Below are 72089 nucleotides of genomic sequence, written 5' to 3'. Positions count from 1 at the left end.
AAAAATGAGGAGAGAGAAAGTGGTAAGGGAGTTTTGAAAAAGATATGATTTGGAAAAGATTTTAAATTTTGAAAAAAAAATCTGAATTTTAGAAATGAATTTCGAAAATTTGTTTTAGAAATAGAGAGAAAAGATATTTTTTTTTGAATTTAGTGAGGAAAGAGAAAAACAATAAAATAGCACAAGATTTAAAATTTTTAGATCTAATGCTCCTAGTTTTCGAAAATTTTGGAGGGAAAACACCAAGGAACACCAAACTTAAAAATTTTAAGATCAAGACACAAGGAAAACTCAAGAACACTTTGAAGACTCACAAGAACACAAGAACATGAATAAGGAACACCAAACTTAAAATTTTTAGAAAACCCAAGAAAAATCAACAAGAAAACACCAAACTTAAAGTTTGGCACAAGATTTAATCAAGGGGAAATTATTTTTGAAAAAGATTTTTAATAAAACTGGTGCCCAATCATCAAGAACATAAACCAACACTCTAGCCAATTGGGCAATAAATGTAACACTTGTTTTGAAGGAGGATATTTTTAACCAAGAACAATAATAAGAGACTCTAAACCAAAAGGAAAAAATTTCCTAATCTAAGCAACAAAATAAACCGTTAGTTGTTCAAACACGAACAATCCCCGGCAACGGCGCCAAAAACTTGGTGCACGAATTGTGAATTACACTTTTCACACTCGTACCACTAACCAGCAAGTGCACTGGGTCGTCCAAGTAATACCTTACGTGAGTAAGGGTCGAATCCCACGGAGATTGTTGGTTTGAAGCAATCTATGGTTATCTTCCAATTCTTAGTCAGGAAGTCAATTATATTTATCAGTTGAATTGTGAATAAACAAGAGAGTATGGATTAAAGGTTACTTGTTATGCAGTAATGGAGAATATGTTGGAGTTTTGGAGATGCTTTGTCTTCAGAATCTCTGCTTTCCTCTGTCTTTTGATTCACGCACGCACGTCCTCCTATGGCAAGCTGTGTGTAGGTGGATCACCATTGTCAATGGCTACCATCCATCCTTCCAGTGAAAAGGGTCCAGGTGCGCTGTCACCGCACGGCTAATCATCTGCAGATTCTCAGTCGTACCGGAATAGGATTTACTATCCTTTTGCGTCTGTCACTACGCCCGACACTCGCGAGTTTGAAGTTCGTCACAGCCATCCAATCCCAGAATCCTACTCGGAATACCACAGACAAGGTTTAGACTTTCCGGATTCTCATGAATGCCGCCATCAATCTAGCTTATACCACGGAGATTCTGATTAAGGAATCTAAGAGATATTCATTCAATCTGATGTAGAACGGAGGTGATTGTCAGACACACGTTCATGGATTGAGGAAGGTGATGAGTGTCACTGATCATCACCTTCTCCATAGTTAGGCGCGAATGGATATCTTAGGTAGGAACACGCATGTTTGAATGGAAAACAGAAATACTTGCATTAATTCATCGAGACACAGCAGAGCTCCTCACCCCCAACAATGGAGCTTAGAGACTCATGCCGTCAAAGAGTACAAAGTTCAGATCTAAAATGTCATGAGATACAAAATAAGTCTCTAAAAATTCTTTAAATACTAAACTAGTAGCCTAGGTTTACAAAAAGTGAGTAGACTATGACAGATGGTGCAGAGATCCACTTCTGGGGCCCACTTGGTGTGTGCTGGGACTGAGACTTAAGCAATTCACGTGCATAAGGCTGTTTTGGGCGTTCAACGCCAGGTTTGGATCCATTTCTGGCGTTGAACTCCAACTTTGAATCCTTTTCTGGCGCTGGACGCCAGAATTGGACAGAGAACTGGCGTTGAACGCCAGTTTACGTCATCTATCATTGAGTAAAGTATGGACTATTATATATTGCTGGAAAGCTCTGGATGTCTATTTTCTAACGCAATTGGAAGCGCGCCATTTCGAGTTCTGTAGCTCCAGAAAATCCACTTTGAGTGCAGGGAGGTCAGAATCCAACAGCATCAGCAGTCCTTTTTCAGCCAGAATCAGATTTTTGCTCAGCTCCCTCAATTTCAGCCAGAAAAATACCTGAAATTACAGAAAAACACACAACTCATAGTAAAGTCCAGAAATATGAATTTTTCCTAAAAACTAATGGAAATAAACTAAAAACTAACTAAAACATACTAAAAACTATATGAAATTAACCCCAAAAAGCGTATAAAATATCCGCTCATCAGTCAGCCATGGGTTAGTCCGGGGATGCTATTTTCAGACTTGCTGGCCAGTGATAGTCTTGATGCGAATTTTGGCGGGTCACACTTCCTAGAAGAGATCAGTGCCATTATGCAGGAGGATGATGCGGCACGTCGACGGGGTCAGATGCCGGGGACACAGGCGCCATTATATGTCGATCTGAACGAGCCTCCTACTGTGCCTGCACCTGACTATTTTGCATTGGGTGGTACCCTTCCTTCCGCCTATACTGCTGGGTCACATTCAGTTGCCGGAACGTCTAGGGCACTCGTCCGCGGAGAGTCATCTCCTTCAGGGTCTTCCTCACGACCGTTGCTAGTCCAGCCTAGGCCACCTGTACAGGCAGACCCGGATGATGACGATGATGACATCGAGGACGATGAGCTGCTCGTCCGGAGAGGCCAGAGGATAGGGGTTCCCCGTCGTTGCTTCACCGGTTCGCACCTATTTAGATGATCTATTTATGGTGTATGACTTTTGTTATTATCAGTGTTGTATTTTAGCTTTCTTTGTTTATTTTAGCTTTGTATGCTTAGCATCCGAGATGTATTTTGTTATTTCTGTTACGTACCTTATTGCTTTATCGTGTATCCATTACTTTGAATATTGGTGTACATTGTGTATTGAAGTTATTTAGATATGTTGCATGTATCACTTAATTTGAAGATTGCATTATTGCCTTATGTATTTGTCGGATATGTGACATTTCATTTCAGAAAAGAAACACATAGATTAATTATTAACTAACGCAAAGTACATCACATTAAGCTAAACAATTTTTTCACATAACAACTCCAAGTAGCAAACCTTAAAACAGTTGACACTAAATACAAAAGTGAAATCACCGTTATAATAAAGATAACAATACACCTACTCATGTCCCCCCCGTGTGACTTGGTCCTCCGACCTGTGGGCAACTCCGACGTGTGTGTCCTAGTTGCCGACAGAGCCCACATCTCTTCGGCCTGTTTGGATCCGCCTCGTCCATAGTGGTCCATATCTTGGTGGACCTGGGACGTCCCTCGCTCGCACACCTCTTGTTGGGGTCTGGTATCACTGTCGGCCCATCGTATGGTGGCCAGAAACCCTCGGAAATGGGAGGTTTGAACCCCATCCGATACACATTGAACACGGAGCTAAGACGATACACCTGGTGGACATATGGCTGCCAAGTCAGCCGTGAATAGGCACAGCATGCCAGGGCGTGAGGACACAGGAAATGTAGTGCCTGAAAGTATCCGCAGTCACATGTCTGAGATCCGAGTGACACCATGTAGCTACCGAGGGAGAACGAACCAGTAGGAGTCGTCTCCGAGACGGTGAACTCCGAGTTATCTCTGTCGTACAAAGTCACCGTGAAGCATCTCGCCGTCTTCAGATTGGCCTCAATGCACTTCACCAGGTGTTGACTGAATTGTTGTCCGGTACCCAGCTAGGCCTCAGCCTCTCTCCCCTTGCAGACGAATAGTTCGGACAACCTCCCATAAGTTGCCTTCACCAGCGAGCAGACAGGGAGATTCCTGACCCCCTTCAGGATTGAATTAACACACTCGGAGATATTTGTCATCATGTGCCCAAATTCCGACCCTCATCCCGATGCTATGTCCACAATGAATACTCAATCTGGTTCACCCACTCACACATGGCAGGGTCTTCAGACCACAGAATATCAAACCAGTAATCGAACTCCACCTCCGTCTTAGCATACGTTGCATTCACAAGAAGCCTCCTTACGTCCTTGCCCTTGAAGGTCAGGGCGAAATTTGCTGCCACATGTCGAATGCAGAATGCACGGTAGGCAGCTGGAGGTAGCCATCCTCCGTCCGGAGCATTAAGCGCGGCCTTGATGCCGTTATGCCTGTCTGATATAACCAGCAGACCCGGCTGAGGGGTCACGTGCTGATGCAGGTGGGAGAGAAAGAAGGACCAGGACTCGGCATTCTCACCCTCAACTAGTGCAAATGCAACAGGCAGAATGTTGGAGTTCCCATCCTGTGCAATCGCGATGAGCAACGTTCCCCCATACTTGCCATACAGATGGGTGCCGTCAATATTGACCAAGGGCTTTCAATGATGGAATGCCTCGATACATGATGGAAACGTCCAAAACAGTTGGTGAAAATAAGCTTGCGACTCGTCCACCTGTCCCCCAACTCGAACAGGGCTGGTCCTAAGGACTGCAACAATACCAGGCATCGTCATTTGAACTCCTAACACCCACCTAGGGAGCTCGTTATACGACTCATCCCAATCGCCATAGATGTGGGCAACGACCTTCTGCTTCACCAACCACAACCTCTTGTACGTCGGCCTAAACCTGAAGTGTGCGGCCGTCGCATTAAGGAGCACCTTGATGCTGGCGGATGCATCAGCCCTAACCATTGGCATGATAAATGCTGAAATCACATGATAATCCAAACTTCTGTGGTCGCTGGAGATGGAGGTCGCCAGATACGTATGTGGTCCGTTGTACCGTTTGACCTCCCAAATGCCCTTGCGCTGTCGAAGACTAAGACGAATCAACCATGTGCACCCATTCCCAAACTCAGAATACTTCCCAACATACTGGCGATAGTCAGACTCCACCACCTTGTACTATACCCCGCGTCGGATGCTGTACATCTTCACACTTAACACGGCCTTATCTTTATCCTGAAATTGCTGACCAACCTAAAACTCTGTAAGACCTGCAGACCCTTCGGCATCTCTAGCACCAAATCCAAAGATGAAAAGTGTGGAGGGTACTGCTATATGCCAGAGCTAGAACCACGTCCCCCCCAGCAGGCTCACTCGCTTCAATATCATCGCTGCTGTCATCAGCAATGATATTCGGCTCCACATCATCATCGTCTGGATCATCCAACAGTGCATCTCCAAGACCAACCGGTGCAGCACACTGTAAAGAGGTCGGCACAAAATCTCCTACTCCAACCTCGCCGCCTCCACTATAGTTGAGATCAACAGCGATCGAAGGGGACGCGACAGGCTGGACCGGAGGTTCATACACAGCAATGGAGGAAGATGCACCAGCAGGTCTGGAGCTAGAACCGGCTACCGTGCCTATATTAGGGGTATTCCAGTTCGAACCCCCAGAGCTGGATACCACATCAACCAACTTCGCCAACAGTTCAGGTGTCCTAACTTCGAGAAACTGCCGGCGACAATGAAACATGACCTGCAAGTCCTCATCACTCCCGATCGTGAAACAATCATACTTCACGATTTCTTTCAGCACTGAGATTGGAATGCGATAGAAAAATTTCTTAACCCGTTTCACCCCCTGCAGACCAAGTTTCTGTAGCACAGCCTCAGGAAAATACTAAGAGGATCCTTATCGGTGAACTTCACACCAGATTGTGTTTTTCTCTTAATCGATCCTCTGTGGTGAACCAACACTACAAAACTCTCCTCACTAGCCATTTTCCCACTCTAATGAGATCAATTTACGTTCACACCATATATATACACTTCTGAGCCTTTATAATTCGAATCAGCCTGTTTTGAATTACTTAGGATTGCGTGTTGGGGAGTAATTCGAATCAGATTGATTCGAATTAGTATGTGTGTGCGTTTGTGTATAATTCGAATCATAATGATTCGAATTATGTGAAAATGGAGTTCGAATTTAGTTGGTTCGAACTACATATAAACATACATTGGTTGATTCATGAACCAGATTTTGGTTTGGCGGATTTGTGTAAAAATTTCCTCACCTTGGTTTAATTGAGTGTTTTGCCCTAAAAATTTTAATATTAACTATTTTTATTTAAAATATCATTTTTACATTATTTTTTAAACTGTTATATTGGTCTCTTGTTTAAAATAATACAAAAAATATTTCTCATAAAAATAATTTGTTTAATCATTAATTAAATAATAAAGTACGAATAAATTAAAAATTAAAAGAATAAAAATATTATAAAAAATATTTGTAAAAAAGTTAAATTTTATCATTTAAACTTGTGTTATTAATTTTAACAATTTATTCATTTTTTAAAATAATTTATGTATGATAAAAAATATGTTTACTTGTTTAGAGTACAAATTTTATTATTATTTTTGTATATTTTTTATTTTAATTATACTTTTAAGTACTATGAATAAATTTATTTTATTTAATTATATTTTACATATAAATATATGTACTATCATATAATTAAATAAAGATATATTTTTTTAATGAAAAAATTAATAACCAAACTAACCATTACTTATGTTGATAAGGAGTGATCTATGGAAGAGAGAAGGATTGCGTGAGAGGATAGGAGATAGAGATGACGATGAGGTCGACGCTTCTTGTCGCGATGACGACGGCGATGTTTGGAAGAAAGAATGGAAGAGTGCAAATGTGTTTCAATTAATGGGAGTGAGCTTTTGATATTTTAAGAAATTATATCATTACCCATCTTAAATAATAAATTACAAAATAACCCAACTATAGTTAAGATAATGACCAATTAAAATGTGACACATCATAAAGGATAACTTACATATTATTTTAGAAGGATTTGAATAGAATTCATATATATCTTTGATATCCCTTTATAGTTATTCCCTCGTCATGATTCAATTTTGCTTTTGAGGAATGCTAGGGGTATATATATATATGCCTCCACCTCCTGTTGAAATTGACTTCCATTGGTCTTTGATACCCTTTATAGTTATTCTCTCATCATGATTCAATTTTGTTTTTGAGGAATCCTAGGAGCAGCAATTTTAGTGTTTTGTAATTATTAATTGGCCATCAATAGTATTTTTAATGGTGTGAGATTACATCTAATAGTGGAAGATCACTTACTTTTATTTTAATAGTTAAATACTGGCCAAAAAACATAAAAATTACTGGCCTCCTAGACTTTTCTATTGCCCTTTTTAGCTACCCTTTCTAATTATTATTTATACACTCGTGGCCATCCGTTGAATAGCACATTGGAAAATCTTGTTATTAAGATTATGAATTTATTCTCACAAATCAGAAACGAAAGTCTCATCAACCGATGATGGTCTTCCAGAGTAGGAGAAAATGGTCCTACACTTGATAGAGGTAGCAAAAATCCTATAACTACTTGCAAAAGAGAATTATGCAAATATCAAAAATCAAATCTCTCAACGTTTGTCTAACCATAGCTTCCACCATAGTAGAACCTACCTGCTAGCCAAAGTTTCATCTGGTGGTTTAGTGCAGTCTGCAATTGTAGCATAGACTCTGTCAATTTTTGGATGTGGTTCATGTTGGTTTTCAAAGAGTTTAACCGCAGTTGACCAGTTCAAATGTAAAAATGATTTTATTCTCTAACCGAATTGATCAAACTATCGGTCACTAATTTATAGTTGAACTGACATATTTAATCTGATTTTGATAATTATGTCGTAAACTATTTTACGTGACCTCGTTAACTGACAATTCACTTAGTTAACTTGTCACACTCAATAATGGATCTAAAAAATTTTGATAGTGGGACAAAATATATATATAATATAATATAATATAATAATAATTTTATAATAAAAATATTATGTGTACATAAAAATTAGTTATTAAATTATTTATTAATCATTATGTATTTGTATATAAATATATGTATTGTTTAATTTATTTTTAATGTGTATTTTTTATTTCAATATATATACACAGGTAGTTATTTTCGATGTAAATATAACATGATTAGTTTTTATAATATCTAATTTTACAAATTAAAACACTAAAATAATTATGTATAAATAGGGTAAAGTATATTTTTTGTCCTTAAAGTTTGACAAAATTTTAAACATATCCCTAAGTTTTATTTTGTTTTAATTTTGTCCCAAAAGTTTTCGATTTGCATCAAATATACCCCTGACGGCTAATTTTTCAAAAAATTTAAGATCGATTCAACAACAATTTCATAAGAACAACTCCTCAACACAAGCAAATCAAGCATAATTTTCATGCATTATTGTTATATTGGTCTTAAATTTTTTAAAAATTTAGCTTCCGAGGGTATATTTGATGCAAATCGAAAACTTTTGGGATAAAATCGAAACAAAATAAAATTTAGGGGTATTTTTAAAACTTCTACCAAACTTCGAGGACAAAAAATATACTTTACCCTTATAAATATCTATTATTTTATATAGGATAATGCTACATATTCATATTTTTTTGTTAACTAAGTCCAATCAAATTTATCTAAAACAACAAAAATTAGTTATGATTAATATTATTTTAAGTTTTATTGTTTAACTTGGTTAGACTTGATTTATAAAAAGATTTGAATGTGTAGTATTTCTTTTACATATATATAAGTAAATACTTATTTAGAAATTTACTTCTTATACAATTAGAAGTCAATTCTTATTGAGATTTATAGTTGAAAAAGTTATTTCAATTAATGTAGTTACAGAAAAAAATTAAAACTAATATAAAAAAAAGATAAATAATACTCTTTCGAGTTGATTTCTAAGAAAAAACACAAATTTTATTTAAATTGACAATTGATCATTCTAATGACATCTAATATGAAACTTTTAAATTAACTACAAAGTACTAAAAATTGAGTAAAAAATTATTGTGGAGTCAAATTTAATAATTTAGTGAAAACAAATAAATATTATTATCATATACTACTCAAAAAAATTTTAAATTATAGTAAGAACAATTACCCCATACTCGTATACATACAATACATCCGTCCCTGGTCACACTAACAAGTTTTGTTAGCTCATGGTCACTAGGGACTAATGTATATAACTTTTGTGTTAGTTGCGGAAGGATTTGTCAATTTTAAAATTTAGAAAGGCTTTAATTAATTTTTTTGAAAAGAGAAAGTACAAAGAATCAGTAGTGACTATTAGTCAATTTTTTAATTTTAATTTTTTTTTAGAAAATATAGAGTTTAAAATTTAATATTTAGGATTAATAATTTCTATTTAGGATTAATAATTTTTGATTTAGGATATAAAATTTAGGATAAATAAAATAATTTAAAAAAATAAAAATTGTTTAACCTTAATCTTTGAAAAAATGATTAGAAATAAAAAGAGATGTCTGCTCAACTTAAAGGATTATTTCTTAAAATTATTAACATTCTATGCATGCAATGTAAAAATATTTCTAATGTTTAGTTTTAGTTCATTATAATATTTTGGGTCTATGGTTACAGTTTTTTAGTCATGATAAAAAATTATGACTATAGAGAGTTTATGGTCACGATTTTTTACTGTAACAGAAAAGATTATGATCACGATTTAAAAAAAAAAAGTGACCTAAAAGAGTTTATGGTCACGGTTTTTGAAAAATGACCTAAATATGTCTATAGTCACCATTTTAGAGGTAATCTAAAAGGGTCTATAGTCACAATTTTGAAGAATGACTTAAAAGGATCTATGATCACGGTTTTACGAAAAAGTGATCTAAAAGAGTTTATGATTACAATTTTTTACTGTAACCAAAAGGTACCTATGATCACAGTTTTGAGGAGTGACCTAAAAAGATTTATGGTCACGGTTTTATGAAAGAATAACTTAAAAAAATTTATAATCACGATTTTAAAAAATGACCCAAAAATATTTATGGTCAAAATTTTGGGAATAACTTAAAAAAGTCTATAATCACAATTTTAGGGGTGACGTAAAGTGATTTATGTTGTGATAAGGATTCTATCACACCTTACGTGGATGCCCATTTTCCATGAGGTGTAGTTTCTCAAGGATGACTTAGAAGACCACATTTAATATGAACTTGAAAAGCTTTCTCATGTACGTGTATAAATAGAGGCTTAAGCCTCTGAATGGAAATACACTACAAGCAATAACAAAATACTATTCTCCCTTCCTTTTCATACAAATCAATCTTATTTTATGCTGCAATCAAATACTCTTCTTCTTATATTTCTACTACAATTCTTTCTCTTCTTTTATTTTATAAGTATTTTAAATTCTATTTTCTATTACTCTTTACATATAATATTAATAGCAATATTAACCATCCTTATTATATTGAGATTGCAACAATAAACAGATGCGATTCTCTCTCTCTTTATTTTTAATACTTCTTTCTATCTTTGTATATATATACACATTACAACATATAATATTATTATATATATATAAATTATTATTGGGCTAATTATTTTAATACTAGAGTCTTCTATTTGTACATCTCTATTATATATATCTTTTATTTCACAACACGTTATCAGCACGAGACTCTGATCAAATTTTTAGGAAGACTCAGGTAACAAATTTTCATTATGTCAAAACTCTCTCATCTTGAATTCAATGCTCTTGACATATCTGGAAACAATTATTTATCATGGATACTAGATGCTGAAATCCATCTTGATTCAATGGATCTTGGAGATACCATTAAGGCTGAAAATAATGCATCCCAGAAGGATAAAGCCAAAGCCATGATTTTTCTCCGTCGTCATCTTGACGAAGGATTGAAAAATGAATATCTTACATTAAAAGATCCTGTAGATCTTTGGAAAGACCTTGAAGAAAGGTACAATCATCAGAAAACGGTGATACTTCCTCAAGCCCGGTATGAATGGACACATTTGCGTTTACAAGATTTTAAATCTATAAATGAATATAATTCTGCAATGTTTCGGATCACCTCACGAATGAAATTGTGTGGGGAAAAAATAACTGATCATGATATGTTGGAGAAAACTTTCTCAACCTTCCATGCCTCGAATGTGCTCCTGCAGCAGCAGTATCGAGAGAAAGGGTTTAAGAAATATTCTGAGTTAATTTCTTGCCTTCTTGTTGCCGAACGCAACAATGAGTTGTTATTGAAAAATCATGAAGCGCGCCCAGCTGGCGCCGCCCCATTTCCTGAAGTAAATGCGGCAAATCATTACCCCAGAAGAGGTAAATGGCAAGCTTTTAATAACAAGAAAAATTATGGAAGGAAAAAGAATTATGTTCAAAAGAGAGGATCTCACCAGAAGTGGGACAAAGAAAAGAATATCGGGCAGAATAAATCAACCGAGGAGAAGTGTTTCCGCTGTGGTGGAAAGGGCCATTGGTCATGTACCTGTCGTACCCCAAGGCACCTAGTCGATCTTTACCAGGCATCTTTGAAAAAGAACGACAAAGGAAAGGAAACAAATTTTGTTTCAAATGATGCTGAGAACTCCACCACTCATTATGATGTATCTGATTTCTTTGAGGACCCTGAAGGAAATATTGGCCATTTGATCAATGATGGAATAGTTTAATATGTGAAATTGTGAAGTATCTATGTAAATAAATAATGTAAAAAATTTATTGTTAAAGTTTTATTTTCTATGTATTTAAGTTTCAAATGTGATGTACATAAATAATGAAATATTAATATTTATGAATTTTGAAATTATTAATTGTGTCAAATTTTAAAATAAAATTTTGGTATATGACATTATTTTATGTACAGTGTTTCTTAGAAAATAATTCTGATCAAGTATTCAATTTAACTGTGCATACTACTCATTTTATTATTATTTGTTTTTGAAGAGAATGGCAAGGATATGTAATGAAGATGTATGCCTTGCGGATAGTGCAAGTTCGCACACTATTCTCAAAAGTGATATATATTTTACCCATCTTGTGCCAAAAGAGGAATATGTTAACACTATTATTGGCTCAGGCAATGTGATAGAAGGCTCCGGAAGAGCTATAATTTTGTTTCCTGGAGGAACAAAATTTATAATAAATAATGCACTATTATCTACCAAGTCTCTGAGAAACTTGTTGAGTTTCAAAGATATTCGCCGAAATGGATATCATGTTGAGACGATGAATGAGGGAAATCATGAGTATTTATGTATAACAACTCATGATTCAAATAAGAAAGTTATATTAGAAAAATTACCCTCACTTTCATCTGGGTTGTATTATACCAAGATTAGTGCAATTGAATCACATGCCACTGTAAACCAGAAGTTTACTAACTCAAATGAGTTCATAACTTGGCACGACCGATTGGGTCATCCGGGAACAACCATGATGAGAAGAATTATTGAAAACTCTCATGGACATTCACTAAAGAACCAGAAGATTCTTAAATCTAGTGAATTTTGTTGTGCTGCATGTTCTCAAGGGAAATTAATTTTAAGGCCATCACCAGTAAAGATTGGATTTGAGTCCCCTGAATTCCTAGAAAGGATTCAAGGTGATATATGTGGACCTATTCATCCACCATGTGGATCTTTTAGATATTTTATGGTCCTGATAGACGCATCTTCGAGATGGTCACATGTGTGCTTATTATCTTCTCGCAACCTGGCGTTTGCGAGATTACTGGCTCAAATTATTCGATTAAAAGCACAATTTCCAGAAAATCCAATTAAAGCAATTCGTCTTGATAATGCTGGTGAATTTACTTCCCAAGCTTTTGATGCTTATTGTATGGCTAATGGAATAAGTGTTGAACATCCAGTAGCTTATGTTCACACACAAAATGGGTTAGCAGAATCACTTATTAAGCGCCTCCAATTAATTGCTAGACCCCTGCTTATGAGAACAAATCTCCCAACCTCGGTTTGGGGGCATGCTATTTTACATGCCGCAGCACTTATTCGTTTGAGGCCAACGAGTTATCATCAATTCTCTCCTATACAATTAGCTTTTGGCCAGCAGCCAAATGTTTCCCATTTAAGAATATTTGGGTGTGCGATATATGTTCCCATTGCACCACCTAATCGCACCAAAATGGGACCCCAAAGAAAATTGGAGATATATGTTGGATATGATTCTCCCTCTATAGTGAGGTATCTTGAGATACAAACTGGTGATGTGTTTAAAGCCCGGTTTGCCGATTGTCATTTTGATGAATCAAAATTTCCAACATTAGGGGGAGAGAATAAGTTTCCTGAAAAGGAACTTAATTGGAATGCATCATCGTTGATGCATTTAGATCCTCGATCAGTGCAATGTGAACTAGAAGTTCAAAAGATTGTACATTTGCAAAGAATAGCAAATGAATTGCCTGATGCATTTTCCGATACAAAGAGGATAACCAAATCTTATATACCAGCGGAAAATGCCCCAATTCGAATTGATGTCCCAGTAGGACAAGTAGCTACTGAAGCAAATTCACGCCAGAAGCGTGGCAGGGCGGAAAATGTCCCAATTCGAATTGATGTCCCAGTAGGAAAAATAGCCACTGAAGCAAATACACGCCAGAAGCGTGGCAGGCCTGTCGGTTCTAAAGATAGAAATCCTCGAAAGAGAAAAGAGGTAAATACTATTCCTGTTGAAAAAGACATAGTAGAGACACCCGCAGTTGTCCAAAATTCTGATATAACGCTAGAAGACGTTCAGGTACCTGAAAATTGTGAAAATGACGAGATCTCGATAAATTATGTCTTTACAGGAGAGAAATGGGACCGAAATAAGACAATTGTCAATGAAATATTTGCATATAATGTGGCATTAGATATCATGCATGAAAGTAAGGATCTTGAGCCAAGATCAGTCGAAGAATGTCGACAAAGAAATGATTGGCCAAAATGGGAAGCAGCCATGAAGGCTGAATTAGACTCACTTGCAAAACGTGAAGTCTTTGGACCTGTAGTCCGTACACCTGCAGATGTAAAACCTGTTGGATACAAATGGGTATTTGTGAGAAAACGAAATGAGAAAAATGAAGTTGTGCGCTACAAAGCCCGACTTGTGGCACAAGGTTTTTCACAAAGGCCCGGTATAGATTATGAAGAAACGTATTCCCCTGTAGTGGATGCGATAACATTGCGTTATTTGGTCAGTTTATCTGCATATCATAAACTGCATATGCATTTAATGGATGTGGTAACAGCCTATTTGTACGGCTCATTAGATCGGGATATCTATATGAAAGTCCCTGAAGGACTAAAGATATCTAAACCATCCAATGAATATTCGCAAGGGTTATACTCAGTCAAATTGCAAAGATCTTTATATGGTCTAAAGCAATCTGGACGAATGTGGTATAATCGTCTTACTGAGTATCTGGCCAAAAATGGATTCAAGAATGATGATATCTGCCCGTGTGTTTTCATAAAGAAATCTGCATCCGGATTCATTATAATTGCTGTGTATGTTGATGATTTAAATATCATTGGGACTCCTGAAGAGATTCCAACAATTATAAAAACTCTAAAAGAAGAGTTTGAGATGAAAGATCTTGGAAAGACTAAGTTTTGTCTCGGCCTACAGATCGAGCATATAAAAAGTGGGATCTTTATTCATCAAACAACATACACAGAAAAGATCTTGAAAAGATTTTACATGGATAAGTCACATCCATTAAGTACCCCAATGATTGTAAGATCTTTAGATGTGAAAAAGGATCAATTCCGTCCTAAAGAAGAAAATGAGGATATCCTTGGTCCTGAAGTACCATATCTTAGTGCCATTGGAGCGCTAATGTATCTTGCTAATAATACGCGACCTGACATATCATTCGCGGTGAATTTACTAGCAAGGTATAGTTCCTCTCCAACCAGAAGACATTGGAGTGGAATCAAACAAATTTTTCGATATCTTCATGGAACGGTTGATATGGGATTGTTTTATCCCTATGGATCCAAGTCACAACTAGTTGGCTATGCAGATGCCAGATACCTGTCTGATCCACATAAAGGGAGGTCTCAAACAGGATACCTATTCACATATGGTGGTACAGCTATATCATGGAGGTCCACGAAACAGACGATAGCAGCAACCTCCTCTAATCATGCTGAAATACTGGCGATTCATGAAGCTAGTCGCGAGTGTTTTTGGCTGAGGAGTCTGATTCAATATATTCTGTCATCATGTGGACTAATTGATCATAAGATAGCTCCAACTGTCCTGTTTGAAGATAATACAGCATGCATTGCTCAACTTAAGGGTGGATACATCAAAGGTGATAGAACAAAGCATATTTCTCCCAAATTCTTCTTCACTCATGATCTTCAAAATCAAGGGACAATTGATGTCCAACAGATCCGTTCAAGTGACAATCTGGCAGATTTATTTACAAAGTCACTCCCGAAATCCTCCTTTGAAAGATTGGTACATAAGATTGGGATGCGCCGATTTCGAGACATTAAATGATGTCGGCAAGAGGGGGAGACTGTACTCTTTTTTCCTTGGTCAAGTTTTTTTCCCATTGGGTTTTTCTTGACAAGGTTTTTAATGAGGCAGCCCCATCATTAAAGGATATTGTACTCTTTTTCCTTCACTAAGGTTTTTTTCCCACTGGGTTTTTCTTTAGTAAGGTTTTAACGAGGCAATAATCCTAAATGGTCATCCAAGGGGGAGTGTTGTGATAAGGATTCTATCACACCTTACGTGGATGCCCATTTTCCATGAGGTGTAGTTTCTCAAGGATGACTTAGAAGACCACATTTAATATGAACTTGAAAAGCTTTCTCATGTACGTGTATAAATAGAGGCTTAAGCCTCTGAATGGAAATATACTACAAGCAATAACAAAATACTATTCTCCCTTCCTTTTCATACAAATCAATCTTATTTTATGCTGCAATCAAATACTCTTCTTCTTATATTTCTACTACAATTCTTTCTCTTCTTTTATTTTATAAGTATTTTAAATTCTATTTTCTATTACTCTTTACATATAATATTAATAGCAATATTAACCATCTTTATTATATTGAGATTGCAACAATAAACAGATGCGATTCTCTCTCTCTTTATTTTTAATACTTCTTTCTATCTTTGTATATATATACACATTACAACATATAATATTATTATATATATATAAATTATTATTGGGCTAATTATTTTAATACTAGAGTCTTCTATTTGTACATCTCTATTATATATATCTTTTATTTCACAACAATTTATAGTAACAATTTTTCAATTTTTTTTTTAAAATTCACAGTCTACCAACTAAATTTAAATAAAACCAGTCTTGTGATTTTAATGATGGGAAGTTATTTGGGTTTTTTTCACTTAGATATTTATACAATGATATTCACTTCTAGTAGTGGAGGAAAAAGAATTGTTATTTTCTTACTCATAACATCATACCATTATCTTCTCTCATTTTTAACCGAAAAAAAGAAGCATGAAATAAATGATATAGAAATCGTTGATTCATTGAATTCTGATGCGTGTATGCTAGCAAATATTATTTTAAAAAAAAAAATTTAATTCTCCAAATTCCCTCAAACAGCGTTGTGTTGCCCCTGAAATTCCCCATTCCCTCGTCCCATTCCCCATTCCTTCGTATTGATTTAGTGCTATTTCTTCACTTAGCAAAAAAGAAAGAAGATAACTCTTGGAGCCAAACCCTCTCTCCCAGCCATGCACCCTCCTCCCCTCACGCACGGCATCACCCATTCTTGTGTCATGCTTCAGTCCCTCTCCTCATTTGCTAGTTACTAGCTTTTTCGGTGTGCTCGTCAGTCGCGCTTTACCCACCGTCTCTTGTCGTCGTCTGTCGAGTCGTTCGTCGTGATTGTCTCTCAAAACTTTAAACCTCTCATTGTTATTGAAGCCTCAAACCCCTCCCTAGAATCACCAATCGCCAGCGTCCACGGGCCCTGTTCTGGCGCTCTTTGCCCGTGGTCTGTCGTTGTAGTCATCGCCGGGTTGCCGCTGTGGTAGTCCAAGCTAGGTTTCCGTCATCTGTCACATTCAACTGCTTTTCTTCAAATTCTGTTCACTGTCCTCACTTAGCAAAGGTAATGGTTGTTTTGTTTAGTGCTCAAATCCGTTCTTGGTTGATTAGCTTTTCTTTGTCATTGCTTAATGATAAATCTGTCAGTCACTGCTTAAGCTCCATTATGTATCACTCAATTAGATGGTTATTTGTAATCTGTTGCATTTCCAAAGATTTGTTGTTGCTGCTGTATAACTCAGTAGTGCACTTTATGCTACTGGTGGATATAGTGGGTTGATTTTAATTTTGCTGTTGCTATTGTAGAACACAGTGCACTTTATGTTGTATTATCCTCAATTTTAATTTTGCTGTTTTGTTAAAGACTAGCACTATTTTATTTCCTATGAACAACCTATGTGATTGATTTTGCACTGTTATGAACAACCTAGAAGAATGTACTTGGTGACTAATTTTGCTGTTGTTGTTGTTGTTGTTAAAGAGTTGATGCGGAATTTACAATTCACAACTTACCAGCAAATGCACCGGGTCGTACCAAATAATAACTCACAGTGAATGAGTGTCGATCTCACGAGAATTAACAGACTAAGCAAGCAATGGTTAATTAGCTATTCTAGTTAGACAAATTGAAATGAGAGTTTTAATTATCAAAAAGCATAAAAGATAATAAATTAAGAAAAGCAAATGGTGAATGGTTAAGAAAACGATATGGGAATGGAGTTAAAGTTTCGGAGATGTTTAAATATCCAGATTAATATTCAATGTCAACTACCTTGATCATGCAATGATTATGTTTATGGCAAACTCTAGGTGATTAAATTCTTATTCCTAGGCTATCCAATCTCCTCTAATCTAACCGACCGTCAATTCCTTGATCACTCAATTACATTAGAGGGTTAAGTTCAATTTACGATTTATAAGTCATACAACCCTAAGAACTCAAAAACATAATGATATAGTTTTTCCAAGATTCAAATAGAATTCAAGTATATTAGAGTTATATTCCAATAATCACTAATAAATAGGCTAAAGAAGGAAACCAATCTTTAAACAATAATCGATGCATTAATCAAGAGTAGTGGAACAAATAATTATTAATCCATTCAAATAAACAGAGCTCCTAACCTTAATAATAGAGGTTTAGTTGCTCATAGTTTAGAAAACCCTAGCAGAGAAAAAGTTGTAAATGTGCGGAATGAAAATTAGGAGAAGAGAAGTTCTCACGTGGGCGGATCTCAATCCTATTTATAGTCATAATTAAAATTGATTTGAAACTTAAATAAAACCATAAGAGATCTTTTCTAATAGCTATTGATTTACAAAATCAAATATCCAAAATCCTTGTTAGATTTGTTGCACGAAAGCTTTGGGCACGAACGTTTTCTTTTTTTTCTTGTATTCTTTTTTTGAAGATTATTTTTATTCCTTTTTTAGTTGAGAAATACTTTCCCTTGTCTCCCCACCTTTAGTAGAATTGCGTTTGGAGAAAGGCTTGAGTTTAGAGTCTTACGATAATACTCAATGAGTGATTCGGCTACTGATAAACCACTATTTTATGGGTTATTTTGTGCTAAATTGAGTAGATTTTATCAGTTCTTCGCACTTTTATTCATACAAACTGCATGGTTTTACAAATCCTTCTTAATTTTGTTCCATGATTGAAAATTTGATTCCTAAACCTTTAAATTACTAATTTTTAATTCTCCTTTATTACCATTCGATGCCGTGATCTGTGTGTTAAGTGTTTTCAGGTTCTATAGGACAGAAATGGCTTAGAGAATGGAAAGGAAGCATGCAAAAGTGGAAGGAACACAAGAAACTAAGGAGCTGAGCAGCGAGGATCGACGCGCACACATGGCTGACGCGTGCACGTGCATTAGCGCATCATACAGCGACGTGTACACGTGACTGACGCGTACGTGTGACAAGCGCAGAAGACCAGCGACGCGTACGCGTGACAGAGCGTCACGTGCTGCACTGATCAGAACTCGCAGGGGCAATTTTGGACCCAATTTTCGGCCCAAAAACACAAACTAGAGGCAGGGGGCAAGCTGAGACTCAAGACATATTCACTTTCACTTAGTTTTAGTTTTTAGTTTTGAATTTTAGAGAGAAAACACTACTTCTCCTCTTAGTGTTCTTTGTTTTTGACTTTTGGATTGGATATTGAGAGAGCTGCTACTACCTTCGATTGAAGTTTTCATCGTTATAGTTTGCCTTTCTATCATTCTACTCTTTTGTTTTCCATTTAATTGCTCGTGGTCATATTTGGATATTGTTAATTTTGAGTTTATTAATGCAATGAACTATTTTTATATTTAATTCCATTACTTGTTTGACTTCTTTTCATTAATTATCAGCTCCAAATTTGCTTTTATTAATTTAATTTTAATTACCATGTCTCCTATTTATTCTTATTCCATGATTGTTGAAAATGGCATTCATGTTATGATTTAAAGCTCTCAATTTGGCTTGGGAGTTGATTAATTGGACACCCTTGAGTTGGAACACTCAAGTATTAATTTGTAATTGGGGATTGCTAGCTGACTCAATTTTCACTAACTCTAATCCTTCCCTAGGAAGTGATTAGGACTTGTGAATCAGAGTTAGTGTTACCCACTTAACTTTTCTTTATTAGTTAGAGGATAACTAAGTGGAAGCAACAACCTTTTAGTGTTATACCTGAAAAAATTAACAAGGATAGAAACTCCAATTAATCTTCTCCTAGCCAAGACCTTTGATTTCAAATACATAACACCTCTTGTTATTATACATTGCTTTAATTTCTGCTTATTTAATTTTTCCGTTCTCAACCTTAAAAATACTCAGAAAACTCCTGATCAATAATTTACACTGCTGTGTCAACTCTTTGGGAAACGACCTGGGAATTCTACTCCCAGTTATTTAATCTTAATTGTGACACATCTTTTAAATTGATAGTGGAAATTTCGTCGGTTAAGACTGTACTTACAACGCAGTTTAGGAAATATAATTTTTAGAAATTCTTAACCGGCATTTTTCCACCCATCAAATTTTGGCGCCGTTATCGGAGAGTTGCAATAGTGTTCTAAATTATTGGTTAGTGTAAATATTTTTATATTTATATAATTGCATTTTTTATTTTTTTATTTGTGTGTTTTTGTTTATTATTAGTAGTTTTATAATTTAATTTTCTTAATAAATTTTATTACCATAAGCTCTAGTTTCTTTCATTGAATGACACGTTCATTACTGGATCCGAGATTAGCCATATTTGATCCTAAGATCGAAAAGATTATTTCACGTATTAGGTGAACTCGGCGTTGGTTAGCCTCTGAGGGTGGTGAAGGGGTTTCAACCAATTCACCAGTCTTATCTGAGGTTGAGTCTGAACCGTCGTTTGAGGAAGAAACTAGTCCCTCTTCTACTAATTCTATTGACGCCTCTTCTGTTGATTTAAGGGCAGGTACTATGGCGGAGTCTAGAAGGATCACTCTTCAGGAAGCAGGAGCTCCGGACTTCACACTGCAACCATATCAAGCACGTCATCTGAATTTGGCTGCGGGTTTTGAACTGAAGACCGCTCTGATTATTCTACTGCCTAAGTGGTGCACGAAATTGTGATCATCAATGGCGCCAACAACTTGGTACGCACAATTGTAATCTCAACTCTTTATCACAACTCCGTACAACTAACCAGCAAGTGCACTGGGTCGTCCAAGTAATAAACCTTACGTGAGTAAGGGTCGATCCCACGGAGATTGTCGGCTTGAAGCAAGCTATGGTCATCTTGTAAATCTCGGTCAGGCAGATTCAAATGGTTATGGAGGATTGATAATTAAAGGATAAACATGAAATAAAGATAAAGATAGAGATACTTATGTAATTCATTGGTAGGAATTTCAGATAAGCGTATGGAGATGCTTTGTTCCCTCTGAACCTCTGCTTTCCTATTGCCTTCTCCCAATCATTCATACTCCTTTTCCATGGCAAGCTTTATGTTGGGCATCACCGTTGTCAATGGCTACTTCCCGTCCTCTCAGTGAAAATATTCTACGCACGCTGTCACCGCACGGCTAATCATCTGTCGGTTCTCGATCATGTTGGAATAGGATCCATTGATCCTTTTGCGTCTGTCACATGCCCAACACTCGCGAGTTCGAAGCTCGTCACCGTCATCTCTTCCCAGATCCTACTCAGAATACCACAGACAAGGTTTAGACATTCCGGATCTCAGGAATGGCCACCAATAATTCTAGCCTATACCACGAAGGTTCTAATCTTAGATTAGAAACCCAAGAGATACACATTCAAGCTTGTTTGCATGTAGAACGGAAGTGGTTGTCAGGCACGCGTTCATAGGTGAGAATGGTGATGAGTGTCACATAATCATCACATTCGTCATGTTCTTGGGTGCGAATGAATATCTTGGAGAAGAAATAGACTTGAATTGAATAGAAAAATAATAGTACTTTGCATTAATTCATGAAGAACAGCAGAGCTCCACACCTTAATCTATGGTGTGTAAAAACTCCACCGTTGAAAATACATAAGAACAAAAGGGTTTAGGCATAACCGTGAGGCCTGCCCCCAAACGTGAAAAGGTCTATCAAGTATGATCAAGTGTAAAAGTATGAAAATACAATAGCAAAAGGTCCTATTTATAGAGAACTAGTAGCCTAGGGTTACAGAAATAGGTAATTAATGCAGAAATATTCTTCCGGGCCCACTTGGTGTGTGCTTGGGCTGAGCATTGAAGCTTCCATGTGTAGAAACTTTTCTTGGAGTTAAACGCCAGCTTTTGTGCCAGATTGGATATTTAACTCCAGCTTTTATGCCAGTTCTGGCATTTTGACGCCAGAATTTTTGTGCTGACTTGGAACGCCAATTTGGGCCATCAAATCCCGAGCAAAGTATGGACTATTATATATTGCTGGAAAGCCCAGGATGTTTACTTTCCAACGCAATTTAGATCACGCCAATTGGAATTCTGTAGCTCCAGTAAATCTACTTCGAGTGCAGGGAGGTCAGAATCTAACAGCATCTGCAGTCCTTTTTCAGCCTCTGAATCAGATTTTTGCTCAGGTCCCTCAATTTCAGCCAGAAAATACCTGAAATCACAGAAAAACACACAAACTCATAGTAAAGTCCAAAAATTTGATTTTTATTTAAAACTAATAAAAATATAATAAAAACTAATTAAAATATACTAAAAACATACTAAAAACAATGCCAAAAAGCGTATAAATTATCCGCTCATCACAACACCAAACTTAAATTGTTGCTTGTCCCCAAGTAACTGAAAATCAAATAGGATAAAAAGAATAGAAAATACAATGAATTCCAAAAACATCTATGAGGATCAGTCTTAATTAGATGAGCGGGGCTTTTAGCTTTTTGCTTCTGAACAGTTTTAGCATCTCACTTTATCCTTTGAAGTTCAGAATGATTGGCTTCTATAGGAACTCAGAATCTAGATAGTGTTATTGATTCTCCTAGTTAAGTATGTTGATTCTTGAACACAGTTACTTTATGAGTCTTGGCCGTGACCCTAAGCACTTTGTTTTCCAGTATTACCACCGGATACATAAATGCCACAGACACATAACTGGGTGAACCTTTTCAGATTGTGACTCAGCTTTGCTAGAGTCCCCAATTAGAGGTGTCCAGAGCTCTTAAGCACACTCTTTTTGCTTTGGACCACGACTTTAACCGCTCAGTCTCAAGTTTTCACTTGACACCTTCACGCCACAAGCACATGGTTAGGGACAGCTTGGTTTAGCCGCTTAGGCCAGGATTTTATTCCTGTGGGCCCTCCTATCCACTGATGCTCAAAGCCTTGGATCCTTTTTATTTTACCCTTGCCTTTTGGTTTAAAGGGCTATTGGCTTTTTTTGCTTGCTTTTTCTTTTTCTTTCTTTTCCTCTCTTTTTTTCTTTTTTTTCGCATATATCTCTTTTTTTTTCTGCAAGCTTTTCACTGCTTTTTCTTGCTTCAAGAATCAATTTTATGATTTTTCAGATTATCAAATAACATTTCTCCTTTTTCATCATTCTTTCAAGAGCCAACAATTTTAACATTCATGAATCAACAATATAAAAAATATGCACTGTTCAAGCATTCATTCAGAAGACAAGAATTATTGCCACCATATCAAAATAATTAAACTGTTTTAAAATTCAAAATTCATGTATTTCTTTTTCTTTTTTAATTTAAAACATTTTCCATTTAAGAAAGGTGATGGATTCATTTCATAGCTTTAAGGCATAGACACTTAGACACTAATGATCATGTAATAAAGACACAAACATAAATAAAAATAAGGCATAATTTTTGAAAAATAGAAAATAAAGAACAAGGAAATTAAAGAACGGGTCTACCTTAATGATGGCGGCTTGTTCTTCCTCTTGAAGATCTTATGGAGTGCTTGAGCTCCTCAATATCTCTTCCTTGCCTTTGTTGCTCCTCCATTAGTTGTCCCATGTTGGAACTTAATTCTCCTAGGGAGGTATTCATTTGTTCCCAATAGTTTTGTGGAGGAAAAATGCATCCCTTGAGGAATCTCAGGGATTTCATGATGAAGAATTTCCTCGTGCTCTTGTCCATGAGTGGGATCTCTTGTTTGCTCCATCCTTTTCTTAGTGATGGGCTTGTCCTCATCAATGAGGATATCTTCCTCTATGTCAATTCCAGCCGAATTGCAAAGGTGACAAATGAGATGAGGGAAGGCTAACCTTGCCAAAGTAGAGGACTTGTCCGCCACCTTGTAGAGTTCTTGGGATATAACCTCATGAACTTCTACTTCCTCTCTAATCATGATGCTATTGATCATGATAGCCCGGTCTATAGTAACTTCAGACCGGTTACTAGTGGGAATGATTGAGCGTTGGATGAACTCCAACCATCCCCTAGCCACGGGCTTGAGGTCATGCCTTCTTAGTTGAACCGGCTTCTCTCTTGAATCTCTCTTCCATTGAGCGCCCTCTTCACAGATGTCTATGAGGACTTGGTCCAACCTTTGATCAAAGTTGACCCTTCTAGTGTAGGCTGTGCATCACCTTGCATCATTGGCAAGTTGAATGCCAACCTTACATTTTCCGAACTGAAATCTAAGCATTTCCCTCGGACCATTGTAAGCCAATTCTTTGGATCCGGATTCACACTTTGATCATGGTTCTTGGTGATCCATGCATTGGCATAGAACTCTTAAACAATTAAGATTCTGACTTGTTGAATGGGGTTGGTGAGAGCTTCCCAACCTCTTTTTCGAATCTCATGTCGGATCTCTGGATATTCACCCTTTTTGAATTTGAAAGGGACCTCGGGGATCACTTTCTTCTTGGCCACAACTTCATAGAAGTGGTCTTGATGCACCTTTGAGATGAATCTCTCCATCTCCCATGACTCGGAGGCAGAAGCTTTTACCTTTCCTTTCCTCTTTTTAGAGGTTTCTCCGGCCTTTGGTGCCATAAATGGTTATAGAAAAACAAAAAGTTTTAGCTTTTACCACACTTAACTTAGAAGGTTTGCTCATCCTCGAGCAAAAGAAGAAAGAAAGGAGTAGAAGAAGAAGAAATGGAGGAGATGGAGGTGGGTAGGTGTTTCGGCCAAGGGGTGAAGTAGTGTTTATGTTGTGGGAAAATGAGGGTGTTGATAAACCACTATTTTATGGTTTATATTGTGTTTAATTGTGTGGTTTTGTCATGATCCTTGCCCACTTATTCATCAATTTAGCATGCATTTAGATTTCCTTCCTAAATTCAGTACATGTTTGAAAATTGCTTCCTAGAGACTTTAATTATTTACTTTTAATTCTCCTTTATTCCATTCGATGCCGTGATCTGTGTGTCAAGTGTTTCAGGCCTTATAGGGCATGAATGAGATGGAGATTGGAGAGGAAGCTAGCAAAAATGGAAGGAACACAAGAACTTGAGGAGATAACCAGCGAGAAGTGACACGGTCGCATGGCTCACGCGACCGCGCGAAGGAGCGCAAATCGCAGCGACGCGGCCGCATGGCTTGTGCGGCTGTGCGGATTGGAAAGCGCAAGCGACGCGGTAGCGTGGACGACGCGAACGCGTGGAGAGGAAAAAGCGCAAGCGACGCGACCGCATGGATGACGCGATCGCGTGACATGTGCGATCTGCATAATCTGCAGAATTCGATGGGGGCGATTTTGGACCTTATTTCGGCCCAGTTTTCGGCCCGGAACAGCAGACTAGAGTCAGAGAATATGCAGAAACAACACACACATTCATTCAGTAGTTTTAGATCTAGTTTTTTCACTCTCTTAGGTTTTTCTCTCTAGTTTTTAGGATTTTAATTTTCAATTGATCTTAGCATTGGAACATTGAGAAGAGTTATTTCCTCATCAAGACTTCATCATTCTAGTTTGTTCTCTTAACTTGGTTTTATTCTTCCATGTTCTTTGTTATGTTCAATTTTGTCATTCAGATACTTTTATAATTAATTAATGCAAGGATTATTTCTCTTTAATTCAATTTCATTTCCAATAATCATGTCTTCTTTTAATTTCCTTTTATGTGCCATGGATTCTTTATTTACAATACGTGAGTAGTTTCATTACTTGATAGGGAGTTGATTAAAAGGAATTCTTGAGTTGGAAGGATTGAAGGAGAAATTTATAGTTGGGTTAAATGTTGGATTGCTATCCTGTCACCAACGCCAATCCCTTTGAACTAAGTGGGTTGTAACTCGTGAATAGACCTGGCAATCCAACTTGTTTGACTTTCCCTTACCTAGTAAAGGATAACCAAACAGAGTAACCGTTAATTATAAATCAATCTTAAAAATTACTCCATCAATGATAGAGATTCTAACTAATCAATTCCCAGTCAAGGCTTTTATTTATATTATTTATTTAAAATTCCTCAATTTAAATTCCAATTTACTTAGCTCAACTTCTTGGAACATCTGATTAATAAAACAGCACACTTTTCTGCAACTCGTTGGGAGATGACCTGGGACTTAAAACTCCCAGTAATTTTAATTTAAACTCTCTGTGACATAGTTCTAAATTGATAGGCAGATTTTTGGTGAGTTAAGAACTATACTTGCAATGTAACCATTTTAATAAATTTTTAATTCACCAGCTTCTGCTTCCCATCAATTTTTGGTGCCGTTGCCGGGGAGTTGCAATAGAGTGCTAATTTTATTAATTAGAATTTATTTATTTGCATTTTATTTAATTTTGCTATTATGAGCTGCATGTTTCTTCCGTCAAATGACGCGTTCACTTCCTGATCCGCGCTTGCTAATATTCGATCCTAAAACTGAAAGGACTATTTCACGAATAAGGCGAGAACAGCGTAGGTTAGCCCACTCTGAGGGCGGATCTGAAAGTGAAATTGAGGAAGAAACCAGCCCCCGTTCTACTGATTCGGTTATTTTAGGTACAGAAAACATGGCAGCTAGAAGAGTTACCATTCAGGAGGAAGGAGCTCCTGATTTTACAATGCAACCATTTCAAGCGCATCATCCAGCGGTAGCTACAGATTTTGAAATAAAGATCGCACTGCTGAATTTGATGCCCAAGTTTCATGGCCTACCTGCTCAAGAGCCTATCAAGCACTTGAGAGATTTCCAGGGAGCCTGTTCTACTGTCAGGCGTGATGGCACTGATGAAACTTCAATCCTGCTGAAAGCTTTTCCATTCTCTCTTGAGGGAAAAGCAAGAGAGTGGTACTACACTCAACCTCTAGCAAATGTATCCAACTGGGATACACTCAGAAAGGAGTTTCTGGAGAAATTCTTTCCATCTGAAGTTACTAATAAACTGAGGAAGGATATCTCTATAATTGTTCAGGATGACAATGAGACTCTCTTTGAATACTGGGAGCGCTTCAATAATCTTCTTGAAGCATGCCCCCACCACATGATTGACAAGATCGTGCTACTCAGCTATATCACACAAGGTATGAGACCCCAAGATAAGACCACATTGGAAAGTGCCAGCAATGGGTCTATGAAGAAGTACAAGACCACTGATGAAGCTTGGCAATTGATCAGTGATTTTGCTGAATCTACTCGAAACCACAGACAGAAGCAAGGCCGTTCAAAAGCCGTTGCAGAAGTATCTTCTGGCATAGAGACTGCTGCTCTAAATCGAAGCATCTGTGAGATGACCAACCTGCTGAAGCAAATGCAGTTGAGTCAAGAAGCTCAGCAAACTCAACCGCAGCAAAACCAACAACTAGTTCCACAAAGAATTTGCGGAATTTGTGCTAATTACAGCCACTACACTGATGAATGCCCGTAGCTCCAACAAGAAGACAACATGGTGGCATCCACTCACAACTTCTATGACCACCCCAACCAAGGGTACAATCAAAGTGGAAATAATAACCATGGATGGCAGGACAATTCAAACCAGAATTGGAGAGACAACAATAATAGGGGAGGCAGAGATAACCAGGGAAATCAAAGGTTGAATAATAACAATAACAGGCAGCAAAATCAACCTTATCGAGCACCTCACCTGAGGCAAAACCAAGGACCACCGAAAAATCAGCAGCAAACCTCTCAGTTTACTCATTCTTCTATATCTTCTAATAAAGATTTATTACAAGCTTTTGAGAAAAGACAACTGGCCATGGAAAATACCATCGTGAACAATATTAACGCTAGTCTGAATGGTTTCACCTCTACTCTACAAGCTTTATTGACACAAATTGGTTCAGCACAAAATTCCAGTAACTAACCTTCAAGCACCACTGGAATCCCCTCTCAACTATTACCCAATCCAAAGGGAGGCATTAATGCCATCACCCTGAGGTTTGGAACCACACTGCAGGAGAGAAATCAGGAGGAACCAAGCTCACCAGAATACGCCTCAGCTGAAGAGGTGGTGGAAATCGAAGATGTTGAAGAGGAAGAAGACATACAGGACATAGCTGAAGAAGAGATAGCTCAACCACAGGAAGAAGCACAAAAAGGCGCAGGCACCACAGAAAACACTACTCCCATTCTATTTCCACAACTTGCAAGGAAGCCCCGGAAGCAGCTGGAACCTGATCCTAAAATGGTAGAAATATTCAAAAAGGTTGAGGTAACTGTTTTCCTTTTTGATGTTATTCAGCAGGTACCTAAATATGCAAAGTTTCTAAAAGACTTATGTATCTATAAAGACAAAATTAATGAATTAGAAACTATTCCTTTAGGTAGTTCTATATCTGCTTTAATGGGAGGATTACCTGAAAAATGTAGTGATCCAGGTCCTTGCATAGTTAGTTGTACTATTGGTGGTGTAGTAATTTATGATTGCATGTGTGATTTAGGAGCATGTGTCAGTATAATGCCTTTGTCTATATATGATGTTTTAAGGCTCCCTCCCTTAAAAAGGTCGGCAGCTCGTTTTGTGTTAGCAGATAAAAGCATTATTACAGTGGCTGGAGTTGCTGAAGATGTTTTGGTGAACATTAAAGGGCTCACATTTCCCACTGATTTTTATATCTTGGAGATGCCCCATAATGATTCAGATAAGCCATCATCAATCCTACTTGGAAGACCATTCCTGAAGACATCAAAATTCAAATTGGATGCTTTTTTAGGAACATACTCCTTTGAAATAGATGGCCGCATAGTGATCTTCAATCTGAATGGAGTCATTGACAACCCCCCAGAAGATCGTTCTATCTTCTAGTGTGATATCATAGACGAGAGTGTGGCTGAAGTTCAAAAAGAAGAGTTTGAAGAGAGGCACACTGGACAAGATCCAAGTGTGGGGACCCTCTTAACTGACAATAAGGACACTTCGCCATTTTCGCAAGCCCCAGATAATCCAGAGCCTACCCATAATCAAAAGTTAGAATTGAAACCTCTCCCTCCACATCTCAAATATGCTTACCTTGAGGATGAGCAGAAGCTTTCGGTTATTATTGCAAGAGAACTGACTTCTCAACAAGAAGAGCAGTTACTTGATGTGCTGAGGAAGCATAAGAAAGCAATTGGGTGGAGTTTGGCAGATATAGTGGGAATCGACCCTCAAGTATGCGAGCACAGAATATTTTTAGAAGAGGGAGCAAGAACTGTCCGTCAACCCCAGAGAAGATTGAATCCCACCATCTTGGAAGTTGTCAAAAAGGAAGTGACCAGACTATTGGAAGTAGGTATCATATACCCCATTTCAGACAGTGAATAGGTAAGCCCAGTACAAGTTGTGCCCAAGAAGTCCGGAGTCACTACCGTGAAGAATGAGCATAGAGAGCTCATAGCAACTAGAGTTCAGAATGCTTGGAGAGTCTGCATTGATTACAGGTGTCTCAACCAAGCTACCCGTAAGGATCACTACCCACTTCCATTCATTGATCAAATGCTGGATCACCTGTCAGGTAAATCACATTATTGCTTTCTAGATGGTTACACAGGTTATTTCCAGATTCATATAGCTCCTGAGGATCAGGAAAAGACTACTTTTACATGTCCTTTTGGGACTTATGCTTATAAGAGAATGCCCTTTGGCTTGTGTAATGCACCAGCTACTTTCCAAAGGTGCATGATGAGCCTTTTCTCTGATCTTATTGAGGACTGTATGGAAGTTTTTATGGACGATTTTAGTGTTTATGGTGATTCTTTTAACCTTTGCTTAGATGGATTATCTAGAGTATTAGATAAATGTGTTGATACAAACCTTGTATTGAATTTCGAAAAATGCCACTTTATGGTAAAGCAAGGGATTGTATTAGGACATGTGGTATCTAATAATGGCATTTCTATAGACCCAGCAAAGGTGAATGTTATTTCTAGTTTACCTTACCCCTCTTCTGTGAGGGAAGTCCGTTCGTTCCTTGGCCATGCAGGTTTCTACAGGAGATTTATTAAGGACTTTAGTAAGGTGGCACTTCCCTTATCCAGATTACTGCAGAAGGACATTGAGTTCGAGTTCAGTGAAGATTGCAAACAAGCATTTGATAAGCTGAAGACTGCTCTAACTCAAGCCCCAATTGTGAGAGGACCCGACTGGAGCCAGCCGTTTGAAATCATGTGCGACGCTTCCAACCATGCGGTAGGAGCAGCGCTGGCTCAGCGTGAAGGTAAGGATCCTTTTGTTATTGCCTATGCGTCTAAGACTTTAGACACTGCCCAGTCCAATTATACTACTACTGAGAAAGAGCTACTTGCTATTGTTTTCGCTCTGGATAAATTCCGAGCTTATTTACTTGGTACTAGAGTAGTAGTGTATTTGAACCATGCAGCTCTAAAGTATTTATTAGCTAAAAAGGAATCCAAACCAAGACTTATACGTTGGATACTGCTGTTACAAGAATTTGATTTAGAAATAAAGGATAGGAGTGGTAATCAAAATTTAGTAGCGGACCACTTGAGTCGCCTTGAACATATTAAGGATGATTCTACTTCTATAGATGATAATTTTCCTTTTGACAACCTGCAAGCAGTATCTGAGGTAGTCCCTTGGTACACACCTGTTGCTAATTATTTAGTTAGCCGCACATTTCCTCCACATTTCTCTAAACATCAAAGAGACAAGCTGAAAAGCGAGTCTAAATATTATATATGGGATGACCCATATTTATGGAGATATGGCGCTGACCAGATAATTAGACGATGTGTACCTCAATCAGAATTCCAGTCCATTTTAGAGGCATGTCACTCATCTAAGAGTGGAGGACACTTTGGCCCTCAAAGAACAGCTAGTAAGATCTTAGACTGCGAATTCTGGTGGCCTACTCTTTTTAGAGATGCTGCTGAGTTTTGTAAATCTTGTCACCCATGCCAGAAATTTGGTAACATATCCAAGAGGGATGAGATGCCTCAACAATATATGCTTTTCTGTGAAATTTTTGATGTCTGGGGCATTGACTTCATGGGTCCATTTCCAAATTCTAGTGGATATTTTTATATATTGTTAGCTGTGGATTATGTTTCCAAATGGGTGGAAGCAATTCCTGTCCGCACTGATGATGCTAACACTATTGTTTCCTTTGTGAGAAACCATATTATATGCCGCTTTGGATCACCACGAGCAATCGTGAGCGATCAAGGCACCCATTTTTGTAACAGGAGACTAACAGGATTGATGAAGAAGCATGGGATAATCCATAAAGTTGCAACAGCTTACCATCCCCAAACTAATGGGTAAGCCGAGGTGTCAAACAGAGAAATTAAACGTATCCTGCATAAGATAGTAAAGCCTCATAGAAAAGACTGGAGCACCAGACTACAAGATGCACTGTGGGCATATAGAACAGCATACAAGACACCCATTGGGATGAGTCCCTTTCGCTTAGTTTACGGAAAAGCTTGCCATCTTCCAGTTGAAATCGAATACAGAGCCTTCTGGGCAGTTAAAGAGTGCAACATGGAAATTGAGAAAGCCGGAACTAAAAGAAATTTGCAACTACAGGAACTGGAAAACCTTCGCCTAGAAGCTTATGAGAACTCCAGAATATACAAGGAAAAGATGAAAGCCGTGCATGATCAAAACATCAAGAAGAGAGAGTTCCAACCTGGAGATTTTGTTCTCCTTTACAAATCTCGACTGAGGCTCATGCCCAGTAAGTTGAGATCAAAATGGGAAGGTCCATACAGAATAGAGAAGGCTGAACCGAACGGAGTCTATCACCTAAGCCATCCTTCAAGTTCTGAACTTATTAAGGTTAATGGATACCGCCTAAAGCTGTACCATGGTGAGAAGGTGCAGAAAAATAAGGAGCTTGAGATCTTCCACTTGGAAGATCCCCACATAGCAGCAGATTGAACTAGTGGAGCGTCCAACTTACGGACGTAAAAGCAAAGTGCTTGGTGGGAGACAACCCACCGCGGTATGATCGTTTCTTTCTTCACTTTTAGTTTTTCTTCTTTAATAACTCTTCTCTTTATTAGTGCTTCCGTGCTCTTTCAATTACATGTCTTTATCTTTCCTAAAAAAAAAAAAAATTTCGCCGCGCGACGCGATCGCATCAGCGACGTGTCCGCGTGGCAGGAGGAGTAAAGAAAAATAAGAATGAACAGAAAGTTATGCAGGAGGAGCGCTGGAGTCATGCCAATGGCACAAATTACTCCATGCGACCGCGTCGCATGGAAATCATGGCCTCCCACGCGACTGCGTGCCTCACGCGGCCGCGTGCCCTGCATTTTCGACGTAAAAGGGTGCACAATGCTATATTGAGCGAGAGTGGTGCTGGATTGGTGCTGGAAGCACAATCCTTATCACGCGACCGCGTCACCGACGCGGCCGCGTCAATTATTTTCTGACGCACACTCACACGATCGCATGACCCACGCGATCGCGTCACCCAATTTTGGCAATTGAAATGAATCGAACAGAGAGTTGTGCTGGAGCGAGGCTGCACTCGCGCTAGCAGCGCAACATAGGTCACGCGACCGCGGGACCGACGCGATCGCGTCCCCTTCCCTGATGTGCCCCCATGCGAACGCATGCCCCAGGCGGCCGCGTCGCATGCGCCGCACAGCTAAACCCCAATTGCCAAATTATCTTATCTTTCTTTCCTCCAAATCCTAGTTTTTCTTTTCCCTCCTTCTTTCTTTTTTTCCCTCCTTCTTTCTTCTTTCCCCCTTCTCCTTTCTATCTCACTCTCTCTCTATCTCTCCTCCATTAACAAGGTTTTACCTTCTTCTTCCTTCTTCTCTTTTCTATCATTCTTATTATATTATGTATATATTATTATTTTCTTTTTCTTTTCTTTTTCTTTTCAAACTTTTATTTTCTTTATTCTTCTTTTCCCTTTTTACATGGTGTTAGAAATTTTTTGAGTCATTATCCCTCACTATATGCTCGTGACTTGTTACAATTTATTTGACAATTATTATTATTATTTTTTTAGGGGATTGCTTGCATGTTCAATTTCATACTTTTTACATCTTGTTTAACATGCATGCTATGTGTTTGTAAAAAAGCCCATGTGGCATTATGCACTTCTCTATGTTCCTATACTATTCAATGCTTGCTTTTCACAACTTTCCCCTATTATTTTATTAATTGAATTCAATTGTCAATACAAACGTGATGGTTTGTTACAAAGTAATGCTTGGCCTATGCTACTCATGTCCTTTGCCAGCATGCCAATAAACACCTTACATTCACTTGTCTTTTTATGCACTAGCTATTTCCCATTGATGGCTTTTCATATGTACTCGAGAGCATGTGTTAATGTCATCTACATTTTACTGTGCATCATTCACCCTCTTTTCCGTTTCCTTCCTTGCTGTGTCTCTCTTTGCATTTAATTTTCTTTCTCTTCCCTTCTTTCAGGATGGCCACCAAGAAAGGAAAGGAGAAAGCAACTTCCAGACCACCAGCAAGAAGGGGAACTAAAAGAGCATTAGTGGCAGAGCCTTCTTCAACCGCAGTCAAGCCCTCAACAAAACGAGTCAAGAGGATAATAAAGGTTGACGAAAAGGAGAAAGCCTTTCCAGCAAAGGACGCTGCGCGATTTTCCATTTGCTACTGTGAGCAGATGTTCCCCATCCTGGCAGAAAGGAACTATAACAATGAATACCTTCTTATCCTCCCGTCCAATATTGCCATCTTTGTTGAGCCGAAAATTGAGCGAAGACAATGGGGTTTCCTACGGAAACAGCCAAGGCAAGTCAATCTTTCTTGGGTAGTTGAGTTCTACTCCAACTTTTACATGCCGACCCTGCAGTCTGTTTATGTCCAGCAGAAGCAAGTCCCCATCACAGAAGAAGCCATTCAGCAAGTTCTGAGTCTTCCCCCTATTCCTGCAGGAATGGACGCTTTTCAAGAAGCCACCCTTCAGCGCCAGAGATACCAATTTGACTGGGACTCCGTTCTCGGAGTCATCGCTTTACCTGGCAGCCGTTAGATCTACGGATACCACCGTTCCCGCCCTAAGGGAATCTTGGCTTCCGCACTTACCTTGGAGGCTCGCGTATGGGCACAGATCATGTCCCATTACGTCTTTCCGAGCACTCATGAGTCCTCCTTCACTGCAGACATGGCTGTTCTACTATGGTGCATCCTTATAGACCAACCTCTGAATCTTTCAGGACACATCCGAAATGCTATGGAGCATGTACAAATCGCGAGCAACCTACCTTTTCCCGCCCTGGTCTCAGATCTTGTCTCAGCAGCCGGAGTCTCCTACAGAGCTGGGGACACCAAAGCCATGGTTCCACGGGATGATCAATATGTCCCTCACGGGAAATACCTCAGACTTTCAGCAGCCACTACAAGCTAGCCTACTGAGCCAGTTGAAGATATTCCTTTTTCAACACCACAAGCATCTACAACCGAGAAATTGCTCCAGCAGATACTTGAAAAATTGGATCGACATGAACTGAAAGCTAAGATGAGAGAGCACCGTAACGAGCACCGATTCAAACACCTCAAGGAGCTACTCAAGGGACGCTTCAGAGACTCAGACACCCCGGACTCCACTTCTTTTACCAGCACCGGGAGCCATGATGATCCCGACTGTGGAGATACTGCTACCAGCCCACCCCTGTTCCTGACAGATGGCACCGAGGACGGTGCAAAGCCTTAAGTGTGGGGAGGTCGGTCAGTACCTGGCTTCCGGAGGTAAATTCTCTTCTCTGGCACCAATAATTAGGATATTTTAGTTAGATTTTCTTTCTTTTATAGAATAGAATAAACTGCATAGGTTAGAATAGTTGCATGCATGTTCTACTTGATTGAAAAGACAATAAGTTTCTTTTAAAAATTTATCTTTGGAACAAAATTTCACTAATTTTTGAAAATTTTTATGATAAATTTGCTTGAGTTGTATTTGGAACATGATGTTTGAGCTAAAGAACACACAACCTGTGAAAGATTTGAGCCTTTATGTATGGTTACACTATTTAACCATAATCATTTTATTCTTGTGTGTTTACTTCTCTATGATTGTAATCTATATTTTGTTTTATCTTATATGTCCAATATTTATTATATTTACACGCTTGCACATGATTGAGGCCATTATTTGTTTAAACTCACTTATCCAAATCAAACCTACCCTTCTCAATTACCTTTGTTAACCGCTTTGAGCCTTTAATTCCCATTTGTTCGATATTTTACCACATTACTAACCTTAAGCTGAAAAATAATTATATATCCCAAATTGAATCTTTGGTTAGCTTAAGATAAAATTGTGTGTGCTAGTTAAGTATGGGAAATTGTGGGAACAAAAGTTGTTAAGGGAATATGTCATGAAAATTTAAAGGGAATTTGGATACCTACTCATGTGAAGATATGAGAATGAAAAATCTATGTGCATTGATAAGCTTTATTTATTTAAAAAAAAAATAAAAAATTAAAAAAATTAAAAAAATTCAATAAATAAGGGGACAAAATTACCCCAATGTTAAATTCAGAATTCAAAGATCAATGCACATATGATAGAATTAAAATACAAAGTTGAAACATGAGTATGGGTTGAAAAAGGGAATTATGGGTAGCTAAGCATGAATTTAAAAGTATATAGAATATATGTATATTAGGTGAGAGCTTAGGTTAATTAAAGATTCAATTTATAAAGCTCACTTAGCCATATGTATATCCTTACCTGCACCTTGGCCCCATTACAACCCTAAAAAGACCTCATGATGTTTGCATTGGTATATTAACTGTTGTTGATTGGTTAAGAGAAAAACAAAAGTTAGAAAACATGACTAGAAAAGAATTGAGTGACTACCCTATACACTAGAGATTAGAGCGCACATACATTATCAGTGAGGGTTCAATGCTTGAATTTTCATGTTTCCTGCCTTCATAAGCTATCTTCTTGCACTTTTATCAGTTTTATTGTATAATGATAGAATTAGTGGAATTTGATTTGTAACTGTTTTGAAAGGCTTATTTACTTTTGATCAAGTGGACAATAATCATATAGTTGCATTTATTTATATACGTAGGATTGCATTGCATTTCATGAGTTTCTGCATGTTCATACTTATTTCCTTGTCTCCTTCAATTTAGCATGAGAACATGCTAATGTTTAAGTGTGGGGAGGTTGATAAACCACTATTTTATGGTTTATATTGTGTTTAATTGTGTGGTTTTGTCATGATCCTTGCCCACTTATTCATCAATTTAGCATGCATTTAGATTTCCTTCCTAAATTCAGTACATGTTTGAAAATTGCTTCCTAGAGACTTTAATTATTTACTTTTAATTCTCCTTTATTCTATTCGATGCCGTGATCTGTGTGTCAAGTGTTTCAGGCCTTATAGGACATGAATGAGATGGAGATTGGAGAGGAAGCTAGCAAAAATGGAAGGAACACAAGAACTTGAGGAGATAACCAGCGAGAAGTGACGCGGTCGCATGGCTCACGCGACCGCGCGAAGGAGCGCAAATCACAGCGACGCGGCCGCATGGCTTGTGCGGCCGCGCGGATTAGAAAGTGCAAGTGACGCGGTAGCGTGGACGACGCAAACGCGTGGAGAGGAAAAAGCGCAAGCGACGCGACCGCATGGATGACGCGATCGCGTGACATGTGCGATCTGCATAATCTACAGAATTCGATGGGGGCAATTTTGGACCTTATTTCGGCCCAGTTTTTGGCCCGGAACAGCAGACTAGAGTCAGAGAATATGCAGAAACAACACACACATTCATTCAGTAGTTTTAGATCTAGTTTTTTCACTCTCTTAGGTTTTTCTCTCTAGTTTTTAGGATTTTAATTTTCAATTGATCTTAGCATTGGAACATTGAGAAGAGTTATTTCCTCATCAAGACTTCATCATTCTAGTTTTTATTCTTCCATGTTCTTTGTTATGTTTAATTTTGTCATTCAGATACTTTTATAATTAATTAATGCAAGGATTATTTCTCTTTAATTCAATTTCAATTCCAATAATCATGTCTTCTTTTAATTCCCTTTTATGTGCCATGGATTCTTTATTTACAATGCGTGAGTAGTTTCATTACTTGATAGGGAGTTGATTAAAAGGAATTCTTGAGTTGGAAGGATTGAAGGAGAAATTTATAGTTGGGTTAAATGTTGGATTGCTATCCTGTCACCAACGCCAATCCCTTTGAACTAAGTGGGTTGTAACTCGTGAATAGATCTGGCAATCCAACTTGTTTGACTTTTCCTTACCTAGTAAAGGATAACCAAACAGAGTAACCGTTAATTATAAATCAATCTTAAAAATCACTCCATCAATGATAGAGATTCTAACTAATCAATTCCCAGTCAAGGCTTTTATTTATATTATTTATTTAAAATTCCTCAATTTAAATTCCAATTTACTTAGCTCAACTTCTTGGAACATCTGATTAATAAAACAACACACTTTTCTGCAACTCGTTGGGAGACGACCTGGGACTTAAAACTCCCAGTAATTTTAATTTAAACTCTCTGTGACATATTTCTAAATTGATAGGCAGATTTTTGGTGAGTTAAGAACTATACTTGCAACGTAACCATTTTAATAAATTTTTAATTCACCAGCTTCTGCTTCCCATCAGGTGTGAAGATGGGTTTATATAGGGGTGGAGAGAGGGTTAGGGTTCGGCCATATAGGGTGGGTTTGGGAGGGAAAGTGGTTTGAATTTGAATGGTGAGGTAGGTGGGGCTTTATGATGGATGGATGTGGATTGGTGAAGGGTTTATGGAGAAGAGGGTAGGATTTGATAGGTGAGGGGTTTTTGGGGAAGAGGTATTGAGGTGATTGGTGAATGGGTGAAGAAGAGAGAGAGTGAGTTGAGGTTGGTGGGGATCCTGTGGGGTCTACAGATCCTGAGGTGTCAAGGATTTTTCATCCCTGCACCAAGTGGCGTGCAAAATGCCCTTTTCTGCCAATCCTGGCGTTAAACGCCAGGTTGCTGCCCATTTCTGGCATTTAACGCTAGCTTCTTGCCCTTTTTTGGCATTAAACGCCAGTCTGGTGCCCATTTCTGGCATTAAACGCCCATAATGGTGCCGGACTGAGCGTTTAACGCCCATTCTGCTGCCCTTACTGGCGTTTAAACGCCAGTAGCCTTCTCCTCCAGGGTGTTCTATTTTTCATTCTATTTTTCAGTTTGTTTTTGCTTTTTCAATTGTTTTTGTGACTTCCCATGATCATCAACCTACAGAAAACATAAAATAATAGAAATATAACATAGATAAGTAAAATTGGGTTGCCTCCCAACAAGCGCTTCTTTAATGTCAGTAGCTTGACAGTGGGCTCTCATGGAGCCTCACAGATACTCAGAGCATGATGATGGCCTCTCAACACCAAACTTAGAGTTTGGTTGTGGCCTCCCAACACCAAACTTAGAGTTTGAATGAGGGGATTTTGTTTGACTCTACATTGAGAGAAGCTTTTCATGCTTCCTCTCCATGGTTATAGAGGGAGATCCTTGAGCCTTAAACACAAGGGAGTCCTCATTCACTTGAAGGACTAATTCTCCTCTGTCTACATCAATCATAGCTTTTGCTGTGGCAAGGAAGGGTCTACCAAGGATAATGAATTCATCCATACACTTCCCAGTGTCTAGGATTATGAAATCAGCAGGGATGTAGTGGTCTTCAACCTTTACCAAGATATCCTCTACAAGTCCATAAGCTTGTTTCCTTAAATTGTCTGCCATCTCTAGTGAGATTCTTGCAGCTTGTACCTCAAAGATCCCTAGCTTCTCCATTACAGAGAGAGGCATGAGGTTTATGCTTGACCCTAGGTCACACAGAGCCTTCTCAAAGGTCATGGTGCCTATGGTACAAGGTATTGAGAACTTCCTAGGATCCTGTCTCTTTTGAGGTATTCTCTGCCTAGTCAAGTCATCCAGTTCTTTGGTGAGCGAGGGGGATTCATCCTCCCAAGTCTCATTACCAAATAACTTGGCATTTATTTTTATGATTGCTCCAAGGTACTTAGAAACTTGCTCTTCAGTAACATCTTTATCCTCTTCAGGGGAAGAATACTTATCAGAGCTTATGAATGGCAGAAGTAAATTCAATAGAATCTCTATGGCCTCATTGTGGGCCTCAGATTCCCATGGTTCCTCATTAGGGAACTCCATGGAGGCCAGTGGATGTCCATTGAGGTCTTCCTCAGAGGAGATCACTGCCTCGTCCTCCTTTCCATGTTTGGCCATGTGAGATGTGGTTATGGCCTTGCACTCTCTTTTTGGATTCTCTTCTGTATTGCTTGGGAGAGTACTAGGAGGGAGTTCAGTAATTTTCTTACTCAACTGACCCACTTGTGCCTCCAAAGTTCTAATGGAGGACCTTGTTTCAGTCATGAAACTTTGAGTGGTTTTAATTAGATCAGAGACTATAGTTGCTAAGTCAGAGTGGCTCTGCTAAGAATTCTCTGTCTGTTGCTGAGAAGATGATGGAAAAGGTTTGCCATTGCTAAACCTATTTCTTTTACCATTATTGTTGTTGAAGCCTTGTTGAGGCCACTGTTGATCCTTCCATGAGAGGTTTGGATGATTCCTCCATGAAGGATTATAGGTGTTTCCATAGGGTTCTCCCATGTAATTCACCTCTTCCATTGCTGGGTTCTCAGGATCATAAGCTTCTTCTTCAGATGAAGCTTCTTTGGTACTGCCTGTTGCTGCTTGCATTCCAGACAGACTCTGAGAAATCATATTGACTTGTTGAGTCAATTTTTTGTTCTGAGCCAATATGGCATTCAGAGTATCAATTTCAAGAACTCCTTTCTTCTGACTTGTCCCATTATTCACAGGATTCCTTTCAGAAGTGTACATGAATTGGTTATTTGTAATCATTTCAATGAGTTCCTGAGCTTCTGCAGGCGTCTTCTTCAGATGAAGGGATCCTCCAGCAGAGCTGTCCAATGATATCTTGGACAGTTCAGATAGACCATCATAGAAGATACTGATGATGCTCGATTCTGAAAGCATGTCAGAAGGACACCTTCTGATCAATTGCTTGTATCTTTCCTAAGCTTCATAGAGGGATTCACCTTCCTTCTGTCTAAAGGTTTGGACTTCCACTCTAAGCTTGCTCAATTTTTGAAGTGCAAAGAATTTTTCTAAGAAGGCATTGACTAGTTTTTCCCAAGAGTTCAGGCTTTCTTTAGGTTGTGAATCCAACCATATCCTAGCTCTGTCTCTTACAGCAAAGGGGAAGAGCATAAGCTTGTAGACCTCAGGGTCAACCCCATTGGTCTTGACAGTGTCATAGATTTGCAAGAATTCAGCTAAGAACTGATGAGGATCTTCCAATGGAAGTCCATGAAACTTGCAATTCTGTTGCATCAGAGAAACTAATTGAGGCTTAAGCTCAAAGTTGTTTGCTCCAATGGCAGGAATTGAGATGCTTCTCCCATAGAAGTCAGGAGTAGGTGCAGTAAAGTCACCAAGTACCTTCCTTGTATTATTGGCTTTGCTGTTGTTTTCGGCTGCCATGGCTTCTTCTTGTTTGAAAATTTCTATTAGGTCCTCTACAGAGAGTTGTACTTTGGCTTCTGTTAGCTTTCTCTTCAAGGTCCTTTCAGGTTCAGGATCAGCTTCAACAAGAATGTCTTTGTCCTTACTCCTACTCATATAAAAAGAGAGAAGAGGAAAATATGGAATCCTCTATGTTATAGTATAGAGATTCCTTGAGGTGTCAGAGGAAAAGAAGAATAGAAAGAGAAGGTAGAGAGAAAGAATTCGAACTTATCAAGAGGGATAGAGTTCGAATTGTACATTGAGGAGGAGTGTTAGTCCTTTAAATAGAAAGAGTTGAGAAGAGGGGAAGAATTTTCGAAATTAAAGTAAAAGATTTTGAAATAATTAAAAGAATTTTTGAAATTTTGATTGATGATTTTTGAAAACTAAGATTGGAAAAGAAATTAAGTGATTTTTGAAAAAGATTTTGAAATTAGAAATAAAAAAGATATGATTGAAACTTAATTTTGAAAAAGATATGATTGAAAAGATATGATAGAGAATCAAATAGAAAAAGGAAAGTTTTAAAATTAAAGTTGATTACTTGACTAACAAGAAATTAGAAAATATGATTCTAGAATTAAAACTTTTGATCCTTTCTTACTAGGCAAGTAATAACTTGAAAATTACTAATTGTAGCAAGGATTTTCGAAAATAATAATAAAAAAATGGAAAGAAATTGATTTTGAAAGGATATGATTGATAAGATATGATTTGAAAAAGATTTGATTTTGAAAAATTATGAATATTTGAAAAAGATTTGAATTAAAAACAAAATCTTCCCTCTAGTGTCATCCTGGCATTAAACGCCCAAAATCCTACCTTTTTGGGCGTTTAATGCCCAGCCAGGTACCCTGGTTGGCGTTTAAACGCCAGTTTTCCTTCTTCACTGTGCGTTTTGAATGCCCAGCTTTTTCTGTGTAATTCCTCTACTAAATGTTCTGAATCTTCAATTCTCTGTGTTATTGACTTGAAAAGACACAATTTTGAAATTTTTTTTTGAATTTTTAATGATGAGAAATAATAAAAATGCAACTAAGATGAAATAAACAATGCATGCAAGAGACCAAACTTAGAAGTTTGTATACTGGTATGCGAAATTGTTACTCAGGTTGTGAATTGTTGTTCGAAATTGATTCCCTGGCGATGGCACCAAAAACTGATGCACAGAACCATGGTCTAAACATATCTTCACAACTTCGCATAACTAACCAGCAAGTGCACTGGGTCGTCCAAGTAATACCTTACGTGAGTAAGGGTCGAATCCCACGGAGATTGTTGGTATGAAGCAAGCTATGGTCACCTTGTAAATCTCAGTCAGGCGGATATAAAATAGTAATGGGGTTTTTGAAATTTAATAATAAAAGAAGGATAGAAATACTTATGTAAATCGTTGGTGAGAATTTCAGATAAGCGTATGGAGATGCATTCGTTCCTCTGAACCTCTGCTTTCCTGCTGTCTTCATCCAATCAGTCTTACTCCTTTCCATGGCTGGCTTTATGCAAGGGCATCACCGTTGTCAGTGGCTACATCCCCTCCTCTTATGAAAATGGTCCAAGATGCCCTGTCACGGCACGGCTAATCATCTGAGGTTCCCGATCATGCTGGAATAGGATTCACCCTCCTTTTGCGTCTGTCACTACGCCCAGCACTCGCGAGTTTGAAGCTCGTCACAGTCATTCAATCATTGAATCCTACTCGGAATACCACAGACAAGGTTTAGACTTTCTGGATTCTCTTGAATGCCGCCATCATTCTAGCTTACACCACGAAGATTCTGATTAAGAGATCTAAGAGATACTCATTCAATCTAATGTAGAACGGAAGTGGTTGTCAGGCACGCGTTCATAGGGAATGATGATGATTGTCACGTTCATCACATTCAGGTTGAAGTGCGAATGAATATCTTAGAAGCAAAATAAGATGAATTGAATAAGAAACAGTAGTGCTTTGCATTAATCTATGAGGAACAGCAGAGCTCCACACCTTAATCTATGGAGTGTAGAAACTCTACCGTTGAAAATACATAAGTGAAAGGTCCAGGCATGGCCGAATGGCCAGCCCCCAATACGTGATCTAAGATAGCATACAACTGATCAAAGATACTTAATACAATAGTAAAAAGTTCTATTTATACTAAACTAGTCACTAGGGTTTACAGAAGTAAGTAATTGATGTATAAATCCACTTCCGGGGCCCACTTGGTGTGTGCTTGGGTTGAGCTTGAATGTTACACGTGCAGAGGCTCTTTCTGGAGTTGAACGCCAGTTTGTAACATATTTCTGGCGTTCAACTCTGGTTTGTGACTTGTTTCTGGCGTTTAACTCCAGACAGCAGCGTAGAACTGGCGTTCAACGCCCTTTTATGTCATCTAAACTCGGCCAAAGTATGAATTATTATATATTTCTGGAAAGCTCTGGATGTCTACTTTTCAACGTAATTGGAAACGCGCCATTTTAAGTTCTGTAGCTCCAGAAAATCCATTTTGAGTGCAGGAAGGTCAGAATCCAACAGCATCAGCAGTCCTTTTTCAACCTCTGAATCTGATTTTTGCTCAAGTCCCTCAATTTCAGCCAGAAAATACCTAAAATCATAGAAAAACACACAAACTCATAGTAAAGTCCAGAAATATGAATTTAACATAAAAACTAATGAAAACATCCCTAAAAGTAACTAGATTCTACTAAAAACATACTAAAAATAATGCCAAAAAGCGTATAAATTATCCGCTCATCACAACACCAACCTTAAATTGTTGCTTGTCCCCAAGAAACTGAAAATCAAATAGGATAAAAAGAAGAGAATATACTATAAATTCTAAACTATCAATGAAACATAGCTTCAATCAGATGAGCGGGACTTGTAGCTTTTTTTGCCTCTTGAATAGTTTTGGCATCTCACTTTATCCATTGAGGTTCAGAATGATTGGAATCTATAGGAACTCAGAGTTCAGATAGTGTCATTGATTCTCCTAGTTCAGTATGATGATTCTTGAACACAGCTCCTTTATGAGTCTTGGCCGTGGCCCTAAGCACTTTGTTTTCCAGTATTACCACCGGATACATAAATACCACAGACACATAATTGGGTGAACCTTTTCAGATTGTGACTCAACTTTGCTAAAGTCCCCAATTAGAGGTGTCCAGGGTTCTTAAGCACACTCTTCTTTTGCTTTGGACCTTGACTTTAACCGCTCAGTCTCAAGTTTTCACTTGACACCTTCACGCCACAAGCACATGGTTAGGGACAGCTTGGTTTAGCTGCTTAGACTAGGATTTTATTCCTTTAGGCCCTCCTATCCACTGATGCTCAAAGCCTTGGGATCCTTTTTATTTGCCCTTGCCTTTTGGTTTTAAGGGTTATTGGCTTTTTGCTCTTGCCTCTTGGTTTTAAGAGCTTTTGGCTTTTTCTGCTTGCTTTTTCTTTTTCTTTCTAAATTTTTTTTTCGCCTGTTTTTTTTTTTTTTTTGCAAGCTTTGTTCTTTGCTGCTTTTTCTTGCTTCAAGAATCATTTTTATGATTTTTCAGATTATCAAATAACATGTCTCCTTGTCATCATTCTTTCAAGAGCCAACATATTTAACATTCTTAAACAATAACTTCAAAAGACATATGCACTGTTCAAGCGTACATTCAGAAAACAAGAAGCATTGTCACCACATCAATATAATTAAACTAAGTTCAAGGATAAATTCGAAACTCATGTACTTCTTGTTCTTTTGAATTAAAACAGTTTTTATTTAAGAGAGGTGATGGATTCATAGGACATTCATAACTTTAAGACATAGTTACTAACTACTAATGATCACGCAATAATACACAAACATAGATAAGCACATAATATAGAAAATGAAAAACAGAAGAAATAGGAACAAGGAATGAATCCACCTTAGTGATGGTGGCGTTTCCTTCTTGAGGAACCAATGATGTCCTTGAGCTCTTCTATGTCTCTTCCTTGTCTTTGTTGCTCCTCCCTCATTGCTTTTTGATCTTCTCTAATTTCATGAAGGATGATGGAGTGCTCTTGATGTTCCACCCTTAATTGTCTCATGTTGGAGCTTAGTTCTCCTAGGGAAGTGTTGATTTGCTCCCAATAGTTTTGTGGAGGAAAATGCATTTGAGGCATCTCCGGGATCTCATGGTGATGAGCTTCATGCGCCTCTTGAGCTCCATGAATGGGCTCTCTTGCTTGCTCCATCTTTTTCTTAGTGATGGGCTTGTCTTCTTTAATGAGGATATCTCCCTCTATGTCAATCCCAGCCGTATTGCATAGGTGACAAATGAGGTGAGGAAAGGCTAACCTTGCCATAGTGGAGGACTTGTCAGCCACCTTGTAGAGTTCTTGAGGTATAATCTCATGAAATTTCACCTCTTCTCCAATCATGATGCTATGGATCATGATGGCCCGGTCTATAGTAACTTCAGACTGATTGCAAGTGGGAATGATTGAGCATTGAATGAACTCCAACCATCCTCTAGCTACAGGCTTAAGGTCTAGTCTTCTTAGTTGAACCGGTTTGCCTTTTGATTCAATCTTCCATTGAGCTCCTTCTACACATATGTCCATGAGGACTTGGTCCAACCTTTGATCAAAGTTGACTCTCCTTGTGTAGGGGCGTGCGTTCTCTTCCATGTTTGGCAAGTTGAATGCCAACCTCACATTTTTCGGACTGAAATCTAAGTATTTTCCCCGAACCATGGTGAGATAATTCTTTGGGTTCGGGTTCTTACTTTGATCATGGTTCCTAGTGATCCATGCATTAGCATAGAACTCTTGAACCATTAGGATGCCGACTTGTTGGATGGGGTTTGTTAGAACTTTCCAACCTCTTCTTTGAATTTCATGTCGGATCTCCGGATACTCATTTCTTTTGAGTTTGAAAGGGACCTCAGGGATCACCTTCTTCTTGGCCACAACATCATAGAAGTGGTCTTGATGGGCTTTGGAGATGAACCTTTCCATCTCCCATGACTCGGAGGTGAAAGCTTTTGTCTTCCCTTTCCCTTTTCTAGAGGATTCTCCGGTCTTAGGTGCCATCAATGGTAATGGAAAAACAAAAAGCTTATGCTTTTACCACACCAAACTTAGAATTTTGCTCGCCCTCGAGCAAGAGAAGAAAGAATAGATGAAGAAGAAGAAGAAATGGAGGAGAGGGAGAAGAGGTTGTGTTTCGGCCAAGAAGAGAAGAGAGGGTTATGTTGTGTGAAAATGAGGAAGAATGGAGGGTTATATATAGGGATGGGAGGGGGGTGAAGGTTCGGCCATTTAGGGTGGGTTTGGGTGGGAAATTGATTTTGAATTTTGAAGGTAGGTGGAGTTTATGAGGTAGGTTTATGGGGAAGAGTGGATGGATGTGAGTGGTGAAGAGGTGATGGGGAAGAGAGATTGAGGTGATTGGTGAAGGGTTTTGGGGAAGAGTGTTTATGGGATTGTGTGAAAGAGGGGTGAGAAGAAGTGAGTGGAGGTAGGTGGGGATCCTGTGGGGTCCACAGATCCTGAGGTGTTCAAGGTTTTACAACCTTGCACCAATTTAGGCATGTAAAATGCCCTTGCACACAACTCTGGGCGTTCAGCGCCAGATTGGTGCTTGTTCTGGGCGTTGAACGCCCATTTGTAGCCTATTTCTGGCGTTGAACGCCAGAACCATGTTTGTTCTGGGTGTTCAGCGCCAGCTCTCCTCCAGGGTGCACTTCTGGCGTTCAAACACCTAGATGCTGCCCATTTTTGGTGTTCAGCGCCAGAACCATGCTTTATTCTGGCGTTGAACGCCCAAAACATGCTTCTTACTGGCGTTTAAACGCCAGTAAGGTCTTCCTCCAGGGTGTGATTTTTCTTCTGCTGTTTTTGATTCCGTTTTCAATTTTTATATTTATTTTGTGACTCTACGTGATCATGAACCTATAAAGACATATAACTAAGAAAAATATAGTTAGATAAATAAAAATTGGGTTGCCTCCCAACAAGCGCTTCTTTAATGTCAATAGCTTGACAGTGGGCTCTCATGGAGCCTCACAGATGTGCAGAGCTTTGTTGAAACCTCCCAACACCAAACTTAGAGTTTGGATATGGGGGTTTGACATCAAACTTAGAGTTTGGTTGTGGCTTCCCAACACCAAACTTAGAGTTTGACTGTGGGGGCTTTGTGTGACTCTGCTTTGAGAGAAGCTTTTTTTGCTTCCTCTCCATGGATGCAGAGAGAGATCCTTGAGTTGTAAACACAAGGTTGTCCTCATTTAGTTGAAGGATCAATTCTCCTCTGTCCACATCAATCACAGCTCTTGCTGTGGCTAGGAAAGGTCTTCCTAGGATGATGGATTCATCCTCTTCCTTTCCAGTATCCAGGACTATGAAATCAGCAGGGATGTAAAGGCCTTCAACCTTTACTAACACGTCCTCTACTTGTCCATAAGCCTGTTTTCTTGAATTGTCTGCCATCTCTAATGAGATTTTAGCAGCTTGTACCCCATAGATTCCCAGTTTCTCTATTACAGAGAGGGGCATGAGGTTTATCCCTGAACCAAGGTCACACAGAGCCTTAAAGATCATGGTGCCTATAGTACAAGGTATTAAGAACTTTTCAGGATCCTGTCTCTTCTGAGGCAATGTCAGTTGATCCAGATCACTTAGTTCATTGGTGAACAAGGGAGGTTCATCTTCCCAAGTGTCAATACCAAATAATTTGGCATTTAGCTTCATGATTGCACCAAGAAACTTGGCAGCTTGCTCTTCAGTAACATCCTCATTCTCTTCAGAAGAGGAATACTCATCAGAACTCATGAATGGCATAAGGAGGTTCAATGGAATCTCTATGGTCTCTAGATGAGCCTCAGAGTCCTTTGGTTCCTCAGAGGGAAGCTCCTTATTGATCACTGGACGTCCTAGGAGGTCTTCCTCCTTGGGATTCACGTCCTCTCCTTCCCTTACAGGTTCGGCCATGGTGCTTATGTCAATGGCCTTGCACTCTCCTTTTGGATTCTCTTCTGTATTGCTTGGGAGAGTACTAGGAGGGATTTCAGTGATCCTTTTACTCAGCTGGCCCACTTGTGCTTCCAAATTTCTAATGGAAGACCTTGTTTCATTCATGAAACTTACATTGGCCTTGGATAGATCAGAGACTAAGTTTACTAAATTAGAGGTATTTTATTCAGAGTTCTCTGTCTGTTGCTAAGTGGATGATGGAAAAAGGTTTATTATTGTTAAACCTGTTTCTTCCACCATTATTAAAGCCTTGTTGAGGCCTTTGATCCTTCCATGAGAGATTTGGATGATTTCTCCATGATGGATTATAGGTGTTTCCATATGGTTCACCCATGTAATTTACCTCTGCTATTGCAGGGTTCTCAGGATCATAAGCTTCTTCTTCATAAGAAGCCTCTTGAGTACTGTTGGATGCAGCTTGCATTCCATTCAGACTCTGAGAAATTATATTGACTTGCTGAGTCAATATTTTGTTCTGAGCCAATATGGCATTCAGAGTATCAACTTCAAGAACTCCCTTCTTCTGAGGCGTCCCATTACTCACAGGATTCCTCTCAGAAGTGTACATGAACTGGTTATTAGCAACCATGTCAATGAGTTCTTGAGCTTCTGCAGGCATTTTTTTTATGTGAATGGATCCACCTGTAGAAGTATCCAATGACATCTTTGATTGCACAGATAAACCATCATAGAATATATCCAGGATGGTCCATTCTGAAAGCATGTCAGAAGGACACTTTTTGGTCAGCTGCTTGTATCTTTCCCAAGCTTCATAGAGGGATTCACCTTCTTTCTGTCTGAAGGTTTGAACATCCACTCTAAGCTTGCTCAGCTTTTGAGGAGGAAAGAACTTGGCTAAGAAAGCCGTGACCAGCTTGTCCTAAGAGTTCAGGCTATCTCTGGCTTGAGAATCCAACCACACTCTAGCTCTGTCTCTTACAACCAAAGGGAAAAGCATGAGCCTGTAGACTTTAGGATCTACTCCATTAGTCTTAACAGTATCACATATCTGCAAGAATTCAGTTAAGAACTGAAAAGGATCTTCAGATGGAAGTCCATGAAACTTGCAGTTTTGCTGCATCAGAGAAACTAGCTGAGGTTTCAGCCCAAAGTTGTTTGCTCCAATGGCAGGAATGGAGATGCTTCTTCCATGTAAATTGGAATTAGGTGCAGTAAAGTCACCAAGCATTCTCCTTGCATTATTATTATTTTCGGCTGCCATCTCCTCTTCCTGTTTGAAAATTTCTGAAAGGTTCTCTCTGGATTGTTGTAATTTAGCTTCTCTTAGTTTCCTTTTCAGAGTCCTTTCAGGTTCTGGATCTGCTTCAACAAGAATATTCTTGCCCTTGCTCCTGCTCATATGACAAAGAAGAGGGCACAGAAAAAATAATAATAATGGGGATCCTTTATACCACAGTATAGAGGTCCTTGTGTGAGTAGAAGAAAAGAAGAAGAAAATCTGAACTCAGAGAGAAAGAGGGAGTTCGGATTTTTGGTGAGTGATGTGAGGAAGAGATGTTAGTAGATGAATAAATAATTAGAAGGAGATGAGGGAGAAGAATTTTCGAAAATTATTTTTGAAAAAGGGTTAGAGATTTTCGAAAATAGTTTTTGAAAAAGGTTAGTAATTTTTGAAATTTTAAAATCAACAATTAAAATAATTAGTTAATAAAAAAGAAATTTTGAAAAAGAGGGAAGATATTTTCGAAAATTAGAGAGAGAGAGTTAGTTAGGTAGTTTTGAAAAAGATAAGAAACAACCAAAATGTTAGTTAGTTAGTTGAAACAAATTTTGAAAAGATAAGTTAGGAAGTTAGAAAAGATATTTTGAAATCAAATTTTTGAAAAAGATAGGATAAGAAGATATTTTTGAAAAGATATGATTTAAATTAGTTTTTGAAAAAGATTTGAATTTTAAAATCACAATTAATGACTTGATTCATAAGAAATCACAAGATATGATTCTAGAACTCAAAGTTTGAATCTTTCTTAACAAGCAAGTAACAAACTTGAAATTTTTGAATCAAAACATTAATTGTTATTGTTATTTTCGAAAATTATGATATAAAATTAAGAAAAAAGATTTTTGAAAAATATTTTTGAAATTTTTGAAAATAACAAAAACAATTGAAAAAAAAGATTTAATTTTTGAAAAAAGATTTTGAAAAAGATTGAAAATTTGATTTGACTCATAAAAACAACTAGATTTTAAAAATTTTTGAAAAAGTCAAATCTAATTTTTGAAATTTTAAGAGAGAAAAAGGGAAAGATATTTTTTTGATTTTTGAATTTTTATGATGAGAGAGAAAAACAGGAAAAATGATGCAATGCATGAAAGTTATGGATCAAAACAATGAATGCATGCAATAATGCTATGAATGTCAAGATGAACACCAAGAACACTATGAAGATCATGATGAACATCAAGAACATATTTTTGAAAAATTTTTAATGCAAAGAGAACATGCAAGACACCAAACTTAGAATTCTTTAATGCTTAGACACTAAGAATTCAAGAATGCATATGAAAAACAAGAAAAGACAAAACATGCAAATGCAAAGATCAAACAAGAAGACTTACCAAGAACAACTTGAAGATCATGAAGAACACTATGAATGCATGAAAATTTTCGAAAAATGCAAGATGAGTATGCAATTGACACCAAACTTATAACATGACTTAAGACTCAAACAAGAAACACAAAAAATATTTTTGATTTTTATGATTTTATGATTTTTTTGTATTTTCTTTTAATTTTTTTCGAAAATTATTTTGAAAAAGAAAAAGAAAAATAAGGATTCCAAAATTTTTAATATGAATTCCAGGAATCTTATGCTCTTTAAACTAAAGCTCCAATCAAGGGGTCAGGCATGGCTTAATAGCCAGCCAAGCTTTAGAATGGAATTACATCCATTGAGGTGATTAGTTGAAGACCAATCCCAAAGGAGTTTGGATATGGCTTTACAGCCAGTCAGGGTTCAACATGCTTCATGAAACACTAGAATTCATTCTTAAAAATTCTGAAGAAAAATATATTTTTGAAAATATTTTTTTTTTTCGAAAACAAAAGAAAAATTTTTGAAAGATTTTTGAAAACTCTTTTGAAAACAAAATAAGAAGAAAATTACCTAATCTGAGCAACAGGATGAACCGTCAGTTGTCCAAACTCGAACAATCCCCGGCAACGGCGCCAAAAACTTGGTATGCGAAATTGTTACTCAGGTTGTGAATTGTTGTTCGAAATTGATTCCCTGGCGATGGCACCAAAAATGGATGCACAGAACCATGGTCTAAACATATCTTCACAACTTCGCATAACTAACCAGCAAGTGCACTGGGTCGTCCAAGTAATACCTTACGTGAGTAAGGGTCGAATCCCACGGAGATTGTTGGTATGAAGCAAGCTATGGTCACCTTGTAAATCTCAGTCAGGCGGATATAAAATAGTAATGGGGTTTTTGAAATTTAATAATAAAAGAAGGATAGAAATACTTATGTAAATCGTTGGTGAGAATTTCAGATAAGCGTATGGAGATGCATTCGTTCCTCTGAACCTCTGCTTTCCTGCTGTCTTCATCCAATCAGTCTTACTCCTTTCCATGGCTGGCTTTATGCAAGGGCATCACCGTTGTCAGTGGCTACATCCCCTCCTCTTATGAAAATGGTCCAAGATGCCCTGTCACGGCACGGCTAATCATCTGAGGTTCCCGATCATGCTGGAATAGGATTCACCCTCCTTTTGCGTCTGTCACTACGCCCAGCACTCGCGAGTTTGAAGCTCGTCACAGTCATTCAATCATTGAATCCTACTCAGAATACCACAGACAAGGTTTAGACTTTCCGGATTCTCTTGAATGCCGCCATCATTCTAGCTTACACCACGAAGATTCTGATTAAGAGATCTAAGAGATACTCATTCAATCTAATGTAGAACGGAAGTGGTTGTCAGGCACACGTTCATAGGGAATGATGATGATTGTCACATTCATCACATTCAGGTTGAAGTGCGAATGAATATCTTAGAAGCAAAATAAGATGAATTGAATAAGAAATAGTAGTGCTTTGCATTAATCTATGAGGAACAGCAGAGCTCCACACCTTAATCTATGGAGTGTAGAAACTCTACCGTTGAAAATACATAAGTGAAAGGTCCAGGCATGGCCGAATGGCCAGCCCTCAATACGTGATCTAAGATAGCATACAACTGATCAAAGATACTTAATACAATAGTAAAAAGTTCTATTTATACTAAACTAGTCACTAGGGTTTACAGAAGTAAGTAATTGATGCATAAATCCACTTCTGGGACCCACTTGGTGTGTGCTTGGGGTGAGCTTGAATATTACACGTGCAGAGGCTCTTTCTGGAGTTAAACGCTAGGTTGTAACGTATTACTGGCGTTCAACTCTGGTTTGTGACTTGTTTCTGGCGTTTAACTCCAGACAGCAGCGTAGAACTGGCGTTCAACGCCCTTTTACGTCGTCTAAACTCGGCCAAAGTATGGACTATTATATATTGCTGGAAATTTTTTCCCTGGATGTCTACTTTCCAACGCAATTGGAAGCGCGCCATTTTGAGTTCTGTAGCTCCAGAAAATCCACTTTGAGTGCAGGGAGGTCAGAATCCAACAACATCAGCAGTCCTTCTTCAACCTCTGAATCTGATTTTTGCTCAAGTCCCTCAATTTCAGCCAAAAAATACCTGAAATCACAGAAAAACACACAAACTCATAGTAAAGTCCAAAAATGTGAATTTAACATAAAAACTAATGAAAACATCCCTAAAAGTAACTAGATTCTACTAAAAACATACTAAAAACAATGCCAAAAAGCGTATAAATTATTCTGGGCCCACTTGGTGTGTGGTTGGGCTGAGCATTGAAGCTTCCATGTGTAGAGACTTTTCTTGGAGTTTTACGCAAGCTTTTGTGCCAGTTTGGGCGTTTAACTCCAGCTTTTATGCCAGTTCTGGCGTTTTGATGCCAGAATTTTTGTGCTGACTTGGAACGCCGGTTTGGGCCATCAAATATCGGACAAAGTATGAACTATTATATATTTCTGGAAAGCCCAGGATGTCTACTTTCCAACGCAATTAAGAGCGCACCAATGGGGTTTATGTAGCTCCAGAAAATCCACTTCGAGTGCAGGGAGGTCAGAATCCAACAACATCTGCAGTCCTTTTTCAGCCTCTGAATCAGATTTTTGCTCAGGTCCCTCAATTTCAGCCAGAAAATATCTGAAATCACAGAAAAATACACAAACTCATAGTAAAGTCCAAAAATGTGATTTTTATTTAAAAACTAATTAAAATATACTAAAAACATACTAAAAACAATGCCAAAAAGCGTATAAATTATCCGCTCATCACAACACCAAACGTAAATTGTTGCTTGTCCCCAAGCAACTGAAAATCAAATAGGATAAAAAGAATAGAAAATACAATGAATTCCAAAAACATCTATGAGGATCAGTCTTAATTAGATGAGCGGGGCTTTTAGCTTTTTGCTTCTGAACAGTTTTGGCATCTCACTTTATCCTTTGAAGTTCAGAATGATTGGCTTCTATAGGAACTCAGAATCCAGATAGTGTTATTGATTCTCCTAGTTAAGTATGTTGATTCTTGAACACAGTTACTTTATGAGTATTGGCCGTGACCCTAAGCACTTTGTTTTCCAGTATTACCACCGGATACATAAATTCCACAGACACATAATTGGGTGAACCTTTTCAGATTGTGACTCAGCTTTGCTAGAGTCCCAATTAGAGGTGTCCAGAGCTCTTAAGCACACTCTTTTTGCTTTGGACCACGACTTTAACTGCTCAGTCTCAAGTTTTCACTTGACACCTTCACGCCACAAGCATATGGTTAGGGACAACTTGGTTTAGCCGCTTAGGCCAGGATTTTATTCCTGTTGGCCCTCCTATCCACTGATGCTCAAAGCCTTGGATCCTTTTTATTTTACCCTTGCCTTTTGGTTCAAAAGGCTATTGGCTTTTTCTGCTTGCTTTTTCTTTTTCTTTCTTTTCCTCTCTTTTTTTTCTCTTTTTTTCCGCATATATCTCTTTTTTTTCTGCAAGCTTTTCACTGCTTTTTCTTGCTTCAAGAATCAATTTTATGATTTTTCAGATTATCAAATAACATTTCTCCTTTTTCATCATTCTTTCAAGAGCCAACAATTTTAACATTCATGAATCAACAATATCAAGAATATGCACTGTTCAAGCATTCATTCAGAAGACAAGAATTATTGCCACCACATCAAAATAATTAAACTGTTTTAAAATTCGAAATTCATGTATTTCTTTTTCGTTTTCAATTAAAAACATTTTCCATTTAAGAAAGGTGATGGATTCATTTTCATAGTTTTAAGGCATAGACACTTAGACACTAATGATCATGTAATAAAGACACAAATATAAATAAATATAAGGCATAATTTTTGAAAAACAGAAAATAAAGAATAAGGAAATTAAAGAACGGGTCCACCTTAATGATGGCGGCTTGTTCTTCCTCTTGAAGATCTTATGGAGTGCTTGAGCTCCCCAATATCTCTTCCTTACCTTTTTTGCTCCTCCCTTAGTTGTCCCATGTTGGAACTTAATTCTCCTAGGGAGGTATTGATTTTCTCCCAATAGTTTTGTGGAGGAAAATGCATCCCTTGAGGCATCTCAGGGATTTCATGATGAGGAATTTCCTCGTACTCTTGTCCATGAGTGGGATCTCTTGTTTGCTTCATCCTTTTCTTAGTGATGGGCTTGTCCTCATCAATGAGGATATCTTCCTTTATGTCAATTCCAGCCGAATTGCAAAGGTGACAAATGAGATGAGGGAAGGCTAACCTTGCCAAAGTGGAGGACTTGTCCGCCACCTTGTAGAGTTCTTGGGATATAACCTCATGAACTTCTACTTCCTCTCCAATCATGATGCTATGGATCATGATAGCCCGGTCTATAGTAACTTCAGACCAGTTGCTAGTGGGAATGATTGAGCGTTGGATGAACTCCAACCATCCCCTAGCCACGGGCTTGAGATCATGCCTTCTTAGTTGAACCGACTTCCCTCTTGAATCTCTCTTCCATTGAGCGCCCTCTTCACAGATGTCTATGAGGACTTGGTCCAACCTTTGATCAAAGTTGACCCTTCTAGTGTAGGGGTGTGCATCTCCTTGCATCATTGGCAAGTCGAATGCCAACCTTACATTTTCCGGACTGAAATCTAAGCATTTCCCTCGGACCATTGTAAGCCAATTCTTTGGATCCGGGTTCACACTTTGATCATGGTTCTTGGTGATCCATGCATTGGCATAGAACTCTTAAACCATTAAGATTCCGACTTGTTGAATGGGGTTGGTGAGAGCTTCCCAACCTCTTCTTCGAATCTCATGTCGGATCTCCGGATATTCACCCTTTTTGAGTTTGAAAGGGACCTCGGAGATCACTTTCTTCTTGGCCACAACTTCATAGAAGTGGTCTTGATGCACCTTTGAGATGAATCTCTCCATCTCCCTTGACTCGGAGGCGGAAGCTTTTGCCTTCCCTTTCCTCTTTCTAGAGGTTTCTCCGGCCTTTGGTGCCATAAATGGTTATAGAAAAATAAAAAGCTTTAGCTTTTACCACACCAAACTTAGCAGGTTTTCTCGTCCTTGAGCAAAAGAAGAAAGAAAGGAGTAGAAGAAGAAGAAATGGAGGAGATGGAGGTGGGTAGGTGTTTCGGCCAAGGGGTGAAGTAGTTTTTATATTGTGGGAAAATGAGGGTGTGAAAATGGGTTTATATAGGGGTGGAGAGAGGGTTAGGGTTCGGCCATGTAGGGTGGGTTTGGGAGGGAAAGTGGTTTGAATTTGAATGGTGAGGTAGGTGGGGTTTTATGATGGATGGATGTGGATTGGTGGAGGGTTTATGGAGAAGAGGGTAGGATTTGATAGGTGAGGGGTTTTTGGGGAAGAGGTATTGAGGTGATTGGTGAATGTGTGAAGAAGAGAGAGAGTGAGTTGAGGTTGGTGGGGATCCTGTAGGGTCCACAAATCCTGAGGTGTCAAGGATTTTTCATCCCTGCACCAAGTGGCGTGCAAAACGCCCTTTTCTGCCAATCCTGGCGTTAAACGCCAGGTTGCTGCCCATTTCTGGCGTTAAACGCCCAGAATGGTGCCAGACTGGGCGTTTAACGCCCATTCTGCTGCCCTTACTGGCGTTTAAACGCCAGTAGTCTTCTCCTCCAAGGTGTTCTATTTTTCATTCTATTTTTCAGTTTGTTTTTGCTTTTTCAATTGTTTTTGTGACTTTCCATGATCATCAACCTACATAAAATATAAAATAATAGAAATATAACATAGATAAGTAAAATTAGGTTGCCTCCCAACAGGCGCTTCTTTAATGTCAGTAGCTTGATAGTGGGCTCTCATGGAGCCTCACAGATACTCAGAGCATGATGATGGCCTCTCAACACCAAACTTAGAGTTTGGTTGTGGCCTCCCAACACCAAACTTAGAGTTTGAATGTGGGGATTTTGTTTGACTCTGCATTGAGAGAAGCTTTTCATGCTTCCTCTCCATGGTTATAGAGGGAGATCCTTGAGCCTTAAACACAAGGGAGTCCTCATTCACTTGAAAGACTAATTCTCCTCTGTTTACATCAATCACAGCTTTTGCTGTGGCTAGGAAGGGTCTACCAAGGATGATGGATTCATCCATACACTTCCCAGTGTCTAGGATTATGAAATCAGTAGGGATGTAGTGGTCTTCAACCTTTACCAAGACATCCTCTACAAGTCCATAAGTTTGTTTCCTTGAATTGTCTGCCATCTCTAGTGAGATTCTTGCAGCTTGTACCTCAAGGATTCCTAGCTTCTCCATTACAGAGAGAGGCATGAGGTTTATGCTTGATCCTAGGTCACATAGAGCCTTCTCAAAGGTCATGGTGCCTATGGTACAAGTTATTGAGAACTTCCCAAGATCCTGTCTCTTTTGAGATAATCTCTGCCTAGTCAAGTCATCCAGTTCTTTGGTGAGCGAGGGAGATTCATCCTCCCAAGTCTCATTACCAAATAATTTGGTATTTAGTTTCATGATTGCTCCAAGGTACTTAGCAACTTGCTCTTCAGTAACATCTTCATCCTCTTTAGAGGAAGAATACTCATCAGAGCTCATGAATGGCAGAAGTAAATTCAATAGAATCTCTATGGCCTCATTGTGGGCCTCAGATTCCCATGGTTCCTCATTAGGGAACTCCATGGAGGCCAGTGAACGTCCATTGAGGTCTTCCTTAGTGAAGATCACTGCCTCGTCCTCCTCTCCATGTTCGGCCATGTGAGATGTGGTTATGGCCTTGCACTCTCTTTTTGGATTCTCTTCTGTATTGCTTGGAAGAGTACTAGGAGGGAGTTTAGTAATTTTCTTACTCAGCTGACCCACTTGTGCCTCCAAATTTCTAATGGAGGACCTTGTTTCAGTCATGAAACTTTGAGTGGTTTTAATTAGATCAGAGACTATAATTGCTAAGTCAGAGAGGCTCTGCTTAGAATTCTCTGTCTGTTGCTGAGAAGATGATGGAAAAGGTTTGCCATTGCTAAACCTATTTCTTCTACCATTATTGTTGTTGAAGCCTTGTTGAGGCCTCTGTTGATCCTTCCATGAGAGGTTTGGATGATTCCTCCATAAAGGATTATAGGTGTTTCCATAGGGTTCTCCCATGTAATTCACCTCTTCCATTGCTGGGTTCTCAGGATCATAAGCTTCTTCTTCAGATGAAGCTTCTTTGGTACTGCCTGTTGCTGCTTGCATTCTAGGCAGACTCTGAGAAATCATATTGACTTATTGAGTCAATATTTTGTTCTGAGCCAATATGGCATTCAGAGTATCAATTTCAAGAACTCCTTTCTTCTGACTTGTCCCATTATTTACAGGAATCCTTTCAGAAGTGTACATGAATTGGTTATTTGCAACCATTTCAATGAGTTCCTGAGCTTCTGTAGGCGTCTTCTTCAGATGAAGAGATCTTGCAGCAGAGCTATCCAATGACATCTTGGACAGTTCAGATAGACCATCATAGAAGATACCGATGATGCTTCATTCTGAAAGCATGTCAGAAGGACACCTTCTGATCAATTGCTTATATCTTTCCCAAGCTTCATAGAGGGATTCACCTTCCTTCTATCTGAAGGTTTGGACTTCCACTCTAAGCTTGCTCAATTTTTGAGGTGAAAAGAATTTTGCCAAGAAGGCATTGACTAGCTTTTCCCAAGAGTTCAGACTTTCTTTAGGTTGTGAATCCAACCATATCCTAGCTCTGTCTCTTACAGCAAAGGGGAAGAGCATAAGCTTGTAGACCTCAGGGTCAACCCCATTGGTCTTGACAGTGTCATAGATTTGCAAGAATTCAGCTAAGAACTGATGAGGATCTTCCAATGGAAGTCCATGAAACTTGCAATTCTGTTGCATCAGAGAAACTAATTGAGGCTTAAGCTCAAAGTTGTTTGCTCCAATGGCAGGAATTGAGATGCTTCTCCCATAGAAGTCAGTAGTAGGTGCAGTAAAGTCACCAAGCACCTTCCTTGCATTATTGGCATTGTTGTTGTTTTCGGCTGCCATGGCTTCTTCTTGTTTGAAAATTTTTGTTAGGTCCTCTACAGAGAGTTGTACTTTGGCTTCTCTTAGCTTTCTCTTCAAGGTCTTTTCAGGTTCAGGATCAGCTTCAACAAGAATGTCTTTGTCCTTACTCCTGCTCATATGAAAAGAGAGAAGAAGAAAATATGGAATCCTCTATGTTACAGTATAGAGATTCTTTGAGGTGTCAGAGGAAAAGAAGAATAAAAGGAGAAGGTGGAGAGAAAGAATTCGAACTTATCAAGTGGGATAGAGTTCGAATTGTACATTGAGGAGGACTGTTAGTCCTTTAAATAGAAGGAGTTGAGAAGAGGGGAAGAATTTTCGAAATTAAAGTAAAAGATTTTGAAATAATTAAAAGAAATTTTGAAAATTTGATTGATGATTTTCGAAAACTAAGATTGGGAAAGAAATTAAGTGATTTTTGAAAAAGATTTTGAAATTAGAAATAAAAAAGATATGATTGAAACTTAATTTTGAAAAAGATGTGATTGAAAAGATATGATTGAGAATCAAATAGAAAAAGGAAAGTTTTAAAATTAAAGTTGATTACTTGACTAACAAGAAATTAGAAGATATGATTCTAGAATTAAAAGTTTTGATCCTTTCTTATTAGGTAAGTAATAACTTGAAAATTACTAATTGTAGCAAGGATTTTTGAAAATAATAATAAAAAAATGGAAAGAAATTGATTTTGAAAGGATATGATTGAAAAGATATGATTTGAAAAAGATTTGATTTTAAAAAATTATGAATATTTGAAATAGATTTGAATTAAAAACAAAATCTTCCCTCTAGTGTCATCCTGGCGTTAAACGCCAAGAATGACATCCATTCTGGCGTTTAACGCCCAAAATCCTACCTTTTTGGGCGTTTAACACCTAGCCAGGTACCCTGGCTGGCGTTTAAACGCCAGTTTTCCTTCTTCATTGGGTGTTTTGAATGCCCAGCTTTTTCTGTGTAATTCCTCTGCTGAATGTTCTGAATCTTCAATTCTCTGTGTTATTGACTTGAAAAGACACAATTTTAAAATTTTTTTTGAATTTTTAATGATGAGAAATAATAAAAATGCAACTAAGATCAAATAAGCAATGCATGCAAGACACCAAACTTAGAAGTTTGTATACTAAGGACTATAACAATTTGAAAATGTATATAAGTAACAACAAAAGACACAAAACAAGAGAATTCAAAGATCAGAGCAAGGAAATCATCAAGAATAACTTGAAGATCAATGAAGAACATAATTCATATATTCGAAAAATGCAAGAAGAATAAAGACATGAAATTGACACCAAACTTAAAAATTGATACTAGACTCAAACAAGAAACATAAAATATTTTTGATTTTTATGATTTTATAAACTTTTTTTTGTGATTTTTCAAAAATTATATGGAAAAAGAGAAAAAGGACTTCAAAATTCTTAATGAGAATTCCAGGAATCATTGCAATGTTAGTCTAAAGCTTCAGTCTAAAAAGATTAGACATGGCTAGCCAAGCTTCAGCAGCACATTACATTCAACAGCTAAATTGATGAGAATCAATCAGCTTTTGTGATGATAAGAACATCACCTTGAAACTCTAGAATTCATTCTTAAAAATTCTGAAGAAAATAAAAAGAAAAGTACCTAATCTAAGCAACAAGATGAACCGTCAGTTGTCCAAACTCGAACAATCCTCGGCAACGGCGCCAAAAACTTAGTGCACGAAATTGTGATCATCAATGGCACCAACAACTTGGTACGCACAATTGTAATCTCAACTCTTTATCACAACTCCGCACAACTAACCAGCAAGTGCACTGGGTCGTCCAAGTAATAAGCCTTACGTGAGTAAGGGTCGATCCCACGGAGACTGTCGACTTGAAGCAAGCTATGGTCATCTTGTAAATCTCAGTCAGGCAGATTCAAATGGTTATGGAGGATTGATAATTAAAGGATAAACATGAAATAAAGATAAAGATAGAGATACTTATGTAATTCATTGGTAGGAATTTCAGATAAGCGTATGGAGATGCTTTGTTCCCTCTGAACCTCTGCTTTCCTATTGCCTTCTCCCAATCATTCATACTCCTTTCCATGGCAAGCTTTATGTTGGGCATCACCGTTGTCAATGGCTACTTCCCGTTCTCTCAGTAAAAATGTTCTACGCATGCAGTCACCGCACGGCTAATCATCTGTCGGTTCTCGATCATGTTGGAATAGGATCCATTGATCCTTTTGCGTCTGTCACACGCCCAACACTCGCGAGTTTGAAGCTCGTCACAATCATCCCTTCCCGAATCCTACTCAGAATACCACAGACAAAATTTAGATGTTCCGGATCTCAGGAATGGCCGCCAATAATTCTAGCCTATACCACGAAGGTTCTAATCTTAGATTAGAAACCCAAGAGATACACATTCAAGCTTGTTTGCATGTAGAACGGAAGTGGTTGTCAGGCACGCGTTCATAGGTGAGAATGGTGATGAGTGTCACATAATCATCACATTCGTCATGTTCTTGGGTGCGAATGAATATCTTGGAGAAGAAATAGACTTGAATTGAATAGAAAAATAATAGTACTTTGTATTAATTCATGAAGAACAGCAGAGCTCCACACCTTAATCTATGGTGTGTAGAAACTCCACCGTTGAAAATACATAAGAACAAAAGGGTCTAGGCATGGCTGTGAGGCCAGCCCCCCAAACGTGAAAAGGTCTATCAAGTATGATCAAGTGTAAAAGTATGAAAATACAATAGCAAAAGGTCCTATTTATAGAGAACTAGTAGCCTAGGGTTACAGAAATAGGTAATTAATGCAAAAATCTTCTTCCGGGCCCACTTGGTGTGTGCTTGGATTGAGCATTGAAGCTTCCATGTGTAGAAACTTTTCTTGGAGTTAAACGCCAGCTTTTGTGCCAGTTTGGGCGTTTAACTCCAGCTTTTATGCCAGTTCTGGCGTTTTGACGCTAGAATTTTTGTACTGACTTGGAACGACGGTTTGGGCCATCAAATCTCGAGCAAAGTATGGACTATTATATATTGCTGGAAAGCCCAGAATGTCTACTTTCCAACGCAATTGAGAACGTGCCAATTGGGCTTCTGTAGCTCCAGAAAATCCACTTCGAGTGTAGGGAGGTCAGAATCCAACAACATCTGCAGTCCTTTTTCAGCCTCTGAATAAGATTTTTGCTGAGGTCCCTCAATTTCAGCCAGAAAATATCTGAAATCACAGAAAAATACACAAACTCATAGTAAAGTCCAAAAATGTGATTTTTATTTAAAAACTAAAAAAATATAATAAAAACTAATTAAAATATACTAAAAACATACTAAAAACAATGCCAAAAAGCGTATAAATTATCCGCTCATCACTAAGTTTCATGGCCTACCTGCTCAAGAGCCTATCAAGCACCTTAGAGATTTTCAGACAACTTGCTCAACTACTAGGCAGCATGGTGGGGATGAGGCTACTATTTGGTTATATGCCTTCCCATTTTCTCTTGAGAGAAAGGCAAGGGAGTGGTTCTACACTCAATCGGAAGCTGTTGTTACTAATTGGGACTTGCTTAGAAGGGAATTCATGGACAAGTTCTTTTCAGCAGAGGTTACAGATAGATTGAGGAAGGAAATTTCCTACATCATCCAAGGCGAATCAGAGACTCTCTACGAGTATTGGGAACGCTTCAGGAATCTCCTCGACTCATGTCCCCATCACAAGATTGATAAGTTGGTGTTGATTAGCTATTTCTGCCAAGGCATGAAGCCTCAAGGCAAGACCATCTTAGATGCTGCAAGTAATGGCTCTCTGACGAAGTACAAGACGGCGACAGAAGCGTGGCAACTGATCACCGATCTAGCTGAGTCTACTCGAAATACAAGGAAAAGGAACAATCATCCCAAGGCCATTGCAGAAGTTTCCTCTAGCAGTGAGACTGCTGCTCTCACCAAGACTCTGAGAGAGATAACCAATATACTGAAGCAGCTTCAGCTTAATCAACAACAACCTCAGCCTCCTCCACAACAACATTGTCAACAGTTGGTCCCTCAGAGTATGTGTGGAATATGCGCCTGCTATTTTTACTACACTGATGATTGTCCACAACTCCAAGAAGACAACACCTTGGCAGCTACTAATGTCTATTACAACTGTCTGAATCAAGGGTACTATCAACAAGGCGGTAATTATAACCAAGGTGGTAACTACGATCAAGGTTGGCAAGACAACTCCAACCAAGGATGGAGAGATAATTCTAACCAGGGATGGAGAGACAATTCCAACCAAGGATGGAGGGACAACTACAGCCAAGGAGGCAGAGACAATGGTGGAAATCAAAGTTGGAACAACAACTATCAACAGAATCGGTATCAACAAAATCCTCCATACCAACAGTAGAACCAAGGCCAAAGTTACAGGACACCTCACCAAAGGCAAGCTCAAGCACCTCAACACAACCAACCACAAGCCCCTTAAATTACCTACCCCCTTCCTCCTCCAAAGATGAGATGCTTCGCTCTATTGTAAAAGGACAAGAAGACCTTCAAAATTCACTTAACTCTAACATCATAGGTCTTACCTCCACTCTACAAGCTCTCATATCCCGTATGGAACCACCCTCTACCTCCAACAATCAACCTTCAAGCTCTGGTGCACTTCCCTCTCAATCTTTACCCAACTCCAAGGGTGGAATTAATGCCATCACTTTGAGGTTCGGAACTACATTGCAAGAGAGGAGTCTCGAGGAGGCAAGCTCAAGAGAAGACATTCAAGTTGAAGACATTATTAAGGTAGAAGATGTTGAAGAAGAGGATGAGGTACAAGATGCGGTTGAAGAAGAAGTTGCTCAACCAAGGAATGGAGTATCTAAGGAAGATGATGTTGTGAGAGAATCCATTCCCATTCCTTTTCCACACCTTGCTAGGAGGACTAAGAAGCAAGTGGAGCTAGACCCCAAGATGGTGGAGATCTTCAAAAAGGTTGAGGTAACTATTCTCCTTTTTGATGCTATTTGTCAAGTTCCTAAGTATGATAAGTTTCTAAAAGATTTGTGCATGAATAAGGATAAGATACATGATTTAGAAACTATTCCTTTAGGTAGCTCTATTTCTGCTTTAATGGGTGCTATACCGGAGAAATGTGGTGATCCCGGTCCTTGTATGGTTACTTGTACTATAGAGGTGTACAATTTGTTGACTGCATGTGTGATTTAGGTACATGTGTTAGTATTTTTCTATTATCTGTATATGATGCTTTGAGGCTCCCACCCTTGAAAAGGTCGGCAGCACATTTTGTTTTGGCAGATAAAAGCATAATTTCAGTGGTTGGCATTGTGGAAGACGTCTTAGTGAGCATTAAGGGGTTGACATTCCCTATTGACTTCTATATTTTAGAGATACCCCCTAATGACTCAGGAAGACCTTCGTCCATCTTGCTTGGAAGACCATTTTTGAAGACTTCGCAGTTTAAATTGGATGCCTTCTCGGGAACATATTCTTTTGAGATAGATAGCAGAGCAGTGAGCTTCAACCTAGATAAAGCTATGAAGCACCCACCGGAAGACCACTCCATCTTCTAGTGTGATATTATTAATGAGACTGTGGCTGAAGTTCACCAAGAGGCAGTAGAGGAGATGAACATGAAGCAAGGTGCAAGTGTGGGGAAGCCCTCTAAGTATACTGAAGACACCCTGCTACCTCCAATGGCTCCGGAGCCATCAAGTGCCAAGCCATGAGCTAAAAATGGAGTTGAAGCCCCTTCCACCTCACCTCAAGTATGCTTATCTTGAGGACAATCAACATCTCCCAGTTATTATTGCAAAGGAACTCACTTCCCAACAAGAGGAGCGTTTGCTTTGTATGCTTAGAAGACATAAGAAAGCTATTGGGTGGAGTTTGGCAGACATAATAGGTATAAGCCCTCAAGTCTGTGAGCACCGCATATTTCTAGAGGAGGGAGCAAGGCCTATCCGTCAACCTCAAAGGCGGTTGAACCCCACCATTTTAGAAGTTGTGAAAAAGGAAGTGACCCGACTGCTTGAAACCAACATCATCTATCCAATCTCAGATAGCGAATGGGTTAGCGCAGTACAGGTGGTTCCGAAGAAGTCAGGTTTCACAACAGTAAAGAATGAGCATGGGGAACTCATGACTACAAGAGTGCAGAATTCCTGGAGGGTGTGCATTGACTACAGGCGTTTGAACCAGGCTACTCGCAAGGATCACTACTCGCTACCTTTCATCGATCAAATGCTTGATTGCCTATCAGGTAAATCACACTACTGTTTTCTCACTACAACAAACAAGGCTTTTCGCAACAGTCAAAAACTGTTCCCTAAACTTTAGGCAACACTTTGGCAACGGTTTTTGACCTGTGGTATATGCGGCCGTTGCCAATGCTCAAAGGCAACGGTTTTTTACCTAAGACAATGGTAACCAAAAAACCGTTGCCAAAGTTATTGGTATAGGCAACGGTTTTGAAACAAAATTTTAAACAACGGTTTCAAACCGTTACTCGAAATGCAACGGTTTTAAACCGTTCTTTTTCATGATACAACGGTTTAAAACCGTATATGAATAGGCAACGGTTTTAAACTGTGGTAGTTTTATTATCCACAACAGCAACGGTTTTAAAGCATTACCGTTGGTACCGTTTTTTGGTAACGGTTTTTGAACTGTTGCCATTTTATAGTTGTCTAAGACAACGGTTTAAAAACGTTACCATTGGTATCATTTTTGGCAACGGTTTTAACACTGTTGTCCTTTGTAACTTTTGACAACGGTTTTTTGTAATATATAATTTTTTATTTTCAATAGTAGTTTTCTCGTGAATCAAATTAATTTCATTTTTTTTAATTATTTAGAGTCAATAAATAATCTAAACTATTTGAATAAAGTCACTAAAGAAAAATAATTGAACATTTTCCATCAAATTTGACTTATAAAAATTGTTGTAAGATCCACAATCACATTCAAAATACCACAATATATATACTCTCATGACAACCTCGAACTATATCATCTAATGTTGCAAAAAATATAACAAAGAAGAGTTGAACTAGCTAAGTAGCAAATAGATTTATCATCATGTCCGATCCACAAGTTCATGACTTTTACTCTGTAACATTTGCTCTTAAAAGTTTGACCTTAATGAAGGTCGATTTCCCCTTCAACATAGTTTTCCTGTAAAAAAAGAAAAAAAAAATCAAATATAAAACTACTAATAATGTCTACTAAAATTAGCATAATAAGGCCATCATCATCATTGCTCAACCAAAACAAGACATGAAATCAGCCATTAACAAGGATAAAACAGCATTCTACAATTTAAAACCGTTCATTCCAGGCATCAGCAGCAACCAAAAAGTTCAACCTAAATCCACTACAAATCAGATATAACTTCCTAACCACCTATTACCCACTAAGCATGCATAACTAAATTGACTAATTTAACAAAAACTGAACAAACTAATTAAACTAAGAAAATGTAAACAGGGAAATAAATTGAGAACATGCAGAAGAAGCAGAAACAGAAAATGGCAAGAGGAGGGAGAATGGAGGCAGAGCAGTGTCGACCCAGAGGTGGCTACTGGTGGCGCACGGTGGAGGATGAGCGCAGAAACAGGAGAACAGTGGCATTTTTGTTCTGTTTCCGAAGACAGGGGAGGGAAAAAATGGAAGAAGAAGAAGAAAAGAGGAGAAAGGGAAAGAAGGAGGTGTTTTCTTCACTATTGTCTCTATACAAAGATACTAATTATATACCATCCCTCTTATTGATTTAATTTATAAGATATTTAATTGAAAAAAAAAAGAACAAATTAAAGTAACCTATTGAGTTGAATTTGGTCATGAAACAAAACTAAAGTAACAAATTACCAAATTCAATTCACAAATTGGAATTCAATTAACACAAATTTTTAGAAATTTCGGCAACATTCTGGCAGTAAATAGGACATTTCTGAATTTAAACAAACAGCAAAATCAACCCATATGAACTCACTAGAATCAAATCAGCACTAATCAGCACTAAAATCAAACGGCAGCAAGCGAAAATGGCAATCAGCAGCAATATAAAAATTAGCATAATAAGGCCATCATCATCATTGCTCAATCAAAATAAGGCATGAAATCAGCCATTAACAAAGATAAAACAGTACTATGTCAACTAAAATAAAAGACATGGACATATGTTTTAGACTAACTATAAATGATTTTTTCAATCAAGAGCTTATTGCATCTAAAGAATTTCTAGAAGTCAACCACTGCACACATATTCAAAAGAGAACATCTCAACTAATCATGAGACTAACAATTTGTATCTAACAAACTATGCAAAGAAGCTTAGGCAATCAATTAATCAGTAAATTTTCTTCACTGTTATCTCTTTTTCTGGTTTTAAAGAGACAAACTAAAATAGCAACAAAGAATAAAAATATAAGTAATTCATAACCAGATTTTTAACAAAAAATTCACTTTTAAAACCAGTTTTTAGAAAAATGGATAAGCAGTTAAGCACAATAGAAAGAAGGAAACTATTACTAAATCCCCTTTTTAAGCACTAAAAAAACAGAAAGAAAAATCCCTTTAGTCCTTTACTACATGTTATCATGCATATTGCCACATCCTTTTAAATCCCTATTTTCTTTTTCTAGGTAGAATAATACTATTGAAACCACACAGAAATATAATGTAAGGAAATCAATCAAGTTTAGCAACACAGAAATCCAGAACACAATGCACTAACAAAACGTGTTCATCTTCAAATAGACAGCATCATCATATGTTTCTTCTACTACACTCTATCCCCAAGAAAAAATCTATAACAATTAGTATAATGATGAGTTTTGCTAACTAGAACTCAAATTAATGAACAATGCACAAACAATTTTTGAACAATACAAATTTGAACAATGCACAAACGGCCAAATACAAATTTTCCTTTCTATCTAATTAGCCAAATAAAGCCTCAAAACAGTTTTTGAACAATGCACAAAATAGTCAATGCAATGAAATAATTAAAAAAATATCTTAACTCTTTTATTCAATATTTTTAGAACATTTTTTAGCTGAATCCATTAGTCAGGGTTAGTGTTAATCAACATAGTAATCAAGAAAGTGCTTGTGCTTGCTGGTGCCAGCACTGATAACCTTTTTTATTAAATGCAAAGTAAAAGGGATTATTAATTCTCACTAATGACATGGTTGACAAAATTCTTTGCTGTGTTTTGAATTAAATTGTTGATCTTTTGATTGAATGCATGCCACGTCATTGATATTATTTTCTTTATGTTAACACTTTAGACTTGTTGCCTAATCTATCATAATTGTTATTGTAGAACTAAACACTGTTTTAAAATTGTGCTTCTTGTTGTTGTTATTATTGTTATTTAGATAACCATTCTTCTAGAGGATTCATTGAAACATTCAGTTACTCTTTAGCATATGTTGGGTAATTTAGGCAGCACATACATATAATTAATTTTATTTCTTCTTGTGGTCTAAATAAAAATAAAGTGGAATTAGCCCCTGCTATATTTCTATCTAATCTTATAATCTTCATATACAGATACTGATATATTATAGTTTTAGATGGAAATAAATTTGCTACAGGGAATGTTAAATGTGGCAGAAGATTAGGCATTCATGATGAGTTTTGCTAACTTCATATCCCTAAGAAAAAATCAAAAACAATTGAAGGTCTTTTATATAAAATTTAGTTCTGATGAAGTTTCAGAACAGAACCCATGACCAAAATAAAAGTTTTGCTACCTTAAATAACAGACTAACCTAAGCCCCAGGTTCATTTCACAAGTACGCAATCCAAATTCAAACCAGAATAGAAACTCAGTCAACATTCAACACTCATCTTGCTCATGTTCACAAACATCACCACTTTCCACAGCCAACAAAAATACCCAACAGCCAATCAATCCCTAACTAAGCAACAGAAATCAGAGAAGAAGACCACTTACCACAGATGACAACCCACAAACGGCCAATGCAGCGAAGCACAATCTATAATCAGCCAAGACAGTGAAGCAGAAGCAACGAGGTAGAAACAGAACAGGGGAGAAGCAAGGACGCCGTGGAGAAGCGGTGAAGCCTCGGAGAGGGGAGAAGCAGCGACGCCGCAGAGAGACTCAGCGACACCGGGAAGAAGGAGGCAGCGACACCGGGAAGAATGCAGCGATGATGATGGTACGACGATGGTGAGTGGCAATTTGGGGCTTCCTGGTGACTTGTGAGATAAGAGACTACAACTAAGAGTAACACCAAAGACATTTTAGCAGCAGAATAAATGAAATTCTAAGATAAAGTTGTGCTGGAGGTACTTAAATTCAATGGAAGATGTAAAGCTCACTGCTCACCAAAGAATCAACAATCTGTTCCATTGTGTCATGGCAAAAGCATTTATCTACAATTTCAATCATGAAGAAAATGAAACGTAGAAAAAAGGGCTATCTTAAACTGTGAATCAGAATATAAGAAACAAAGTTAGTAAAGAGAGCATCTAAACAGCTATAGGAATTTTTTATTTTTAGAGAACCAGTTTCCAAATCAAAATCAGAACAACATTAGACATGTATCTTCTCAACACACTTGCAGACTACAGCATACACATATCAACATGTTCTACCTTACTATCGTAAAATCAAGAAGAGGCACAACCAGTCACACATTTAATCTACAACCAAAATCCATTACATATGAAGCATTCAACTATTCGTAACAATCCAGTAAACTTTTCAGGCATTCAAAGTTTAAAATATTTAATTTAATAAAATATTCCCTACCTCGATGTCACAACTCGTGAAAATCACTAAACACAGCAGCTCCATCAATGGTTCCAATACCAGCTCCCATGAGAGCAACATTAGTGATTCTGGGCAGCTCCAGTGCTGGTTCCCGGTGGCTGAGGACTCTGGCAACTTGCAGAACCTAGAGGCGAGGCAGAACAGAGCCGTTTTCCTCAAATCCTAAGTAGCAGCTTCCCTGTTTCCTTTTCCATTCACGTTCCTCTCCATGGCCACGGTGAAACATCGACGGCACGCAGCGGCTTTCCATCCTCCACGTGACCTTTTCTCCTTACAGACGCGACAACGAGGCTGGCACCATCAATCAACAACGACAAATGCTCCTTGCGACTTTATGGATGGCGATGGGATTGAACGGCGGCATAGCCAGGATGCAACGGCGGTGGCTCCCTTTCCCTGGCCCCTGGCTCATGCGTAGTTCTTTCTCTCCGCAACATGAAAGTGACGGAAATGGAAGCTTCTGTGACAAAAACACACGCGACGGCGACTGCAGCGGCTCAGCGACCCCTCGACGGCTCCTTCTCCTTTCTCGCACGATGATGGCGACCGCTCAACGGAGGCAATGACGCAGTGGCGTTGCGGGGTTAGCGCGGCTTCTCTTCACCGTCCCTCACTCTCCCTTTGCGGATTCTCTTTCTCCTTCGGGCTTGGCAACGACGGCGACGGCGGCACCTAACCCGCCGACGCCGTCCTCTTCTCCTTCCTCCTCTCTTGTCTCTGTGTGTGTATGTGTTACGCTTATGAGTGGGGGGTTGTGTGCTCAGTGAGGGGGTGTTTAGGGTTTTGGAATTTGGAAATTAGGGTTTTTTATTTAATTTGGGAATTTAGAGTTAGGAATGAGAGATTTTATAAAAGGATATAGATAAAATACATATTTTGATAAAAATGGGTGAATAGAAATATAGAATAATAATTTTAAAATCTAATATACTATATTAAAATTATTTAAAAATATTATTTATCAATTTATTGCTGAATTCAAATAATTATTTCTAACAAAATATATATATATATTTGTTATAACAAAATAATTATTTATAATAAAAATATATAATATTTATTATAAATTTATTTTAATTTTATTTTTCCAAAAATAATATTTGCTATATATTTGCTATATAATAATCAATAATAGATATATAATATTTATTTTAAAATTATTTTAATTTTATTTCTTTATATTAATATTTATTATATATTTATAATAAAAATATATAATATTTATTATAAATTTATTTTAGCTTTATGTGTTCAAAATATAATATTTTTTATATATTTATAATAATATATAATATTTATAATAAATTTATTTTAATTTTATTTTTTTAAAATAATATTTGTTATTTATTTATAACAATAGTTTTTGAGTATTTTATAAACTCAGTATTTATAGAAAAAATAGTTTCAATTTATATAATTATTTGAAATTATTTTTATTAGTATTGTTTAATTTGTATAATTATTTAAATAATATTAGAAAATGGTTGTTTCATAAATAATTGTTATAATGGTTGTAAAACCGTTCTTTAAAATAGTCAAAGAGAACGGTTTTATTTTGTTACTATAGCATAATGAAAAAATGAACTTCAACAACAACACTGTAAAAACTGTTGTCTAAGACCATCTAATGGAACGGTTTTAAAGTGTAGCATTTCGGCAACGATTTTAATGCGTTTCTTTTGTACAATTCTTTAAACAACAATAAAAAACCGTTGCTTAAAGCCAAATCATGGTAACGGTTATAAAACCGTTCTTTAAAATAGTCAAAGAGAACGGTTTTAATTTGTTGCTAGAAATTGATGAAAAACTGAATTCAACAGTAACACTTAAAAAAACCGTTGTCTAAACCTATCTAAGAGAACGGTTTTAAGGCGTTGCAAAATTTGCCGTTGCTAAAGGCCATATTTGTTGTAGTGTCTAGATGGTTATACTGGTTATTTTCAAATCCATATTGCTCCAGAAGATCAGGAGAAAACAACTTTTACATGTCCCTTTGGAACGTATGCATATAAGAGAATGCCTTTTGGCTTATGTAATGCACTGGCTACGTTCCAAAGATGCATGATGAGTATCTTCTCAGATCTTCTTGAGCATTGTATGGAAGTTTTTATGGATGACTTTAGTGTCTATGGTGATTCCTTTGACCTTTGCTTGGATAGTCTAGCTAGAGTATTAGAAAGGTGTGTTAGTTCAAACCTTGTGCTTAATTTTGAAAAATGTCATTTTATGGTAAAGTAAGGTATTGTTCTAAGACATGTTGTTTCTAATACTGGTATATCTGTTAATCCTGCAAAGGTAGATGTTATTTCTGGCTTACCTTACTGATGAGTGAATTCTTTGATGGTATAGAATTTCACAAATAAATTCTCGTTGCAAGTATAGTTCTACACCAACAAACAATCCTCCCAATCAAAAATTTGATTGTCACAAATAACAAATCCCAAATAAGAATTAACCGAAGTATTTGAACTCCGGTTCGTCTCACAAGGAATTGCAATGAAGTGATCAATTATTGGCTATGAAGGAATAAGGGGTTTGATTTATAATTGGCAAGAAAAATAAATGACAAGAAAGTAAAATGTCAAGAACTAATAAAATAAAGAAAAAGTACTCTTGGCTAGACATAGGTAATTGAGATCACCATCCTTGTCTACAAACCATACATTGATAATTATGAGAGGCCAACCTATTAAGTCTACCACCAAAAGCTTTAAGTACGTAATATCTACTCCTAAGTTTGAAGTACGTCAAATAGGCTTGATCACATCAATCCATAAGTTCCAACCTAGCTATTAATTAGCTTAATAGTAGGTTAGTATCAATGGACATCAAATTGACCACATAGGGTTCTCAAATCACCAATTCAATGAGACCCAATGACTCAAGGTCACTCAATCCCCTTAGCCTAGGCATCGAATGGAATTAAAGTGAATTAAATTTAGCTATTTTAAGGCCTAAAAAGTATGTTTTCACACCTAAGCATAAATTTAGGGAGAATTACAAAATCATGCTATTTCATTGAATAAACGTGAGAAAATTTGATAAAATCCCCCAAATTAAGCATAAGATAAACCACAAAATTGGGGTTTATCACTTACCCCTCCTCCGTGAGGGAAGTTCATTTGTTTCTTGGTTATGCAGATTTCTACCGGCATTTTATCAAGGACTTCAGTAAGGTTGTACTGCCTTTATCTCGACTGCTACAGAAGGACGTAGAGTTTGAGTTGAGTGAAAATTGCATGGAGGCATTTGACAAGCTGAATATTACCTTGACCCAAGCTCCTATTGTGAGAGGGCCTGACTGGAGTAGGCCATTTGAGATCATGTGCGACGCATCAAACTATGCGGTAGGAGCGGCGCTGGCTCAGTGCGAAGGTAAGGACCCATATATTATTGCTTATGCTTCTAAGACTTTAGATGGTGGCCAGTCAAATTATACTACCACTGAAAAAGAGCTTTTAGCTATTGTTTTTGCTTTGGATAAATTCTGAGCTTATTTACTTGGTACTAAGGTGGTAGTATATTCAAATCATGCGGCCTTGAAATATTTGTTAGCTAAGAAAGAGTCTAAACCAAGGTTAATCCGT

General features: G+C 37.9%; 1 protein-coding gene and 3 non-coding genes across 5 annotated transcripts; 2 read left to right on the top strand and 2 right to left on the bottom strand.

Moving 5' to 3' along the window:
* Window positions 1-26572: 26572 nt before the first annotated feature.
* On the bottom strand, window positions 26573-26680 carry LOC112731045 (small nucleolar RNA R71). The gene has a single exon (XR_003166840.1). It is a non-coding gene; the product is annotated as a small nucleolar RNA R71 (small nucleolar RNA).
* Window positions 26681-39595: 12915 nt separating this feature from the next.
* LOC112731558 (small nucleolar RNA R71) lies at window positions 39596-39703 on the top strand. Its single transcript, XR_003167331.1, has one exon. It is a non-coding gene; the product is annotated as a small nucleolar RNA R71 (small nucleolar RNA).
* An 8126-nt stretch (window positions 39704-47829) lies between these two features.
* Window positions 47830-47937, top strand: LOC112731538 (small nucleolar RNA R71). Its single transcript, XR_003167312.1, has one exon. It is a non-coding gene; the product is annotated as a small nucleolar RNA R71 (small nucleolar RNA).
* Window positions 47938-64598: 16661 nt separating this feature from the next.
* LOC112727694 (uncharacterized) lies at window positions 64599-69345 on the bottom strand. 2 transcript variants are annotated; one of them, XM_025777557.3, is made up of 4 exons: window positions 68482-69345; window positions 68056-68102; window positions 67660-67947; window positions 64599-64870 (listed from the first exon to the last, which is right to left on the bottom strand). In XM_025777557.3, exons 1-4 carry the CDS (start codon window positions 68560-68562, stop codon window positions 64801-64803), a joined length of 486 nt encoding a protein of 161 aa, XP_025633342.1. In that variant the 5' UTR covers window positions 68563-69345; the 3' UTR covers window positions 64599-64800. The 2 variants fall into 2 exon arrangements, with proteins under 2 accessions (XP_025633342.1, XP_025633344.1); XM_025777559.3 differs by having other exon boundaries at window positions 68056-68155; window positions 68482-69325.
* Between the last annotated feature and the right edge of the window lie 2744 nt (window positions 69346-72089).

This window comes from Arachis hypogaea, chromosome 12, assembly GCF_003086295.3.
Source record: "Arachis hypogaea cultivar Tifrunner chromosome 12, arahy.Tifrunner.gnm2.J5K5, whole genome shotgun sequence".
Lineage (NCBI taxonomy): Eukaryota > Viridiplantae > Streptophyta > Magnoliopsida > Fabales > Fabaceae > Arachis > Arachis hypogaea.
The sequence above is the reverse complement of the archived record's forward strand: the minus strand, read 5'-3'. Positions and strand labels throughout refer to the sequence as shown.

Coding starts and splice junctions, on each gene's coding strand:
- LOC112727694 (XM_025777557.3), bottom strand. CDS start 68,562: ATGTTGCTCTCATGGGAGCTGGTATTGGAACCATTGATGGAGCTGCTG. Junction 68,103..68,481: donor TCACGAGTTGTGACATCGAG/GTAGGGAATATT, acceptor TTGAAATTGTAG/ATAAATGCTTTTGCCATGAC. Junction 67,948..68,055: donor AACAGATTGTTGATTCTTTG/GTGAGCAGTGAG, acceptor TGTTACTCTTAG/TTGTAGTCTCTTATCTCACA.